At 39.4% G+C, this 60,948-nt stretch overlaps 2 protein-coding genes and 1 pseudogene across 2 annotated transcripts; 2 read left to right on the top strand and 1 right to left on the bottom strand.

The window, feature by feature from the left end:
- Positions 1-666: 666 nt before the first annotated feature.
- On the bottom strand, positions 667-2,698 carry LOC135468392 (4-galactosyl-N-acetylglucosaminide 3-alpha-L-fucosyltransferase FUT6-like). The gene has a single exon (XM_064746633.1). It carries the CDS (start codon positions 2,303-2,305, stop codon positions 758-760), a length of 1,548 nt encoding a protein of 515 aa, XP_064602703.1. The 5' UTR covers positions 2,306-2,698; the 3' UTR covers positions 667-757.
- Positions 2,699-13,353: 10,655 nt separating this feature from the next.
- Positions 13,354-38,138, top strand: LOC135467272 (arylsulfatase B-like; annotated as a pseudogene).
- Positions 38,139-42,727: 4,589 nt separating this feature from the next.
- On the top strand, positions 42,728-53,895 carry LOC135468254 (PDZ and LIM domain protein 7-like). Its single transcript, XM_064746400.1, has 3 exons — positions 42,728-43,190; positions 49,061-49,209; positions 52,383-53,895. The coding sequence occupies exons 1-3, from the start codon at positions 43,083-43,085 to the stop codon at positions 52,450-52,452; spliced, it is 327 nt and encodes a 108-aa protein (XP_064602470.1). The 5' UTR covers positions 42,728-43,082; the 3' UTR covers positions 52,453-53,895.
- Positions 53,896-60,948: the final 7,053 nt, after the last annotated feature.

Here is a 60,948-nt window from a genome sequence, read left to right as displayed (position 1 = left end):
GCCTATAGAGTGGTCCCGTCATTCAGGCCTCAGCCAACATTATATGCATGCCTGTTGATGTTGTGAATGAAAGTTCAGAGGTCAAAATATCACTAACACACCAGTCATTAATACGCTTCATTCATATCATGAATTTGAATTGGTAAACTTATCCCATCTATTTAAGCGTATAGGTCATGTGATATACGACATGATGGCGAAATTACATCTTTACCATTGCGTGAATGAGGTTTTGTGGAATTCGTTTCCACTGGATTGACATTTCATCAAGAATTTCCCCGAATGTAAACACTCATTTAAACTGAATAATGACAGAAATAATATTCACTCAGCCCTGGTCCAAGGCATCTAAAAAGGACACACTTACAGTTGACTATAAAACTTACATACTCGCTATAAAACGCGTATATATAAATAAGCATATGCATTACATCCATATGTTCCATATAAAAGGGAATGAATATTCCGTTCATTTAAATGAAAAGTCAACCACCAATTTTCATTTCAGCTCAAAATATTCACGTGTCAGTGAAACAAGAGACTTTAACAACACAAATGTTGACTTTAAAAGGATAAATGCATATATATATATATATATATATATATATATATATATATATATATATATATATATATATATATATATATATATACAGAAAACAGAGTGAGGAATTAAGGAAATATGTAATATAGAAAATCTGACAATATGTAAATAAAAACAATTTAAACAAAATTTGCCTATATTATACTTTTACGGTCAGCTTACACAAGCTTCTTCGTGATACCAACTTTTCAAGTCTGTGTAATATTGTATTGGCTTAGAACCATTATGCAAATCAGCACACATGCTACACCACGTGTAGTCCCTCTTTCGACGGTTTCCATAATGACGCCGCCAATGGAAATACTGCTCGTACATTGTCTGGTTTTTGTCCAAAAGTTGTAAATATTCAGCCAACTTCTGCGGTGAAGCAAAATCAACAACGTTAATGTAGGAGTGAGGCGGGGCTACCAGTTTATAATCCTCGGGACCAGCTCCTCCCATTACAATTGGAACTGAGTTCCAGTGGTGAAGTGGAAGCCAGAATTTTTCCGTTATGTAATCCCGACAATTGGAATTTTCAAAAGCCAAGTAAAATTTATAAGCTGCCATTTTGCTTCCGTTGCACTCGTCCTCTGACTTTGGGCATTTTTTGTCCCCACACAATCCGTAAAAATCAACATCAACGTACTTTTGAAGTTCCGCGATATAATTCAGACGTTTCTTCGGGGCACAGTTACTTATCCTGGCAGCCACAAGGTGCTTTTTTGAAGCCATGATTCTGGCTATGTGCCTGAGGAATTTTGTCTGTCTCATAGGTTTCACTTTCGGCAAAATGCCACCATGCCGAATTACGTAGTCGGCATCTTTCCTCATTACAGCAGTGTAGTTAAATAATGAAGTAAAGTTATCCAATTCCAGATACGTATGTTTTGGCGACTCTTGACAATAAAATAACCAACGTTGATTGGCTGAACGGGTCTTGGGCAGATCGAATGACGACTGTATGTCGTTGGCATGGATGATAATTAAGTCACTGTTTGGGAGATCAGATCTGTCAGATGAAATCTTGCAAGGCAAAGAACCGTGGAAATCAACCAGCCCTGGATAGCTACAGTTTAGCTTGTTCTCTGGCAACCAGTCCTTTTTACCAAAAAATGGTGTCCACAATAAAATGGTTTTAAGACCAGAACTTGGTGGCTGATTCCCTGGAAGTTGGTTAATGGGACCTCCAACAAACTTTAACGAATCTCTGCTGTATGGAATTTTACGAGTAGCATGATTATTGGGTTTCTTAGAGCTCTTCTGGAATGCATTTGCGATTAATTTTACCCCACGGTTAAAAGCATCCTTAATATTGTGCTTTTTGGAATTGTCACTCGTTTCTCTTAATATGGTTTCATCATTTTGGGGATCTCTGGAATCGTCTGTAATAAAGGTAATTTGCCACTTTTCTCGTTTTGGGTTTCCAGGAAAGTTCGGCTGGTCATGTGGCTCCTGGTTTTTCCCATGTCTGTCCAGCGACAGCCTGCGAACTTTTTGCGACAGTCTCAGAGCATCGATTTTCCCGCCCCGCCAGTCAATAAAATCTTTCTGTGATGAGGTAGCAGACGAAAAGTCCAACACCAGGGGGCGCCATTTTGAATTGAGGGCGACATGGCAGGTGACTAGTAGCAGACAGCTTATAAGACAACATGAGGCCACATACCTCAGCAGGCAGCTAGCCGAGGCTTTTCGTCTAAACAAGCGTTTCACAAGTCTCATGGCTTCGTCTAAGCCCACCGTAAAGCCTTACATTTGGCTTTAGGATTCAGCTGGAGTTACGGACGACCTTTGTACTCGTCTTCAGATAAAAGCGAGCGCCCGTATCTGACATGGTGAACTGTAAGTGACAAGCCGGGGTGATATGTGGCTGATATGTGGTTTACATGGCGCTGTCTAGCTTCTCTTCTTTACAATCTACACGTACACGCACACTCACACTGTTTCATGTCCGGTTAATATAACAACAAGAGCAACTTAACAAGCACGATCCACAGCCTATATATATATGAACCTCACTCACAATTCTCCAATCAGAGCTGTTCACGTAATGTATCAACCCACAGGGCTATAAGGTTGAACAACAAGTCTCTAACGATGTATGACAGACACATGACCTCTGCTGCTAGTTCGAGACAGAGGCTCCGAGAGAGAGAGAGGAAAAAAACAAAACGACCCTGAGAATTGTCGACTTTGTTTACCCTGAGATCGAGGCAGAATTACATAACATATCCCAGTGGGCCTTCGTGTGGTTCCACTGCCAAGCCGCCTCCGAACCCATAATACTGGCTAATCAGCAGTGGTTACGCGGGCAAAGGCAGTGGTATTCACGTCAGTCTCACTGGAGACGCCGGGCGCTTTTGGTTACTTCGTGCAACAACACGGTGGGGTCATGACAGGTAACGCCGCGGTTTAACCTGTGGATTACCATAAACTACCGTAAAACTAAACCACACATGACACAAGGTAGTAAATGCTGGTCGATTTAGAGGACGAAAAGAAACGCCCATGCAAAATAGCTTCACAGAACATCCGTGAACAGAAATATATTGTTTGAATAAAAATATTCATGGGTCACACACTTGTTCATGAAAGAGCAGAATTATTTCTGGAATATCAATGTCTGTTGAGTTTTCTTGAGACATTCTTGCTATACATATGTAAATGTGGCATACGCTATCTGTTATAATTGTCCGCTCCGAACAAGCCTCTCAATATAAATAGACTGAAGTCACTAAGGTGACATTTCATGTCCTCTATCAAACATCAGGAAATCTAAGTAGGTTGAACAGCACTCTGTGGGCGTCATACGACGCATGTTTTTTTTCTGTACCTGTGTATCGCCATTACACCCTACAAGTCTAGCAGATGTGTAAACCAGTATAGGCCTACATAAGAAAAAAGCTGCTCCGAGGCCGGAAGTAAAATGAAACAAAAAAATAACAATGATAAAAAAAATAGGAAGGAAAAGGAAGTCAATACACTGGACGAATCATGCCGTCCGTATATGCGCATTAGCAGCGTTCAAACCCATTTAATTTTTACGGTCCATTAAGAGAGTTTAGAATGTTTCCCGGTTTTGTCTTTTTATTCGATCGGTTTTCATTCAACAGAGCAGTAATAAAAAAAACTACAAGGAAGAATAATCAAAAACCAAATATTCGAAAAATGAATTAAAAGCTTGGTCAGTCTTAATTCTTATAATCTGATCCATAGCAAACGGATCTTTAATCCAGAACATAATCCCTCGCCTAAATCTGAAGATTAGAACTTGGTCCAGGAGTTCATAGAAGCTGTGGGATCGAGTTAAACACGTCATGGCTTTCACAAGGTCACGGATGTATCGTGTTCTATTGACTTGCCATACTGAGGTCACCTTCTCCTCTGCCATGGAGCTTTCGTGAGTGGGTGAGTGAGTGAGTGAGTGCTTGAGGTTTGAAGTCGTACTTCACAATTTTTCAGTCATATGACGACGAAGGAATCCTTAGAGTGCGTGTAATGTACCTTCTTGTTGCAGGACGGATTTCCACTGCTCTTTTATCTAGTACTGCTTCACTGAGACGACTTACCGATTTTTTTTTTTTTTTTTTTTTTTGATTGGTGTTTTACGCCGTACTCAAGAATATTTCACTTATACGACGGCGGCCAGCATTATGGTGGGTGGAAACCGGGCAGAGCCCGGGGGAAACCCACGACCATCCGCAGGTTGCTGGCAGACCTTCCCACGTACGGCCGGAGAGGAAGGCAGCATGAGCTGGTCTTGAACTCACAGAGACCGCATTGGTGAGAGGCTTCTGGGTCATTACGCTGCGCTAGCGCGCTAACCGACTGAGCCACGGAGGCCCCACGACTTACCGAAGGCAAGTAAGTCGCTCCGCTGGAGCTATTGTACTGATACGGGTCAACCAGTCGTGGCACTATCCCCTTCATGCTGAACGCCAAGCGAGACAGTTACAGTTCTCTCTTTTAAGGTCTGAGGTGTGACCTGATCCAGGCTTGAACCTGGATCTACCGCCCCCGAAGCGGACGCTCTACCGACTGAGATATCGGGACCAGTGGAGCTTTCGTCAGTGGCGCCAGTACGATCAAAGGCTAGCAGTTTTACTCAAACACCTCGATATACTCCCGAACAAATGTATTCCCTTTTATACAGTAGATATATGGAAATTGGCAGTATGCTTACAATGACAACCGCGAAAAGGGGCAACATATGGTCACTTCTGTAGCTTTGCATTCACCAATACTTATGTACCGCATCGGTGGCCTAACCGTCAGAGCGGAGACCCGGGATCAAAGCAAGGAAACAAGTTTGACTGACCCGGTGTCAGTTGAATGTGACTTGGTGTGGTGTCATGTCTGGTGTTTTCGGTTTGATACTTCAGCCGCGGCAGCACTTTGGCGGCAAGGACTCGCACTGCCACAAGAATACACCGTATATGTACGCACACCTAATGAGTTCTCGTCATGTGAGTGAAAAATTCCCACGTGCGGCCGGAGAGGAAGCTGGACTTGAACTCACAGCTACCGCATTGGTCAGAAGCTCCTGAGTCATTGCGTCGCGGAGGCCTCTCTGGATTAACTGATGTAAATTGACAAGAAGCCGTATTTTAGCGATTACTTGTAACCATTTTCTAATTATCACACTTTCGTTGCTGCTCTGGAATTACTCTTTGTGCTGCAATACCTTTAGGATACACATGATGACCATCAGTGAAGATTACACTTATATAACTTTTTCCATATAGTCGTATATTCACTGGAAAAGACCCACAGATCTGTCAAAAGAGCGGCACAATTTTTACCTATCGGAATACCTACACAATGTTGACAAATGTTTCCCCCGAATTCACTGTTGAATCATATCGCCGCGTTGGAGAACATTCGCAATGACTGAGATACGTATTTTGAATAGCGACAACTTATAAACAAACATGGTACACGATTTGGATGCTGATTTCATTCATTCGCCTACGACATTCCTAGCACCTCTCCAACAACCCTGAAAACTGTTGGCTTCTTCCTTAGTTCTTTGATGGTTTGTGTTGTACGTTAACCATGCCTTGCCATTACTGACTTTGAACGTCCATTTATATTCCATGCATCTGTAAACCAGTCTATGCAACCTAGATGCCAGCCAATACAACTTTGATGTGACTTTACACTTCAGTTCATGTGTTGACGCTGGGCCTACGGATGGTCGTGAGTTCCCCAGAGTTAATCTGCCCGGTTTCCGTAACGATAACGTATTTTCTCTGAAGTATACCTCTTGCGCAGTGTTGCCGCCACTATTAATATGGTTATTGCAGAAGAAACCTTTTTTTCTTAACCAGCTTAAGTCAAGTATCAAGCACTGAAGCATCTACCGGCCATTTCTTTTCCGTAATCTTCAAGCGGAAGTCACATTCCGTCAAGCGCAAATTGGCGTCCAGCGGGAAAGTTCTTCAAAGCTGTGAATCCTGATTGGGTTACGCTGTAGTCAAGAGTGGTTTGTGATAGACTGCGTAAAATGAAGTTCAACAACCAATAATTAAGCTCAGTTCACATATTGTTTTTGTATTTGAAACATTTTCATGGTTCTACTAGGCACACAATTGACTGCATGCACTGAACGCCACTGATTACATTGTGATGTACATAAGGTGTCGTTCGTCCCCACAGCTCATTATCAGTCAAATTCTTGGCCAAAAAATAAAGAAACATTCAAAACGGCACAACATGAGTCACATTAACCAATTGTGTAATGCTATCATTTCCGCTGTGGGGCTCTTGCTTACTTATTATTTGCATATGTTGCCATATATCTAGTAGCAGCTGTCGTGGGTACAAGAGTAGGATTGTTTTTCCCTCCGGGCACTTATAGTGAATTGACTCACTCAATCTACTTCCGTTAGCATGTTCGGAAGCATGCAGTTTTGGTAATCATACTCAGACAGTGATTAACAGGGTTCATTTTTTTCCATATTAGGGGACGGAAGTTGTTGTTTTTTATTTTTTTAAAATTTTTTTGACGTGCTATAATTTAGGGAGTTTATGGTATTATGGCAACTGCTCATACGGACAGACACAATTTATGGGACAGTAGTCGGTCGTATATCAAACTTAAAACGCCTTAGACGTTAAACAGGAATCTGATATTAAAAAACTTACACGGTTGAGTTGTGAGTCGACGTCTTAATGTAAAACATGTGTTTAATGACTTGCGAAAAGAAAACACAGATTAAGTTGGGAAAATACGTATAGAACTGGCGTGTCACCACAGTCGAATTAAGACCTACCGTATTGTGTTAGTACTTTCAACACAATAACCCTTATCTTGTCTACTAGTATTTCTTTAGCCTTTGGTTTATTCTAAGAAGATTACCCTATTAAATATTTCTTTTATTAAACCTGAAATTGTACTTTTTTGAACATTGTACACATAATGATGAATCATGCCATGAAAGGCATTGGTAGTTACCCTTTGTTGCGAAGTGGCTCGTTAATCCATAAATGTTTGAGTTCCTACCACCATAATGCTGGCTGCCATAGTATGAGAGAAATACTCTTGACTACAGCGTAAACACAAAACAAATAAATAATAATTAAATAAATCAAATTGCTTCAAAACCTGCAAGTTATCAGATACAGTAGAAATGCATCCTGTACGCGTATGGCACCAACATGCTCCTCAATTATTTGACAGACAGACTAGCTTGAGGTTCTATGCAATGCCAACACTGGAACGCCATGGATACCGAAACGTCAGACACCCAGTGCAGTGACCAGTCAGTTTTTGACATATACACCCTTTAGTACGCTGAGCACCAAGCTAGGAGGACACAAGACTACTCGCTTTAAAATAGAATAAATCTCGGATAGGCAACAAGTTTTAATTGTTTGCTCTTTTGGTATGAAACTGCGAGTAACACCAGGTTTAAACGTACCTCTCTGTAGGGATCGCCATGTTGTGAACTCATGATTAGATTTGTGATCTGTTAGTTGAGAAAGCAATCCGGATGTGGAAATCTCCAGGCAGGGACTCACAACTCCCAAGCGACATCGATTTGCTGATCATATGTATTATGGGGTCGTTTATTCAGTTTATTTGGTGAAATATACCCAGTACCATGTAACTGTGCAGACAAATGTAGTAACTGGCAATGTGGGTTTATAAATCTTTCAGTGTTGCTCCAAATGTAGGCCTGATATGAAAGGACAATTTGATACACAATATGACCAAAGTAAAAGTGGACGACTGGGAAATAAATAAAAAAATCGTTAAACAGTTATATACGGGTATTTGTCTGTTATCACTTATAAACGTGTTTGTAGTAATGTAACAACTACTGATTATTTTTCAAGAATTACATCACAAATAGTGTCAATGATTGCTCTTTCGAGCACGCTGTGCCGCATTTATTTGCATAGTTGAATATAATACGTAGCATGGTTGATCTTTCGTGACGGTGTTATGACAGGTCATATTTAACCGCATGAATTTCTTGTGGCGTGTGTCATGTCCTTAACGCCCGCCCGCACGAATATTTCAGGACTGGTAACACGAATTCTCTGATGAAATCAAAATTTGGCGGTGAGAAAATCTAGACTCCTTTTGTGAAATTTTCAAAATCGACCGATTTTCAGTTTGTGCATGCCCATTAGCGCACAAGTGCACCTGCACGTTAATCCTTGACATACCACGTTCGCCGGATTACTGGGATGGTGTGTGCAAAACTGCGTTGCGATCTGATACATATCAAGGCAGATATCAAACAACGTTTTGGGGGGAATTTACTTTTGTTGTACTGTTTAGATTAATGCAGGAGCATACACTGGGTGTGTAAGATTATGTGATGGAGCAATTGGCCATGGAATTAAATTATATACTAGAGTATTCGTTATTTATTAGTTACTTATTTTTACTTTTGCCGATCTGCGATCAAAACTTATCCTATTGCCCTGGCGACACAAATGTCCTACAACGTCTATGTGGCTGCAGATACCACAGCAATATCATTTTTTGCTACATGTAGAGGTTTGTAGAAGTATATGGTCGCTGTATATTAAATTAAGTCTTTACTCTCTTTGTTTATGTGAAATATAAGGCCACGCGTGCATACATGTCAAACAATTGCTAGACATGCTCAGTTGACAAGAAGTTCATAACCTCACGTTTCTTGACAGAAAAATGGCGATATTGAACAAAAATAAGGTTTCAAAGATCACGAGAATTTCTAACGCGATGTAAATTATTTCCACCGCGGTGCAAATATTTCCACCGTGGCTGAAATATTTGCATCAGGTGTACCAAGGTGTAACCAGTTGTTTCTGCAAAGAAAAGTCCCGGCGAGGTACCAGCTTTGCCATGAAAGTTATTTTGCCTGTGTATGAAGATGATAAGACAGGGAATGAACAGTTGGGTCTTTTCGTTCACCAGTCATTAGTTCGTTTCGTTCACCAGTTATTAGGTCGTTTCGTTCACCAGTCATTAGATCTTATCGTTCACAAGCCATTAGGTTCGTTTCGTTCTCCAGTCAATAGGTAGTTTCGTTCACCAGTCACTAGTTCGTTTCTTTCACTGGTCATTAGTTCTTTTCGTTCAGTGGTCATTAGTTCGTTTCGTTCACCAGTCATTAGGTCGTTTCGTTCACCAGTCATTAGGTCGTTTCGTTCACCAGTCATTATTTCGTTTCGTTCACAAATTATCAGTTCGTTTCGTTCACCAGTCATTAGGTCGTTTTGTTCGCCAGTCACTAGATAGTTTCGTTCACCAGTCGCTATATTGTTTCGTTCATCAGTCGCTAGCTTTTTCGTTCACCAGTCTCTAGGTCGTTTCGTTGAGCAATCACTAGGTCTTTTCGTTCACCAGTCACTAGCTTATTTCGTTCACCTGTCATTAGGTCTTTTCGTTAACCGGACACTAGTTTGTTTCTAGTCATTAGGCCGTTTCGTTGACCAGTCATCAGGTCTTTTCGTTCACCAAGCACTAGTTTATATCGGTCACCAGTCATTAGGTCGTTTCGTTCACCAATCGCTAAATAGTTTCGTTCACCAGTCATTAGGTATTTTCGCTCATTTACCGCCAACCTAGTATTGCACCACAGGTACAAGCTGTCCAGTGTCAGTTTGCTGTGGTTGTTGTGACTATTGCTATCGTGACTATTGCCATCGTGACTGTTGCTATCGTGACTTGCTGTCGTGACTGTTGCTATCGTGGCTGTTACTATCGTGACTGTTGCTATCGTGACTATTGCTTTCCCGCATGATGATTTAGTGAGGTAGCGCGGTCATGATGGCAGTATTGAAACGGACAAGCAAATTAGTTTTAGAGAAAGTTCCGGACAAAAACGTAAGGTTTATATGTAGGCCGAGTCTTGTCCTTCAGCCTTATTGACATCAAGTAAATGCATGAACTATTTATCTCTCATGATCAGCCTGTTGTATATCAGCCGAGCTTAGACTATTACAAGGCCACAGCTTCGCGAAACTCAAAATCCCTATGCCACAGGAATCCCCTCGCGCCCTGTTGTCACGTGACAGATAGACATGGGTTATGCTAGCAAAGTTTCATCGTTCGGTATGGTTTAAAATCCCATCTTGTTTGAAAGGAACGGCTACATGATGACGACTATACTGGAAGTCTGGTTCTACAACAGTGATGCAAAGTCAGCATTTATTGAAAATATTAGCCTTGTGCTGCCGTGTAGGGGCCGAACCACTGGTCATGTGTGGCGGTAGCTCCGGTGACTTCACTGGAATTTTTCAAAACCAACAGCAATGATCACAGCGCACCCATGGAAATTAATGATGAAACTAGTGACAACTTTGTGTTTAGGTTTGCTTTGGGTACAAAGTTAAGGATTCTTACCAAGAACGTCAGTCATTTTTTACGAGGATGCGTGTCGTTTTTGAGCGCAAAAACGAAGACCATAAAATGTGTTTTCTTTACAATTTAATGTTGTTGTTGTAGTTACGTCACACCAAATTCTGCGTCCAGTTCAGGACTTTCCCGTTACAAATATTGAAAGTAGTTACTGTTGAAAGTAGTCAGGGGATGCATATATGAACCATCCTATACGGAAAAAATACAGGATGCCTGTGTGTCACCTGGGTAACGGCACTAGGTATATGGTAAATTAAATAACATTCTGCAAAATGACAATATTTTTTCACATAGGCCTATTTGGCACAACGGCTTGACTTCTTTCTCGATCCGGAGGGTGCTGTGGGCTGAAAGGTGGTTGTAAAGCCTCGTTTAAAAAGAATCAGCATCTGTAAATCCCTCTTGTGATTTTATTTATTTATTTATTTCATTGGTGTTTTTACGCCGAGCTCAAGAATATTTCACTTATACGACGGCGGCCAGCATTACCGTAGGAGGGAAATCGGGCAAACCCGGGGGAAACCCACGACCCATCCGCAGGTTGCTGCCAGACCTTCCCACGTACGGCCGGAGAGGGAAGCCAGCATGAGCTGGACTTGAACTCACAGCGACCGCATTGGTGAGAGGACTCCTGGGTCATTACGCTGCGCTAGCGGGCAAACCGAATAAGCCACGGAGTCCCCCCCCACCTCCTCTTGTGATCTTGATTCACCTTTCTATGCAATTCATAGACATGCAATAAATATATCACACAGAGTGACTTAAAAGACAACATATAAATTAACCACTATTATTTCGGACGAGAGATAGACACGGACCTGTACGGGTACAATGATTAGTTTCTGATGTTCCTGGTAACTCTTTACTTTTAATCTGGAGTTCTTACGAGGCTACTGGAACAAGATGTCACGTCACTTATATACCCTGTTATACGCTCGTAGGTCTATACGGCTAGAAGGGATTGCGTGATGTCACAGCGGAAACAGCTGCGTCATCGGGTCATACAAGTAACTCGCCACTGATCGATTGAAACTAATATTTTGGCAGGACTTCAGATTTTCTCGATGTCACAGTTTTCTTTTTTAGCCACAGTGCATTCCTTTATGAAAAGTTTAAAGAGCTAAAATTATATACAAACGTTTTTTCACGGATAGAAATTCTGGTCCATCCTGTCGTTTGGTTACCCTACTTGATTTCGTTCGATTTAAGTGTTATCTCGAGCAGTTAGACCAAAATCCTAACTAGATAGGGGGTGTCAGAAAGGTGGGCTGTACTCCACATTTGGTAGGCATTATACAGGCGCCCCTGGTTTGGTCGAACGCTCTTGTCATCATCGAGCTAAGTTTTGTTGGCATACAAATGGTACCCGTATAATATTTATGTTATACTAGTTCTATCCTCTTCCGTTAGTATATGAGCATATGTATAGGGTTACGGGTGCCCTAGTCATAACTTTGATCGATTTTTCGCGTCTGGTTACCTCCTGCTGAGTAATAATTTTATCATAGGTTAATACTTTCTCATTTATAGCATTTACTAACTGTCAACAAAGACATCACGAGTGCCAATAGCACCAAAATTTAGCGATATCTCATAGTGGAAAGGTAAACCTGTGTAGTCGTATCCATCGAATCTCCACACAGTGTTACATAAAAAACATAATAAAAAAAAATAAAAAAATAATGACTGTCATTTTCTGCTGTCTCAGTGCAAAGCCACAGGCTAATTCTTCAGGAACTCATGCTTCGGCAAAATCACCAATCGTCCATTAACACATACCATCGCGCTAATTTCTGCCTCGTCGCGCTCATCCAAATCAATTAACAGGATTTCTCTGTAGTAGCCATGGTCTATGAAAGCTCATTTTTTTGTAGGACCAATTTTTGTTGATTTTGATTCTTTGTTGCTCGATCACGACACTATTGCTCGAAAACGCTCCGCTTCGCCTCGATGTAGGATGTTATGCAGATATAGCACGCAAAGCCAAACACTGGCATGGGATAATGTAGTTTGTGACAGATAGGCGGATGTGAAACTGGATGTTGCCTGCCCGAGATACAAGACGCTTGTGTTGCATGTAAGGTGGGCGTTAACAGTCGGATATACTGAAAAATCGGTATGAGCTCTAATCTGTGAAAAGAGTGTTGAGACATAACAGGGAATCAAGAGATATATGGACACGTCGTCAGGTGAGAGCAGGTTACGCTAACAGTCTAATTAGACACAGGAGTGTTGGGGCGTACAAACAGCTACAGGAAATCCACAGTCTTTTGGAACGCATGTTTTGGAACCGTGCACCCTCTGAAGCATACCTTACTTACAGGTTGGTTTTGAAAGCACTGTTTTTAGGAACAAATTATTCTGTTCTGGTGCAGAAGAGAGAGCGGATTTAATGAACTATGAAAATGTCCGGTTAGACGACATTTACTAAATACGTGGGGATGATCAGCAGAGCGAGCTGTTCAGAGAAACCCAGTGCACTGCTTTGCACAATAACCCGATTTATGAGGTCTCCATCTTAAAGATTTTTACTAAAATGGGTCGATACTGAAATGACTAAAGACAAGAGCTCAAGTTGAACTTTTCTCTTTGACTTGAAGATGTCACCAAACCTTTGTGAATAAAGTTGTTGTGCTATCAGATGAATGGACGTCGGACCTATTTTTGGTCATACTCATGATTAAAGAACTGCATATACTCTTTGAATGTAAATTTTTGGCATTTCTCAAATCAGGGGAAATGATATAGAACAAGGATGAGAAACCTTTCACACCTAGCCTGGTTGAACAACTTCTCCGACATACCTTTAACTGAATGCCGAACAGATCTCCAAAAAGCCGAGCTGCCGATCTTGCTGATACTCTCCATACTTCTAAACGGGACGTCATTGTTCATTCTCATTCAAATCATGTCAGAAAACAACCATTCTCACAATTACTTGATCACAACTCTGGCCGCAAACGACCTGGTGACCACGCTCCTGTTCACCATCATGTGGATCGGCAACGTCATGGTGTGTGGTAAGTTTGGGGGCGAGCTCATGTGCTCAGTCCTCGGATGGTGCGGTACCGCGATGGTCATTTGGTCAGCTTGGGTCGTGGTGATCATGTCCGGAGTACGCTACCTGTCAGTGGTCAAGCCGTTTTATTACAGAGTAAAAGTGACCGTAGCCACTATAAGGTGTGGACTTTTGGTCACTGTTGTGCTCACGTTTGGATCTTTGACCTTTCCCTTCACTGGCTGGTTCAGCCTTACAAACTGTACAAGGAGAACTACGTGTGTGCATACGACTTTGCCCCGGGTGCAGGAGGCAAACTACACAGGGTGTGGCTGGGCATTATCTCAGCAATGGGCTTGATGGCAATGTCTACCGTGCTGTATTTTAACGCAAGCATCGCCTGCACCGTGAGTATCTACTTATATGAGATCTATAGTTATTGTGCGAGTCTACGAAATGAGGTACTTTGACGGTATCATTTACACGAATGAATATATATGTTAATCTTTTGGAGTACACCTTCAAAATTACGTGTTAAGCTAACATTTGTTCTGAAGAACTTTGCAAATGTCACAAAAGTTGCATACCCAAATGACCCGGAAAGTCCTTATTGGTTGACGGCTAGTATACGAATGTCTGTTTCGACGCATAGATCAATTGGTAGCCAATGACATGATAAAAGAGTTGATTTTCATTTCCAGTGAACTATCATTTATGGAACAGTCATTATGTATATATATCGGGCAAACCCGGGAAACCCACGATTTAATTTACCATTATGTATATATATATATATATATATATATATATATATATATATATATATATATATATATATATAACTTTTCACTGACGCCAGAAACAGTGGCTGCTGTCAGAAAATGGGGCTTCTCCAACCGTATGTCGGAAGGTTTCCCACAATATAACTCAAGACGTACAACATCGAGAGTGAGACCACAGCAACGATGAACCAGTGAAATAGGGCCTCTTGTCAATTTAACTCAACCAGACTCTCTAGGGTTTCCTCCCACTTTTATGCTGGCCGCCGTCATATAAGTGAAATATTCTTGAGTATGACGTAAAACACCAATGAAAAATAATAGATATATACCTCATAAGCACATGTGTCCCCGTGTGATTCCTTCATGTATTGAAAATAGAACCTATACAGAGGAATCTAAACGTTTTCCTCTCTCGCAGCCTTTACGACAAGAGTGATAGTTTCAATTTTGACATCAACGTCACAAGCTATTACTGCAAAAACTCCAAGTTTCTAAAGCTTTGCAATGGGTGTAGTAATCTTTTAAGTAAACATGGGCGGAGCGTCCATAATCCCTGGGACTCTGCTACATGATTGTGTCGAATTCCGCTTAATCCGCTTGGAGGCTTGGGGGGGGGGGGGGCGTATCGTCATCGTGTAGAATTAAATCGCCTCCTTGCACATATGAACAGTTGCAATCAAAGGGCAACTGAGATATAAATTTTATTATCCACAACTTTTATACTAGCATGGTACACGATTTGAACACTGATTTTACTCATTCGCCTTGAACGTACCTCAGGTCTTTCCAACATCATTAAAAACTGTTGACTGCTTCTCTTAAAGCATGGTTAGGTCATAATTTAGTATTTTATAGACGTTCTTAGATCTTTGGTGCATTGTGATAACGTCATTTTGGGAAGTGGGGGATATTTTTGCATGTTAGTGGGGTTTGTTTGTTTAAGTTAATTTAATTATGTATTTACTTGATTGTTATTTAACGTCACAAAGATGAATTTTTTATTTAGACAATGACAGCAAGATGGACGAACCCGGAATATTTGGAGTAAACCATCTTTTGCAAATTACTTTCCAACTTTTCCACCTGTGAAATGTGATACTTGTGGAAGAATGAGTGAGTGAGTGCGTTAGGTTTAACGTCGCACTTAGCAAATTTTCAGTCGTATGGCGACGAATGAGTCCTTGAAGTGTATGTATGTGTATTTATTTATTTATTTGTTTGATTGGAGAACTTTGGATGAGCCCCTTATAGATAACAACGGAATGGGTATCTTTCTCATCTATTTGTAGTGCGTGGGTTTCTCCCGTGGTCTTCCTGGTTTTCTCTTACCATAATTCGAGCCGACGTATAAGTAAAATATTCTTTAGTACGGAGTAAAACACGAATCAAATAAATAAATAAATCTGTACAGTACACATGGCAAGTGCTCTCCGTATCTAACATCGATGAGAGAAGCAAAACAATTTAGTCTTTTTGACCTTGTCATTCATCAGATCTGTTTTTGGTAAAACTTCATCATGGCAGTGTCCAGTCATCTACCAATGATTGGTTATCAACGTGACTAATGAAATTAGCAAGTCGTTGCACACATTGTCGTTCAACGAAATTGTGGTGTACCTCAAGGATCAATAATCCGTTCCGTTCTGTTCTAGTGTTAATTAGTAATATTCATTTCGAATGCCAAAACCTTTTGCTTCCTTGATAAACTGTCGGTGTGGTTTTTGTTCAAATCGTCTTGCACAGATTCATTTTTGTAAAAACGCACTTAAGTCCTAACTAAAATTCTGAAAAAGGACATTCGATCTCTCCTGAAGGAACGTCTGTCTTCGAATTCAAATTTTCTTGGTTGTAGACTTAATTTGATGGTTCATATTGATGTCGCTGATATTTCCTAAAATGATCGGTGCGTTGAAACAGGAAACGTAATTTTATTTGTCTGTCACATTTTCAAACGGCTACCAGCAGAATAAACATGCCTGTCCATCTGGTACCTTTAATTCACAAAGATTGAAATCCACCGTGCGTATTTCTCATTTTGAGTCAGCCCTGAACGATATCCAGTGTATTTAACTCATTGTTTCCTGAATGCCTGTGGTACATTATTATGTTTGTATCATCTCAGTGGAACTTTTTTTAAAGAAACACTTATGACAGGATAGAACAAGTCATATTTGAGGACTTTTCTTCTCGCTAATTTTTGATCACTGTATGTTTATGCACTGCCCTTGTATTGTATAGACCCTGGACAGGTGGTAGATATCCTGCGTCCGATGCTCTCTTATCCTGGAATTAATCCTGTACTGTTAAATCTGTTAATTAAATGAGATGTTAATTAATAACTTAGTCTGTGAGCGCTTTCTGCTGTGTTCACATACTACAGAGTAATACGATTAAACAAACAGAGCAGGTGTACTGTACAGATGCCGTCAGTGGGAAGCGAAGCACAGTCACGTTGTTTATCTCCCGTTATTCCACGCTGAACACAACATAATGTTCCGGAATAAAACACACACAGCTTGATTTTTTCTCGCTTATTGATATCGTTGAGGTATGAAAAGATACAATGATGAACATAATAAAAGACTTACGACATAGAGAGTAAAACCAGACCATCGACGACAGTGTGATAGTTGGAAAATAATCACACGCATCCTTTGAATTACAGCTTCTTTGTCAATTTACGTACTCCTGCCATACCCTGTAGCATAATGGCCCATGCAGAATTAGGTAAAAAGATGAAGTCATATTTGCAATTTATTAGACCACACTAGTCTAGAATTATTCAAAATGTGGTGTTGTTCATTTTATTTAAATGCCTCGTGAATAAATCTTGTACATGGCGTAGGTAATTAGAGCTTTCAAGTATTAAACCACTATTCTAGTTAATAATCAGATCAGGTAATCAGTTATAACAAGAGTACTAAGAGTTTTTGTACTTCACCAAGAATCTCAGATCTTTGTTTTATTAGTGTTCTGTTTATTAGTTTGTCTGTTTTTTTTTAAGAATTTTTGTTATTTTTACGATTAGTTGTAAAGATTTTTTATTATGCTGATGAATTCCTCCAACAACGTCGGCTGTGTTTGAATGTTGCAGCTCCGCCGAGCCCGTGCTGTAGAACCACTAGGTCAGACCATCGTCTCCAGAGCCTGGGAAAGACGCAGTTCCTTCGCTAACCATCAGACAAAAGTCGTCGCTCTTGGCTTCTGTTTCTGCTATGGCCCTTTTCTTGTGAGTGTACTGAGGAGGAATCCACGATAAGTCATGACCTCCAAACTTCTATATCTCTTCTAAGAGAGAAAATAATCATGCATGCAAAATCAAATTAGGTTATAACAAACAAAAAAGACCCCAGAAAACAATTTCTTTCCTTCTTGATGAAGTCCTGGTAAAAATTTGCTTAAAGGAGAAGAAAATTTAAATATCAATCAAATACCATTGAAAAGAGTATATGTTTCTTCGCAGGTGCATCCCATAAAAAAATTCGAACATGTACCTCAAGTTGATAAATTATAAATGAAGTCAGGGCCAAAATCCGCTGTGGGCGACTCCATTTTGCCTAAGAACTAGTTCTGAAGTCTTCTGTGTTAGGGGGAGAACTGCTGTCGGAAACCGCCGAAGTGCAGTTCGTACATTTCCGGTAGAGCTCTTCTGCCCAGAAGGTAGCGAACAGTACACTTCGTTTTCAGCTTGACGATCGGAAAGCCGGAATGTTGAACGCAGGTTCCGAGTTTACACGAGTAAGCCGGCAGTTTTAACGACTCTCATTGCTGAGAGGCAACACACCTCCAGCATAAATTACAGGGTGTTAAAGATGGAGGACACCATGGACTCAGCGATTTATGCCAGCTTTGCCCTTTTCAGGCTTTACGTGCATGGCGAGGAAAAATGGCAAAATTATGCAACAGGCACCACCATATAGAAAAAAATGTGCTCTTTTCAGCCTATGGTGTCATGTTTTTAAGTTTTCTTCTCCTTTAAATTGTTAAATTAGTTAAGTCAGAATGGCCGTTAAGTCAGTTAGTTAAATCAGTTAATCTGTTCAGTTAGTAAAGTCAGTTTGACCGTTCAGTCAGTTAGTTAAATCAGTTTGACCGTTCAAATCCGTTAGTTAAATCAGTTTAACCGTTCAGTCAGTTAGTTAAATCCGTTTGACCGTTCAATCAGGTAGTTAAATCAGCTTGAACGTTCAATCATTTAGCTAAATCAGTTTGACCATTCAATCAGTTTGATCACAGCGGACGTAAAGCGACAAAATAGACTGAGGCTATGATCAAAGCTTAGATTAATATTATATTTGTTGGTAAGTCAAAATGAAAAAATCTTTCTGATCGCAACTTTAGCTTGATTCCCTTTAGATTAACAGCACATTCACACCACATAACAGTTTAATTATATAAGCTTTAATGACACGTCTTCCTGGTGCAGAGTTTAACAAAATGGCATAGTAGGCCGCTTTACGTTTAGAAGCCATGGTTATGTTGATTTAAGACAAAGTAAAAAAAAAAAAAGGCACCCGTATGAAGTAGCGACGCCATTGTGATAGTTGGCAAATGCTCACCTGTAACGGGTGAACTGGGTTTGATTCTGAATGTTCATGGAAATGTGTGAATAGTAGCAACTTACAAATCCCCCTGTAGCACCTTATCTTAAGTAAAGTTATGTAAAAACATGAAGTAATGTTAATCGTAATTTATTAGTTGTCATTGGTATACAATCACCCAAAATGCTGTGTTGTCATCACATTTAACACACGGCCACATGAAACAATGAAAATGTAAGGCATTGATACACGTAAGATTCATCGTATCCACAGCTATGCACTCTAGAAAAGCATCTTCCTTGAACAAGGTAGCCATTTTCGTATGAATATGTATGAGCAGTTGCAACACCCATTTCACAACGCAACTGATATACGCATTTTGAACTAACATGGTGCATTGGGGTAACCGGGATAAGTTGAGCCAAGGGGTAAGATAAGTCACCCCCTTTAAAAAGTATTAGGATCTACAACGTAAAACAAAAGCAACATATATATCGTCGAAAATATGTGCTGATCCTTTTCATCTAGTTACATAGTAGTATCTGACAACATCACGGAAAATCAACGAAATCATTTTGTATGACAAAAAGTTATTGTTGACATATTTTGATGATATCTCAGTCATGTGTGGAATATGTTCACACAGCTTCATTTTTATCTTCTGGAACCGGCTTTTCAATATTGTTCTGGAACTTAATACAGAATTTAACTTTAGGCCAAGTCTTCAGTTTTTTACTAATTGTGTAAAAAGTATTTTAAATATTAACTAAATCTGCTGCTATTTCATTTTATCTCTGCTGAGCTGTATTGGTTATTTAGTTTTGTTAAAATCGTAAATATACAATATGACTTAATACCGGTATTAGCTAACACTTTTGAACAACCGGGCCCTGTAGTCACACAATTCCCACGTTGTCAGTCATATAGGCCTACAAATATCCTAGTTAGTTATCCCTGGAGATTTCAGATCAACCCAGTTTAGTATAAACGCAAGATAAGCAAAGGGAAAAGATGCTTATGAATGTGTATTCTCCCGGAAGCAACTGAGCGAATGAACATGATTTTCTTTGTCGACAGAAAACCTCTTTCATACATGATAACATTATTCAAACTCCGACGGAGCCTGCCACATTTGGGGAATCTGCCCAAAGATCTGCTCTGCTCAAATTCCTCTCTGACTTTTCTCGTGGCATGCACGTTTAATCGTTGTAATCTTTGTAAAACTTGTACTCAGAAATATGACCTTCTGTTATGTTGTTCATCGTATTTTCCTTTACATTATTGCTTTTTCGTCATTTTGACAACATTGAAAACTTTGCATTACAATGCCAGTCAAGTCAGACATTGAAAGAACCAAACAGTACAATACTTGCAGTTTAGTAAACTTAACAATGCTGAAATAAAACAGCCTAGTTAACAATAGATAAAGGACACTTGCTTCTTTATGTGGCGGTTCAACTTATCCCACGCTGAGGATCAACTTACACCATCCACAAAGCCAACATATTTTATTTCGCATCTAATGCAAAACTATTTAAAACTATAACATGTAATGTCCTTCTCATGCATTGATAAATGCGGCCTAAATCGGCATAGTTTTGTATGAGATAAAACGGAATATTTTGTATTTCTGATTACATTTTGTAAAAAGTGGCTCATGTTACCCAGGTGTCCCCTATCCATTGAGCTCATACATGTTCAGTGTTGTATTTCGCAGGTGCGCTTGATGTATGACGTCATACAGAACTCCTCAACGCAAGGCGATGTTCGTCATTCGGTCTCCATGTCGTTGTTGTTTATGAGCCCACTTCTTAACCCTTTGATCTACGCGGCGTGCGATAAGAACTTTCGCCAATACATTGTGGACAAGGCCAAGCTGGTTTGGGGGAAATGTGGACGGACCACCACACAAAGGGTTACCGTTATCACAGGATCTTAAGCCACTGCAACGGTGTTGAAATGAAGTGTACATCGATTGTGAGCAGTCCTAGAGAAGTATTATTCGATAGCGACTGTGTTTGCTGATGAAATCATGTATTTACCTTGTGTTTTCAAGTGATCATATACGTGATTAAATTCTTTATTGTTGACCACTTCGCTGGCCTAACGGTTAGGGCGTCTCCTTCGAAGCTGTGAGAGCCAGGATAAAACCCGGGTCGGATTATACCAAAGACTTAAAAAATGGCAATTCTTGCTGCCTCGCTTGGCGCTCAGCACTGAGAGTTTAGAACAAGGAAACAGGACTGGATGGGACTGGGGTCGGTATAGTGTGACCGGGTGGGATGTGATGTCTGTGATGTGTTGTCTATAATGGGCATGATTCATTTATTTAACTTTGGATTTAATTATCTGATATATGAGGGACATGTGTTACTCAGTTGGTTAGCACGCTAGCGCATCGTAATGACCCATGAGCCTCTCACCAGTCTGGTCGCTGTGAGTTCAAGTCCAGCTCATGTTGGCTTCCTCTCCGGCCGTACGTGAGAATGTCTTTCAGCAGTCTGCGGATGGTCGTGGGTTTCCCCCGTGCTCTTCCCGGTTTTCTCTCGCTATAATGCTGACTGCCGTCGTATAAATGAAATATTCTTGAGTACGGCGTAAAACACCAATTAATCAAACAAATAAATACACATACATACATCTCCTCTCCGATCGTCCGTGCTAAGGTTTTCCAGCTATCTGCGGATGGTCGTGGGTTTCCACCGGGCTCTGCCCGGTTTCTTCCTGCCATGATGCTGGCCGCCGTCATATAAGTGAAATACTCTTGAGTGCTGCGTAAAACACCAATCAAATGAATAAATAAATAAATAAATATGGATACCCATAACTCTGGAGTCATTGTCTCATTTTGAACCTGCCTTTTCACCGATCTCGATTTAATCAATATTGAAAACGATATCTATGACGATCTTTCTCTTGACGTTTCATTGAGAACAGCAGACGATCAATATGCGAGTCTATGTGCATTGCTTTCTTCATTTTATGGTACACACCCGCAAATAGGCAAACTCGTGGAGACAGTCATGGCGGAGTGGGTTGAGGCATTTGTCTTTTAATCTCTAGGACATAGCGACACGGTTTCAATCACAATAATCTGTCGACCACGTTCGTGTGGCAGTATGCGCAGTCTAAAATACGTCGGAAACAAATTGCTTTCTACCAAATTGATGTGCATATATGTCCATACGTAACCTTGGAAGAGTTCGTCAGTTGGTGACTGGCTACGGGCGTTTCGGTTTCCTCCACATAAAAACCGACCCACCATCGGAAAAGTGAAAAATGACAACAGTCAAATGCACGGTCACGATTTATTAATGCTTATTGAAGACATTCTGTTTACGAAAGTCCACATATACCCATTTGTAAATTTTGAATGGAAATAGAGTGTTGTGCCATATCAGATATCTATGTGTTATTGTTATGACCTTCAGTCTCATATTTGTACTTCTTAATAGTACTTACATCTGGTTTAGAGCAGATGCTTCCGGACCAAGAGATATCAGAGGGACAAACAAAGGAAAAGTGATACGGATCAAAGATAGCGATAGTCGTGTGCCCTTGATAACCTCTGACCAATATTTTCCACGGGAAGCTGGACAAGTAAATTGGGTCAAGTTTTTAAAACAACTCACACTACGTATTTATTTCGTTGTAAAACGAATGGCAAAGTGAATTAAACGAAAGTATCAGCGAAATTGTTAATTGATATCTCGTGTAAGATAACCGGTGTAATAAGTAGGCTTATTCTGTTACACACATACAGTGAAGAGGATTATATGGAGGTTTACTGAAATGGTTTTATTCCAACTGTCCTGATAATTCTCAGGTTTGAAAGCGCCTATCGCGGATATAAATAAACAAATAGTAAACAATTATTTGGCATAGACGGTGTATCAGTATACAGACAGAGAAGACAAATAGCTTGTGTTAGTGAAAGTGGGTGAAGAAACCAGTAGCAACATACAGCTCCAGCACCATCTTGTCCATGTCTATTGCAAAGGCCAACTCCATACTTCCTACAGCTCATGCGTCGCTCCCTACGTTCGCTTTACATCACTGCCACCACTAGACTGATTTGACCTTTGGAGCCCGCGCAACGTACGTGGACTTCTTTAGGCTTCATGTGTTGGTTAGAGCCAAGTTGTGCATACTTCTAGATTGACTGAATGTGTATAAAGTATTGTTAGAAACAAAGATTGCGACAAAGTTTATGTGCTTCATGACATCACTTCCTGCTCAGTCACAGTCCAAGATTTCAGTACAAAATTTTATAATGGTGGCAGTGATGTAAAGCAAACGTAGGATGGGGACGCATGCGCTGTAAGGAGTATGGGCCCACTCTACTATATTGGTATCAGTACGTGAATCACGTGATAAGTAACATCATCATTGGAGAGACTCTCGCGGGTCACTATATCTATGCAAATACAAAGGATAAAATAACCCCGTAAAGCTATAGGGCAAATATCAAAGTCCGGGTTAACTGGGCACTGCTGCTGTGACATGGCCGAGAACAATAATCTGTTTTATAAGTGAGTGATCAAGGTGGTATCAGTCTAGGACTCAATTCGCGTTAGCCTCGTAACACAGATCGCATCGATCTCCTGACAAAACTTCAACATGGCGCCTAATACTAAACGGAAGTTACTGTTAGCGGATTTGTCTTCGTTCTCCGTTTATTTTCAGTCTCTGTAGCTCAACAACAACCAAACATTATCTTCATTGTAGCTGATGACTTGGGTAAGTATAACGAATTTAAGCTCATCCACTCTCACAGATGCATGATGGTTAAACTTCATTTATTTATTTGATTAGTGTTTTATGGCGTACTAAGGATATTTCACTTCTATGCTGGCAGCCAGCATTATGGTGGGAGGAAACCGTGCAAAGCTCGCTGGAAATGTTAGAATTTGAGTGACATGTTTTTTCAATGTATAGTATTCCTCTTTCTATCGACAAGCTTCCCACAACGACTTCCTGTTAATTTGATGTCTAAAAATTAATCAGTATAACCTTTGTTTGAATTCAGGGAAAAACGGTAGCTCTCTCAGGCCGTGTATTCGAGATTAGCGTCTTGTGAGATGAAGTTATCTCTGTACTTCTCTATTAAAATTGAGATACAAACAAACATGTCGACAGAGGCCTGGGTTCATACAGCTTAAGTATATAAGCTGCAAACTAAGCCGTTTTACTTGGATACCGTATACTGTGCTTCGGATAAATTATATATTCCAAATATTATGAATTCTGTGATTTTCATTTAAAAACGTTTTTTTGCGACCATATCATTGCTTTAAAAAATACCATTTTCATTTCCTACATTTGTAATTTTTAAGGATGGAATGATGTTAGCTGGCACAATCCCGAGGTCATTATGCGAATCTGGATAAAATGGCCCGTTCTGGGGTCATACTTAATTCTTCGTATGTCCAGCCGATGTGCTCACCGTGAGTTGTTTGTTTTTCTAGTCAGTGTGTACACCTAAAGTTCTTTCTGCGCAATCAGTGTGCCCACCGTAAGCTGTTTCTGTTAAGCCGATGTATGTCCTACCCAACGTAAGTTGTTTCTGTCCAGTCTCTGTGTACATAACGCGTAAGTTGTTTCTGTTCAGTCTATGTGTACATGTACCGTAAGTTGTTTCTGTCCATTCTACATGCACCGTAAGATGTCCCTGTGCACCCTAAGTTGTTTTTGTCCAGTCTATGTGTACATGTACCCTAAGTTGTTTCTATTCAGCCTGTTTGTACATGTACCGTAAATTGTTTCTCTCCAGTCTACATGCACCATAAAATGTCTCTGTCCAGTCTCTGTGTACATGCACCCTAAGTTGTTTTTGTCCAGTCTATGTGTACATGTACCCTAAGTTGTTTCTATTCAGTCTATGTGTACATGTAACGTAAGTTGATTCTGTTCAGTCTATGTGTACATGTATTGTAAGTTATTTCTGTCCAGCCTGTGTGTACATGAACTGTAAGTTGTTTCAGTCGTGTCCATGTGTACATATACTGTAAGTTGTTTCTGTCCAGTCTACATGCACCCTAAGTTGTTTTTGTCCAGTCTATGTGTACATGTACCATAAGTTGTTTCTGTCCATTCCATGTGTACATATACTGTAAGTTGTTTCTGTCCAGTCTATATGCACCATAGGTTGTTTCTTTTCAGTCTATGTGCACGTGCTCAGTCCATGTGTACATGAACTGTAAGTTGTTTCTGTCTAGTCTACATGTACCATAAGTTGTTTCAGTCCAGTCTATGTGTCTATATACCGTAAGTTGTTTCTGTTCAGTCCATGTGCACATACACCATAAGTTGTTTCTGTTCAGTCCATATGCACGTGTAGCGTAAGTTGTTTCTCTCCAACCATTGTGATCACCGTAAGTTGTAAACTAAGCCGATCACCGCAGCCGATGTGCTCGCCAGATCTTGTCTCTGTGTGCACAGTAAAATGTGTATATTCAGCTTTTGTGCAAAATCAAGTACAGCCACAGTCTATTAACACCAATCTATATGCTACACCTACCATACGACTGTCTCAACAACCACAGTAAATTGTAAGGATATGTTAAAATGTTCAATGTTATCCGGCCACATCTTCGGAAGTTTCAGTTTTTCAGTTTCATCGAGACCACGAACTATAGATATAACTTTTTTATTTGATTGGGGTTTAACGTCGTAAATATTAGATATGGTTTGTATATGATCATCTCGAACAACTTATGCTCATTTCATTTCTTCAGATCCAGGAATTCCTTCATGAGTGGATACTATCCTTACCACACAGGTTTACAGGTAACATAAGCCTTAAAACTCATTCATTGTTTTGTTCCATGAAGGATAGATAAATACATGGTATTAACTGACAAGTATCAGCCTACATTGTAACATACACGTACCCTAGTCCTTCAAGATTTTCACCCGCCTCAGTAACCAATATTCTGACACATTCTGAGAGAACTATGGATGTAGGGATATAATCTGCACAGTTTTATAAAGCTTACGTGTTAGTGACAAACCTGCGGATGGTCGTGGATTTCCACCGGGCTCTGCCCGGTTTCCTCCCAACATAATACTGGCCGCCTTCGTATAAGTGAAATATTCTTGAGTACGGCGTAAAACACCTATCAAATAAATAAATGTTAAGTGACACAAATAAATCGTTTCTAGCGTCATTTTCATAACAATTCATAAATTCCAGTTAAAAAGTGTTTAAGTGGTTGAAAAAGTAGCAGATTACTATCTGTATCGCAATTGCTTACATCGTGAGCGAGTCTGGAACTAAACTTGTAAAAACACAAACAAAACACTAAGTCTCGGTCAAACACAAAACTGTTATACCCAAAGACGACGTTTTTTCAAATTAAATGTTATGTCTTGCCCCTTGTCGACCTTTTTTTCCATTTCAATCATGAAAAGAAGCACAACATAAACATATAATTTTACATCGAAACATTGCGATTTCTCTCTTCAACTGTATTTTTAATGGATGTAAAAAAGCTAGAATACTACATTGAAAGTTAGATCGGGATGGTTGTCTGCATTTCTGCTTTCAAACTGATAGGTGCGCAACACGACTCCAAGATTTTTATTTTTTTATTTTGCTATGCAAATTCAATTTCGACAGACCGACGAAAATGTTGTGTTCGAGGGCGGTAGATCCAGGGTCATTTCTGGGGTTGAGTCACACCTGAGACCTTAAAAGAGGAAGTTGTAACTTCCTCGCTTGGCTTTTAGCATGAACGGGATAGTGCAACGACTGGTTGGCCCGTATCAGCAAAATTGTTCGGGCGGAACGGCTTACTTGCTTTCGGTAAGGCGTCCCAGTGAAGCAGCACTAGATAAAAGAGCGGTGGAAATCCGTCCTGCAAGAAGGGAGCACATTACATGTACTCTAAGGATTCCTTCGTCGTCATATGACTGAAAAATTGTCAGTACGACGTTACACCTCAAGCACTCACTCACTCTTCCATAGTTTAAAACTACATTTAAAGGCGTTTGTCTGGTAAGCAGTCAAATTGAGTCAAACTCTACACGCCTTCAAAATCCTGATACTGCCTAGCTTGGCACCCAGCAGGAGCGAATAGGCCAGGTACTGATCAGTACGATGTGACTGTGTGACCTTTGTTTTATGCGCAGCCTTGTGTTTTGGAGGCTGTACTAACAATGCTTGTTTTTCGAGTATTATGTTTTGGCTTTTATACAATCGAATAGGTTGTCTCTGTACTTGAGGCATGTGTGTCATAGACTTGCACATGTTTAAGCATTTGGTCATTCTGACTGCACAACCCATTGACTTGCCTATTTTGTTACTACATTTGGTCATTCTGACCGCACAACCCATTGACTTGCCTGTTTTGTTACTACATTTGATCATTCTGACCGCACAACCCATTGACTTGCCTGTTTTGTTACTACATTTGGTCATTCTGACCGCACAACCCATTGACTTGCCTGCTTTGTTACTGCATTTGGTCATTCTGACTGCACAACCCATTGACTTGCCCATATTGTTACTGCATTTGGTCATTCTGACTGGACAACCCATTGACCTGCACCTGTTTTTAAAAGGTTTTGTCATCCTTGTCGCAGATTTCACTAAAACCTTGCTTTTTTTTAACAAATTGAGGCATTTTGTCTGCATAACGTACTTTCTTGCCTCTTTTTACGGTACTATGCGGTTATGGTTGCACAACCCACTGTCTTCCATCCATTTGTACACCGTTTTGTCATTCAGACTTCCCTCTGTTTTGACAGCACAACGTAACTCAGGCTTCACAACCCACTGACTTTCCACAGGCATGACAGCGCTATGCAATTCCAGCTTCACAACCCACTCACAGGTTTGACAGCGCTATGTTACTCTAGCTTCACAATCCAATGACTTCCCACAAGTTTGACAGCGCTATGTAACTCCGGCTTCACAACCCACTGACTTCCCACAAGTTTGACAGCGCTATGTAACTCCGGCTTCACAACCCACTGACGTCATTCTGGCTGCATATCTCATTGACCTCCCTCTGTTTTGACGGTACTGTGACTCTGGAAACAAAACCCACAGGGTTAGCATTCTTTTGACAGCGCTTTGTAAATCCGGCTCCATAATCCTTTGGGTTGCCACTGTTTTGCAGAGTAGTAATCCTGTTTGCATATATGCGACAAGGATTATAACCCACTGACTGACCTGTTTGTCGACAACACAATGCACAACCTCTTAACTTCTTTTTATTTTAACAGCATTATGTGATTCTGGCTTCACAACCCACTGGGTTACCACTGAATGTGACATTGCTACCCCAGAAACTCAAAGATGTGGGTTACGCTACACATATCGTTGGCAAGTAAGTTATATTTCTGGGCTGATAAGTCTGGGTATTCTGTAATCCATATAAATAACTCGGACAGATTAACTCTTAACATTTAGTGCATATATTGTAGTGTCGATTCAGTTCAAGATTACAATGAGCAGCGGGAAGTGCTTTAGCGTTTCATAAAATTTTTTTTTAAAAATTGCTGGTTTCCTCTCCGGTTGTACATGAGAAGGTCTTCAGGCAACCTGTGGATGAATCCCGTGAGATAGTCATTGGCTCAGAAGAATTGTCTGATGGAAAGATGTACGAACTTATTGTGTGTCATTACTCAGATATATGAGATACTTTCGCCATGCTTGTTGGCATGGTAACGATATGAGAGTTTCTGACCGATTGCACACGTCTCAGAATGGCGAAAAGCGATACTTTGTGTTGACAGTGAGTCTATATTCTGAAGTGAGTTTACGTTCCTCACTTACTGAAACCCAGGTTATTCTCTTTCGTCTGTGTTTTGTGTTTTCTGTTCCGTAGGTTTTATTTCCATCATGTTTTTTGCGCGGATGTCCAATTCTTTTACAACTCAGGTGTTGCGATGGTAACAAACATACGAATCGCGTCTTAATTAACGCATCTCAAGTATTCCCTTCGATTATATGGCTGTGTATATATGCTGTGACATTTTATTCACATACATGTGTATTTGAGTACCTCGGCCCTATCGCAGAGAATTCTTTTATTGCTTCTTTCTGGAAATCTTCACACTGACAATGCTTAATTTAGCTATACATTCACTCCCTTTCTGAAACTCTTCTGTGTATCTGTGTTGGTTTCTGCATCGTGTATGAGCTATGGCAAGTAGCTTCGAGTTCTGGCTGAATCATTTGGTGTCAGTATTTACACTATCTGTATATATGTCTTTGAACCAAATATGCTGTCAGAAAAATATAGATTTATCTTGTCCAAGTCTATGACTTAATTCACATGATTTGCAATCAGTTCCGAAAAATATAATCTTCACAGCCAGGCGTCATCTTCTAAGTAACTTACAGGGTACATTCTCTCTCACAGAAAACAGATTCGGTGGTGAAACTAGTTAAGCCCATCTCTCACCGAAAAAATTATATTTGTCCACCTCCTCGCGAAAGTTTTAGTATCGCTTCACTAAAGTAAGGTATTTGAAATAAGTGGATTTAGATTTACGTTACATTTATAAGGGCATTTTGGTAAAACACCAAATTAATCACTCCCCACAGGCATCAACTGAAACCAAATAACCTTGACTTTGCGGTCATTTTGTTGATGACATTAGAGTTTATTTGCAAATTAATCATTATCATAATTTATGATAACTTTTACAGTTATCATCATTTTACCTACTAAATTGTTATCTAACTATATAGTTAAAATTATATATAGAAATATTTCTTATTTTAGATTTTTTCATTTTGAATGGTAATACAGAAATATGTATATACCAACTATTCTGTAAAATCTGTTTTGGGTTTCGAACAGATCACATTTTTATAATTAACTGAACTTTCTTTCAGGTGGCATCTGGGCTTCTGTAACTGGAACTATACACCGACTTACCGCGGCTTTGACAGCTTCCTGGGTTACTACACCAGCATGGAAAATTACAACACTCACGTAAGAGGTCTGTTAACGTGGACTGATGGATTGTTTGAGTGAAAGATTGGCTTATGACCATATTTCGCGATCATGTTTGGTTTCAAATTTAATTGCAGTTTTAGTGATTGGTGTTTTCAGATTCACTCATTAAACAAAGGATGAAATTTAGCGGGTATTTTTCAGAAAAAGGGTAAACCAATAATTATTCAAAAATAAACCTAAAGGGAAAAATGAAGAAAAGGGATTATGATTTAATCATTTTTTGATAATATATACACTAGTCTAATATATACTTTGACTGAGGTCGATAGAGCCTAATGAAAACAATTTTGACCGCCGTGGACGAATTTCGTGCCGATGTTTTTGTGGTGTAACAAACTTAGGTAAATGCATAAGTTATATACTTGTATATTGTAAGCGTTAATTGTTGCTGTTGTTGTTGGAGATTGCGTTCATCTGCAGCTTGATCGTTTTTGAAATGCACGTGCGATGGGACTTATTGTCATATAGATCTGTCTTTTCTTGGTCTTTTTAATATTCAGATTACAAAAATTATAGCGGATTGGATTTCCGAATGGACACCAAACCTAACTTTTCAGACAATGGAACCTACTCACCGGTAAGTTCCAAAAAACTTTAAATACACTGATACTTTAAGCATATGAATGTATCAGTATTTCATCATTTGCTAGATGTATACTCACTGTAAATTTCTCATTCTTCAGCCGTTGTGATTAACGCAGCTATATTATCGTGGGTAGCCACACAGGGTTATACAATAGTAGGAATAGAATATGAAACGAATGCCTCTTACACCACAAAAGCCTTTACTGAATGTTACAAAGTTTTTGTAATCTACATTTTCTTGTCCTGTAGATAGTGTGTGCTGTTTCCTAATTATTTCTTTCACAAAGAAACAGGTATTTTCTTTTCGTTTCAATTCGTATACGTCTTACTATATATATGGAGTCCACCTTCACAAAACTTGTAAATTATTTACTCGAAACTTGTTTTCGGTAAATCACCAGGCTAACCAATGTCTATATAACCCAACTACAAAAGAAAATACGAAAAAATGGATTCTTATATGGAATATGGCTTTCGTACATGTATGATAACATGTTCTGTTCCAGTATATTTTTGTGCGGAGAACAGAAGACATACTTCAAACCCACGACAAGTCCAAACCGTTATTTGTATATTTACCATTCCAGTCAGTCCACGCTCCTATTATGGTGAGTTCAGATATAGTAAAATGTTTGTTGTTGTACAAAGTGTTTGGAGAGTGCTTTCTGGCGGATGCCGTTTTGTTTTTGTTTGTTGTAGCTTATGACACAGAAATACACATGCGATTTGTCTTTAATTACAGGGTTATAGAAATTTAACACTTGTATTGTTCAACTGGAATATATCAGTATAAACTGTGTGGAATATTTCTTAGGATATAATAAACTCCTGTTAATTAAGTAGTAAAAAAAACCGGTATTTGGAAGGTCAGTGAGATGGTGAAATACGCAGCCTACATGTTAAAGGAGAAGAAATCTTAAAAACATGACACCATAGGCTAAAAAGAGCACATTTTTTTCTATATGGTGGTGCCTGCTGCATAATTTTGCCATTTTTCCTCGCCATACACGTAAAGCCTGAAAAGGGCAAAGCTGGCATAAATCGCTGTCCATCGTATCCTCCATATTTAACACACTGTAATTTATGCTGTTGCCTCTCAGCCAATGAGAGTTGTTAAAATTGCCGGCTTGTTCGTTTAAACTCGGAACCTATGTCCAACATTCCGGTTTCCCGATCGTCAAGCTGAAAACAAACTGTACTGTTCTCTACCTTCTGGGAAGAAGAGCTCTACCGCATATGTACGAACTGCACTTCAGCGGTTTCCGACAGCAATTCTCCCCCTAACACAGAAGACTTCAGCACTAGTTCTTAGGCAAAATGGAGTTGCCCACAGCGGATTTTGGACTTCATTTATAATTTATCAACTTGAGGTACATATTAAAAATTTTTTATAGGATGCACCTGCGAAGAAATACATACTCCTTTCAATGGTATTTGATTGATATTTAAATTTTCTTCTCCTTTAAACTATAGGAATAGCATTTTTGCAGTCGACCAAATACCTGAATTATTCACTGTAGGTTCCGAAAAGATTCGAAGATATGTATCCAAATATAAAGAATATCACAAGACGCAAAAAGTGTGGTAAGTATGGCGGCTTATTAAAGGAAAATTAACTCGGTGATTATAAAGAGACATTTGCTTTTACTATGTGGCCTGAAAATGCCAACATATAGATTTCTTCTAATCTAGGGTTATATGTTCTTCTTTTTTCATCCAGTGTTTCCCTATAACTTTGTATTTATCAAGAGACATCATGTAGTATTAATGCGGTTTTCGTTGCACTATTTGAGCTAACTCTGAACAGCCTCTATCCTGTTATGCACGTATTCAATAAAGATCAAAAGGGAGATCACTGAATATGTCTATTCTAGTCAATAACGTGGCATTTTTACCTCCCCTGCTCTGGTGGCTTTTCACAGGCATGATAACAGCGTTGGACGAAGCTATAGGAAACATCACACGGGCCTTAGATGACAATGGCTATATGGATAACACTTTAATCATCTTTACCACCGACGTGAGCTATACCTATGCATTGAATGACTTTGACGTATTTTCTCACGCTAGAGTGACGTAACCTATAATTTCAACACGAGTCCAAAAGATGGCCGACCAGTCATTTCAACAGAACTGAGATGTGTCATGGACTTTTCTTGATATGTTAAGTCATAGATTTGATAACACTGATTGAATATTTAGCACCAAAATTGGGTAAACCAACAGACCTAGCAAACGTTCAGATAAAACAGCATTAGCTGGATTCGAACGCGCGGTCACACCTGTGAATGCCCTGATAATCGATGCAGACCGTAATTGTGAGCCTTTCCCAAGTAAAGTATAATTCGGGTCTCTAGTGTAATCTGTTGTTTATTTCGCGATGACTCTTTGTGAGCAGTCTGGTGCTACACATTGCATTATACCCATGAATGCATGGCTATGGAACAGTTTTGTCCATTTAATTTGGATTCGAGTCGACATTACACGGATAGGAACCCCACGTCACCAGGCGAGTATTGATCTCGAAATCACAGGATACAATAAGATGTAGCAAAAGTGGCCCACCATTTCCAATGGTGGAAGCATTTTATATCTGCATTCTGCATTTAAACACAGCAAACTAATATGAATGTTTAAATCATTTACATTATTATTACATCATGCAGTCCTGCATTTTTGACTTACCACGTCACTTGAATCTTTGTGACAGAATGGCGGTCCCGTCTGGTTTGCGGCTAACAATTTACCCCTAAGAGGTGCTAAGACGACCCTATGGGAAGGGGGTACCAGAGGTGCAGCTTTCGTTTATAGCAGAACGCTACTGAAGAAAACAGGCTACACCAGCAATGGGTGAGGATTCAGTTTAAGGCTTGAAAAGTTAGGCTCATGTTGTTTAATGACTCATGGATAAATCTACAGGTTGAAACAAACATTTAACTGCCAATCGTCAGTCATATAATGGAAGTTCCAGGTCAATAAGCGCAGGACCAAATTTCAAAAAAGTGGTCAAGGGTTTCCCCCCTGGCTCTGTCCGGTTTCCTCTCACCATAATGCTGGTCGCCGTCGTATAAGTAAAATATTCTTGAGTACGACGTAAAACACCAATTAAATAAATAAATTAATTAAATTTCTAAAAGAACAACCAAGATATGCAGGAAATACGTATAAGGAATGCTCCTGGAAATTTAATCAGTATCCAAATCGTGTACAACGCCATTTTAAAAGTTTTAAAATCAGAATATGTATCTCGGTTGCACTTTGATCGCAGCTGATCGTATGTCCAATTTGGCCATGGTATTCAGCACAATGCATATACAACCATATAGTTTGGGATAATGCGGAATTAGATACAGATGTGATGCAGAGTGCCGAGGCTTCTGAACACTTTGTCCATATTTACTTACAAGAGAACTGTACCTTTTGTAATGTTTAAGAAGTTTAGGGTGAAGGTTTTGATTGGATTACCTTGACACACTAGTTTTTGCAATAATAACTAAAATTGCCCCAGATCACACAAGCTGTAACAAATCCTGCAAGGCGAGACATGCGCAGGCAATGTGCAGCACCTCTCGGGATATATTGTTATCCAAGTATAAGGATAATTACCAATGTTAAAGTTGAAAATATTCCTTTTGTCATAAAGATAGGTTTCTTCACACAATGGGCTCCAGGAATCCAAAGATTGAGCAAATTTGCTTGTGTCGATCTTGCGAGAAGGAATGTTCACTCCACATGTCCTACATTTCCCTTTTTTTTACAATTAAAAGGATCTGGAACTCTTTCCAAGGCCATATTTGATTCATCGGTACTCTGTAATTGAAGACTAAGATCGCAGTAGACTTTTCATATGTCTGTATTTACACAACACTTGCATGGTCGTCAAAGGGTATGTGGTTCAACATTGGCCATGGAATATGTTGTTGTGACGGGTGTTGAATGGAAGCTGCTCCTTTCTAATTTACTTTTACACAGTATGATAAAAGTAAGGTCTGTTGCAGGTTAATGCATGCCGTAGATTGGTTTCCAACAATTCTTGAAGTCGCTGGCGGGAAACCAGGTAAATAACATAAAGCTCATAGAATATAGCTTTCTCTATATTGTCACCTCTTTATCTTTGGTGAAAAGGTCGACACAGTTAAATTCTGCGACAAATTGTTTGGTTTGGTGTAAATGGCTGTAAGTGTGTGAACCATTTTCAATAAATGAAACAGCCAATCCTCTATGACCTTTGTGTTGTCAGATCCGGGCATTGACGGTATGAGCGTTTGGCGCATGCTCAGTGAGGGTGAACCTCCACCGAGGACAGAGTTCCTATACAACATCGATGACATATATAAAAATGCCGCTCTCAGGTCAGTAACGGATCAGAGTCAGGGATGAATATTGTGTGGATGCCCTGTAGTCTTTATGATATGATTGCCGAAACATCATCTGAGCACAATAGGGGAGTTTCGAGTTCGAAGTCTTTTATCGCTGAAGGTGAAAAAGTTATAATGTGCCATGTGACCTGTCAGAAATGTTAGGCAACTATTTTTATTACATTTACTATAACATGGGCCTCTGAAGTTTCACAAAAAGCTATTTAGAGCAGACAACGAAGGGAAAAAAACGAGGCTGTGAGCGTGTATGACGTTAAGAAATTCCTGCAGGTAAGTGGTGTCATTTTTGCCTCCAGAGACAGGTGATCGGTAAATTAATGTCGACAAAAGTTGCCTAGCATTTTTGCCAGGTCACATATGGGACTGTTTTTGTCTTCAACAAGATAAGCCTTCGAACTGGATTCCCCTATTGTAGTCAGGTGCAAAGTTAAATCGTCTTTATTGTGAATAAGAGAATTTTTACGTTGAAGAAGTTACAGATGACAAAGATACTGAGAATACAAGGTAAATTTGCATTGCGATTGGCAGTTGTTTTTTTTCCAGTTCATATTATTCAAAACGATGTGTGCTCTAGATTTTGTTGACAAATAAAAAAACCATTGAGAGCACAATCCTATAAGCTTTTTGTTTTCATTGATATCGATCTCTACCTTCGTTGCCAGATTGCTCACAAAAAGTTATCGCAGGAAAGGTACCTTGGGTAAGAAAGGTGGAAGGCGTTAAATGCAAATGCAAATCCGATTAACAAAGCAGACCAAATCTGGTTTTCAGACAAGACGATTACAAGCTGATAGAAGGACAAGCTGGCAAATACAACGACTGGTATCCCCTTCCGGGAGAGGACACACGGAGCATCCCCCTACCCGAGGAGCTACCTGAACCAACTGATCAACCACAGTATCGACTCTATAATATTAAAGGTAGGGCTATAGCTACCTGAAACAAATGATCAGCTACAATATCGGCTCTAGGTAGAGCCACAGCTACCTGAACTAACTGATCAGCCACAGTATCGACTCTATAATATTAGAGGCAGGGCTATAGCTACGTGAACTAACTGATCAGCCACAGTATGGACTCTATAATATTAGAGGCACGGTTATAGCTACCTGAACCAACTGATCACCCACAGTATCGGCTCTATAATATTAGACGTAGGGCTATAGTTACCTGAACCAACTTTATCACCAACGGTATGGGCTCTATAATATTAGAGGTAGGGCTAAAGTTACCATAACATTAGAGGTAGGATTATATCTACCCGAGAGACTGTCTGAACCAACTATCACCAACAGTAGCGGCTCTACAATATTGGAGATAGGGCTATAGCTACCTGAACCAACTGATCAGCTACAATATCGGCTCTATAATATTAGAGGTAGCGCTATAGCTACCTGAACGAACTGATCGCCCACAGAATCGGGTCTATAATATTAGACGTAGGGCTATGTATCTACATGAACCAACTGATCACCAACAGCTCTATAATATTAGAGGCAGGGCTATAGCTGCCTGAACCAACTGATCGCCAACAGTATCGGCTCTATAATATTAGACGTAGGGCTATAGCTACCTGAACCAACTGATCACCCACAGCATGGGCTCTATAATATTAGAGGTAGGGCTATAGCTGCCTGAACCAACTGATCGCCAACAGTATCGGCTCTATAATATTAGACGTAGGGCTATAGCTACCTGAACCAACTGATCACCCACAGTATGGGCTCTATAATATTAGAGGTAGGGCTATAGCTGCCTGAACCAACTGATCACCAACTTTATCGGCTCTACAGTATTAGAGGCAGGGTTATAGCCAACTGGTCACCCACATTATCGATCCTATGACATTTGTGTAGCTATAGCTACCTGAACCAGCTGGTCACCCACATTATCGATCCTATGACATTTGTGTAGCCATGGCTACCTGAACCAACTGGTCACTCACATTATCGATCCTATGACATTTGTGTAGCTATAGCTACTCCAGTCTAGGTCAGGTTTATGACCATACTTACTGTGAGTCTAGTTGTGTATTAAGCACGGCCCAAAGCGTTCATTACAAGAAAAGATAACAAATAATATATTTAGGAAGATGGGTGGAAACAGGCCTAAATGGTTTGAGTCATTTTTTCTGACGTTCTTGGTCATCTTATAAATTAACTTTTAATTAGAAATTCTTACGTGGCCATGGGGTGCCCAAACCTGGAAACACGATGTAGCGTTACTCGTGGACACGAATGGCTAAAAGGCAAGATAGGCTCCTGGTGACGTAAGCGGAAACAACACCGTCATCGGGTTATAGAAATAACTGGCCCCTGATTAGTTAAAATATTTCGATTATCTCAGTGTATGCGCTTTGGCTGATTTTGAACTTCGATATCTCACTTGTGCATATAGTTTCGCCTACACTTGCCACCAAGTGCTAACACGAAGGAGTCGCCACTCTTTTCATCTCTTTCCATGCCCCAGACGTTCATACTTGAAACTGTTTCTCATTTTGAAATAAACTGCCTGATGGCTGATGAGATACGTATGTCATAACATTTAGCCAGTTATGTTGTTTTTATATGTTGCCAGATGACCCTGAGGAGCGTTATGACCTTGCTCCCACAGAAACTGCGATTCTTGGGCAAATGATAGCGAGGCTGGAGGAGTATAAGAAGACAGGTGTGAAAGCCAGATACCCTCCGGACGATCCTCAAAGTGACCCCAAGAACTTTGGGGGAGCTTGGAGTCCCGGTTGGTGCTGATTGGTTGATTTCATCACGTGATTGTATAAAAGGACAGGAGTAAAAGCTAGATACCTCATCAGGTGACCCTCAAAGTGACCCAAAGAACTATCTTGGGGCATGAATTCACGGGTGGTGCTGATCAGTTCGTCACGTGATTTTTGGAGGAATATAAAAGAACCGGAGTGAAAGTTAGATACCTCATGAGATGATCCTGAAAGAGATCGCAAGAGCTTTTCTGGGAGCATGAAGTCCTGGGTGGTGCTTGATTTAACCCATTGACGGATTATAACATCGTATATAAACTGAACCGATATGCATCGAAAGACGTTTCCCTATTCATGACATTTAATGAAAATATCATGCGCACAACATCATTCTGCATTTGTTTTGATCAATAATCTCATGCACGACATGATATAAAAAAAACAGAACATGCTTTAAACTAATTCCAATATCTCCGAATGCTTTTAATTATGTGATCTTTACTGCTCTGCATAATGCCTTGACGCATATCCTTGTCGTGCGACTTGTCGCTGGGTTTCTGCGATGGACAAAAGAATCAAATATCTATATATATTGTACTGTGCATGTGAAGGTCACGTTCTGAAGGGCAAACTAACCTATTCCCCCAACGCTTTAATATACCGTGTAACATTTACCTTCAATTTTAGTGTTAATAAAATTAACACGTCAGCCATGTTTTGTCAAGGTCATAACTATATGTTTAGCCGGAGGAAAACGAATTCACAGTCTGTAGGTGTAAATTTCAGTTACTGGAAATTAAGTCACAATTGCCCGAGTTTCGTGACAGCAGATGGCAAATTTGACTGAAATGGTGTCACATGTTGAAGAATCGTAAGCCTTTTGTGGTAAAGAGAATATATATTATAGGTGAAAAAAAAACGCCTATAACGAAAATGTGTAGCAAATCAAAGAGAGGCTTTGCAAATTGTGGTGCCTTTGTGGGTGATTCAGATAGAAGGGATGCATGGCTGACAAATACCCACGAAATGATATTAGTGCTAATCCTAATTAACTGCATTTACCTTATAAGAGATATAGACATACGGCGTATATATGGGATTTCTATATAACTCAAGAGCCTGATAGCTGTTGTGCTTTGCTAATACAGACAACACTATAAAACTACCACATAAATAAAACTATATTGGTACAGCACTGAAACCGTTCCTACAACTCGCTTTTTCGCCAATACAAGCAATCTGTCGATCGTGCAAACAGTTAATCGACCATTTACAGTCAATAATAAGGCTGCTGTGTACATTACAATAACAAATACAAACTAGCATTGTGCTGAGCCTGATTTATTGGTTCAATAGGTAAATTACTTCCCAGCATCATCAGCGATGTAACTACTTCAGAGGTATTTAATTGGTCACGCAATCGATAGACGTTACTTACATAAATGCGCTTTGAAAAGAGACAATTATGGATATTTGTCCACACTGAACACGAGTGCCACTGTCTATATAAATATATTCGTCACGTGACTAGATATTTATCATCCTGGAAGAGTAGTATAAACATTTTCAAGGGAGGTCAAGTCAGAGTTCAAGTAACAAATTATTTATAAAATGACAATGATAAAATGATTGTTTGTTTTACTTAAGTGATTGATTAAGTTAATATGACATATCTAACACTCTATGCTGAGAGAGATAAGTCTAAAATAAAAAAAAACTACCACCTCTTAATTAAGACAATGCTCTGTGAATCTTATAGTTGCACACTTTTTCAAGCAGGTTAATTGAAAACAGCTGTGTTTAACGACGCAACAAAAATCAGATTAAGGATCATTCGAGAATCGTCCAAATTTTCAGGACACAAACCTGGTTGTTATCTTAAGTCAAAAATGTTGTTTATTGTTGTAAGAATAGGTACCTCAGAGGCTGTCATCGAAATCTTGGTTATTTTTGTGTTCTGGGGTTTGAATAGAATACTCGCTCACTAGATAAACACTTCGAAAAAACATCCAGCCTTTCTGACCACATTGCATATATATAAGTATGTACATAGATCCCAGTCAGTGAAGGAGAATAACAAATGACCATGCCTTGTACTTGAGGCTGCCAGGTGTTGAAGTATAACAGTTAACGGCATTTTTACCTGCGTCTCGAGCGCCCAGTAACCATTGTCCCCATCACCATTTTTCTCCCACCCCTGCACAATGGTGACAACGTATAATTAGTAACGGATCAATCATCGAGCAGTTACAAGCTATTATACAGTTTCTCCACTAACCGATTGATAGAGATGAACGAGGTTAAGAGACAGGCTGACAAGAAACAGTCATGGGGCACCGGTACCGGTGGAGTGGGTGGATAATGCAGTAGTTGAGCCAATAAATTTGAACGTGCAATGAGAGATCAGTACTGGGGATCGTCAAGCCATAATATTAGCACGAATGAATGGCCACAGTGTCTATAATATCTCTTAATGTAGTTCCTACTTGCAAACAACGAACACCTGAAAAAAGAGGGCATTGATTTTCAGGATTCCTACACGGCATAAACTTTCAATCGTTACCATTGTATTTTTCCTGAATATCTATAAGGCAGAATATATATAACCCCATGTAAATCTCGTTTTTATATCGCAAACATGCACGTTAAGTCGGTCGCCGTTTATATATTCATCTACTCTGTATCAAGTTTAGTTGTCTATCATATATAATCCATCTATCCTTATATCAGTCAATGTATCACTTTTTGAAGTTGAGATGTAACGCATATATGCTGTGTCGGCGGCCTCCGTGGCTCGGTTAGCGCGTAATGACTCAGGAGCCTCCCATCATTGCGGTCGCTGTGAGTTCAAGTCCAGCTCGTGCTAACTTTCTCTCCGGCCGTATGCAGGAAGGTCTTCAGCAACCTGCGGACGGTCGTGTGTTTCCCCCGGGCTCTGACCGGTTTTCTCCAACCACAATGCTGACCGCCGTCGTATAAATGAAATATTCTTAAGTATGGCGTAAAACACCAATCAAATAAATAAACAAATAAAATATATACTGTGTCATATCCGGGAATGACTGAATGAGCATTTGGCGCATGCTCTGTGAGGACAAACCATCCTCGAGAACAAGCTCCTTTGTCGTGAATGACTGTTACATGTGGCAAAGAAGGATTATTATTTCTGCGTGATATACATTTTGGACACGGAGCAGCAAGTTCACAAGAAATCAATATTTGACAGAAAAAACACACACACACACACCAACAAAAAATACGCACAGCCTAGCCATCTGTAGCTGGCCTCGAACCTTTGACCTTAATGCTTATACACCACTAGACTCGAGCGCAGCGATTTTGAAATCAGTATGTTTTGGTTATCTTTATGCTATAATAACGGGCATTATCTGGTCAGCGGCCACGTGTATGTACAAGACACCAACAGCGTTTTTTTTTTTTTGTAATGTTACCTGAAAATATCGGACTCCAATCGATCAGAATTTAAGCAGACTTTTATCGACGTAGGTATCACATTTTAGACTGTTCCCCCTCGTATGTTTGACTTTCAGACAAGGAGATTAAAAGTTACTGTTGTCGACACCGGTAGCTATAGCGACTGGATTTCAGTTCCGGCATAAAGCTTTAAGTCAATCTCTGTACCTGACAATTTTGCCAAGTCTTCTAACAACCATCACAATATCGGTTATGTAACTCCTGATGGCTGTGGGTTTATTTTTATACTTTATTGTGACGGCGCATTGTTTTTCGAGATAAACTTGTCACAGGCCTATTGTCGTAGATTAAGTCGTAATAAAATCCGATCAAACAACCAGGAACGATCATTATAATACATTGTTTCTCATGATAATTGTTATGCTTTGTCAGCTGTCTCGTTACCAGTGATGATCGTAAGGCTAATTGTAGTGCAGATAATCAGGGACGTTATAGTTGATAATCTTCCGTGTGGCCCCAAATGTGACCCCAAGAACTTACGGCGGTGTGAGGGGTGGGGTCTGGTGTTTTGAGTGTTGCTCTTTGATCACGTGCAGAGAAGTTACGTGACTTCATTCATTTGTCAGTATACAGTGCACGCATTTTAGTACTGAATAATACTGTTGATCGTAGATCTAGTGCATATACTTCATACAACAAAGTTGGCGAGGGTAAGTAGAACTTCAGTCGATGATCACTATGATAGGTACATGATAGGTGTTAATATTTGCTTATTTCATTTCCTATTTCGTTAGGGTTTAACACCGTACTCAACTTTTTTTTACTTTGACGTCGGTGGTCAAGTTAATATGTGGAGGGAACCAACTTAAACCACCTACCTTTGGCCAATTATTCACCGACAAACATTTCCACATGTGACGTACAAATGTATAGCAAATTAGAAGAGTGCAAGAGATCGTCTACGAATTTCATGTAATACCTCATAAATATCCCCACGTGCTCCGTCGACTCTAATTGCCCCCACGGCCCCCGAGAACTCTGGGAGCGGGGGAATAATGATGGCTTCATGCGAGAGACTGGGATATGTCTCGTCTTCAGAGTCTATATCCTTCACTAAATGGAAGGCAAAAGCTCTCTCTGCGCCCACAGTGGATTTGGTCTTGCTTTAGTGTTCAATTCTTTACACCCAAATTAACTATTATATGTCAAGCATTACAAAAGAAGTGGTAAATCAGTAAACCGTTTTGAGCCCATTTTCAGATGATTCAAGTTTCAAAGGAAATACACGGGTTTACACTGCTACGGAAACTATGTATGTAAGTGTTCAAGCAGTGCATATAATTTAGATGAAAAGGAAAAATTAATAAAATCGGCCCAAACCGGGTTCGATCTCTCCGTTTAATACAGAGGAGACAGTAGCTATAGTGTGTCTATCACAGCAAGCCTCAGCGTAATCATCAACACGGTTAATCTGAGACGATGGGTGTACACAAGTTGGTGCCAGACGTTACTGTTTTCTATTCGAGCGTTTACAAACGCATCATTCAAGGCGTTATCAAAACATCCCAGTTCTTTTCCACAGCGCATACTCCTGGCTAGAATCTAGCAGTATGATTGTGCATGTGAAGTGAGGGTGAGAGATGGAATTCGCGCTGACACCGCTCACCGTTTTCTCCCAATCTTACTTCTTACATGACTTGTTTAACATGCCCTGCCCTATCGATGCCTATGACCCTCGCTCTCCATTGGAAGAATAACTGGTCGCTGACGTAGATAAGGCGTAAGCCGCTCCCAAAATAGCCCCATGATGCCTGTTGCCGAAAGTCGTGGCCAAATCTATCTTTGGAAGGTGCGTATTAATAGTGCGTTCCTATCCCAGTGTAGTCCCCCATCTTTTCAGCGGTACCACTGGATCAGTGGAAGCACATACAGTGATTATCTCATAGCGCTGCATCTAGCACCAGTCAGGCAGTTAGTACCCACATTAGCTAGGCCTACCCCTTCTTGGGTTTGCGAGAAACTTCTGTCCTGAATCCTCGCCTAGCAGTTGGTTGTATATAGAGCAGAGTTTTCGTTTCCCAAAAGACTGTCTTCAGTTTGGATCACATCTCAGACAAGAAGTTGGATATACTTGATTCACTTATTCATTGTGTGGAGTTTTCCTTGAGAAAACTTTTGTGATACTTTTTCATTTGAAGAAAAATATACTTGGTTGGTCAGGTAAAATGGCGTCACCTGTAGTGGTCCAAATTCAGAGGAGTCACATGATGGAGCCTTGGGGTTTCCGGTTACAAGGGGGCCAGGATTTCCGAATGCAGCTTTCCGTCAAAAAGGTGAGAAACTAAAAGTCAGAAAGAAGAGGAGGAAGAGGGAAAACTTACCTCTCTTGTATGGAATCCCTAATTGGAAATGTTCAGAAATTTACATTCTTTCTGAATAAATTGCTTGAGTTTCTGGTATTTTAATACCGGGTACCTCACATCCTTTCAAATAATTCAAACATTTATTTCAATTAATATTTCACCAGATTTTGTTTCCTTGTTCCAAGTTATTTGAATATCCAATATCTCGCTAATCTTGACCTTAAACAAATTTGTTTTTTGGCGTGTATTCCTTAACAGTAAACCTGGTCAGTGTCGAATATATATCATTATACAGCGTTTTAACCATTAAATAAATAAATAAATAAATAAATAAATAAATAAATACATACATACATACATACATACATACATACATAAATAAAGGAATAAATTACTTTCACTAGAATTATTACGCAGTATATTTAATTTAATTTGCTTTACCTTTATTTAAGTATTTTGGCCTATACATTTTATTCGGCACATTAAAAAAACCCTAAGTTTAATGACAGCGATCAAGTTCATACCTGCATGGGTGGCCGGTGTAAACCACCGCTCTTCCTCTATACCTTCTGATTTAAGGCTGCAGCCAAACTGCATTCGAGATTGTGGTCTCACTGGTCAATGGCTTGTAGGGAAAGCAAGAGCCTTTTACATAAACAGAAATTCTGAATACCATCTTTTTATTGATGCGTGTAACAAGACAAACAAATAGTGAAAACCGAGCGAATCATATAAAAATGCATCATGCAAACTTTTATTCTGTTTGTTTCAAAACAAAAATCTTAAATTTGTACAGTTTATTATCTTAAACTATAAACCGGTAAAGTATGTGGATATAAATACAGAAAACAAATCTGCTGCAATGAACAAGTGGCAATGGAAATAAATTTTGTGGTGTGTGAATCCTGTGACAAAAACGGCTTTACGAAGCGTGTAAATAGGACATGTTCCCATTGGTATTACTGTAAAAAAAATAAATACATAAATAGATAAATGCTTATTATGCAATAGAATCACCACCACAATCTGAAACCACTATAAGCGTGTGTGGGCATATGTTGCTGACATCAGCGTGTTTGTCTGAAAAGTAGGTTAGACCCACGCACGCATGCGCACTTGGGTTTCACTCACGACATTTCACTGGTGTTTATCAGTAAAACAGATGCTCTTTCTAAATGTCAGTCTCAAGCAGCTGGGTCGTCTGTGAGATCTAACGTTCTGAAGAAATTCAGATAAGCAGAAGTATATAGGCATACATGGTTATGGTATACACGCTAAAAAGTTATTTAAACATCCAGTTCGTAAACCGAATGGACCAAAGTTCATTTTAGAATGTTGTGCTTTAAATACGACTGAACAAATATTGAAGAACTTGGCCAACTGTTTTAACGGTGGTTATACTGAAAATGGTAAAATCCGACGTGGCCTAAGTGACGTGGGAAGAATGCTTTATCTGCTTTCAGAGGTCCTTACGTACCTATTTTCTCGTACCGGATTCTTTGTTGTCTATTTCTCCAAAATGTATTGGAACAATCCTACATGTACCTCTCAAAACTGATGTCCTTATATATATATATTACAAAGAGAGTAAAATCAGAACAGGGTCATGGTTGACGATGGTCACACGCACGTATAACAAGTGAAATACAGCCTCCTGAAATATGACCTATCAAACCTTAAAACTGACTTCAGTAAGCGATGAAAACGATCAGCGAACGCCACATTATTGCAGTCCAATGACGTTTGTCACACGCACGTATAACAAGTGAAATACAGCCTCCTGAAATATGACCTATCAAACCTTAAAACTGACTTCAGTAAGCGATGAAAACGATCAGCGAACGCCACATTATTGCAGTCCAAATCCACTAACTTTTTGCTGACTCGAACCTTACTTTTTACAGTGTAGGTATAAGTGTATCTTCCATTCCCGGTGACCGGATTGCTCTGTACGGCTTGACACTGTTCACACCCTTCTAAAGTTAGATAATAACATTTCTGACCCCTCTGACAGATTTGTATATATACAAACGTACTGGTTTTCACCACTGGCCACGTCTCTCTTATCTCCTGACACTTGCAGAATCCCCACCGTGAGAGATACTCGAAGCACTAACCCCTGGGGAGAACGTGTAAACGGTGTATCCAGTCAGTATAATTGCATGGTTGTAGTCAGTGTACATAAGACATGGGTCAGTTCCAATTCTGGGAATACAAACCACTAAGGCATTTCTACACCGGTAACGTAGCAAATACATGTACATGGATCACAACTCCATTCATTCAATGAGCGACGATTGGGTCTATATGTACTAATACAGTTATCAAGCATAATCAACGGCGTTATCAACCATACCATTATTACCATGCTTGATAACGGACTTAGTACCTATAACGGTATTAGAGCCTATACCGAAATGTCGCTCAGTAATTAGAAGAAGAAATAATTAGAAGTTGTGATATATATGTTATGTTATCCAACTCATCTTCAAAATGCCATTCTACACTTCTGTTTGTATTTAGAAATGATTGGTGATATACATGTCGTTGCTCCATGATGTAAATGTAGCCATCATAATAGGCATAAATCATATGCCAACTGTCAACTATAAAGGGCGTTACGGGTCAATGAGTACCTGAGACGAATGTGCAAAACAACTCTCAACACAAATCAAATGACAATTAAGAAAGTACATTTTGTAAGAAATTTGGAGTCTTGCAAGGAGGAATACGCTCTAGGTTGCGTAAGTTAAACAGTATCCAAATAATGTACAACGTTAATTTGTCGTTAATAGGAAATATTGTATCTCAGCTGCACTTTGTCCTGCAACTGTTCATACATCGAATGTGAATGTGACTCTTAAGAAATGGCTTAAAAAGCACCATCCAATCCATGTATTAGCTCAAAAGTAATGTTATTCTGCAACTTAACTCACTGGTTATTAAATATATCGTTGTCAGTATTACTCCATGAAGAAGATTTATTCTGCCGTTTCAAGGAACGAAAAACTAGGTCTGCATTCTAATATAACCCGAAAGTTTTTAAGGTAAACTTAACGAAGCTTTCAACCAATAACTTTCCCAGCGTTATGAAGACGGCGCTCGGAGTTTATTGTACCTTGTAAGGCTGTGAGCCTATAAACACTCGTGCAAGATCAGTCTACATTCAGCAATTTTGTATTAGCCGCCATTCCTCAAATATTGCTCATCATTTCTAATAAAGTAAAATATATATTAGATATCTCCTGAAGGGAAAGCGGGTGGTATCTCGATAATAAGAAATGATTTTAACTGTTCAAGTCTACAAAGAAAACAACCATAGCTCTGTCCTGAGTCACATGATGATAACAGCCCAATTCGGTAAAGCACTGCCGACAAAAACAACAACAGCACGAGGACGTATGTTCCAAAGAATCTGGCATCCTGTTTTAGAAGTCTTGTTTACAATTCCTGGATGTGCCGTATTTCCCTCTCTATATGCCTAATCGACCTGCATATTTCCCCTCAGGTCAGCGCCCTGCGATCTGCTTGCAGTTTGCACACCCCGTCCATTCGCTAGTCCAAATTAGTCTATAGGTAACGTGACACCGAGACTGGAGCATTCCACCTCGTCTTCACTTCCGGGCCAGAGGTCAAATGGGTTTACTATTAGGATAACACATGGAGGTAAACTGCAAACGATACCACACCTGGAATTACTACATCGCTACATACACGCATATGACTGTCATACACAAAGCCAGTTCATCCGATCGTTAACATGAAAGTTTCAAACTAATTATTCACATACACCATGACTGTTGCCACATGGTAGGCCTATTGACGTTGTACTTAAACCGAATGGAATGTGCAAAATCCTTGAAACAGTGCAAACAAATTTCCTTATTAAAACACTTTTAATAAAAGACTATTAAAATATTTGATTAAAAATTATTTCATTGTTTTTAAATGCCATGCTGGAGTTATATATACTGAACAATAAGTCCACTGTCTGCATGATAGCACAGATTCATTTCGTTATCATTGTGGACAATGATAAAATTCTTAAGACAAAGCTGTAGAGGATTCCTCTTCCTCAGTGACGATAGAAATAAATCGGGGTTCAGCTTGACCGTTTATCACTCCCAAGAGTGGGGATACGGGTTCAATGTTCTTGATGTGCTATGTATCCCTGGTAACATACTTCGTGAACGTTGTGGGCGGCTACGTCTAGTTGTTCCTTGAGAACATTTCTTTGGCTGCTGTCCAAAGACGTGCCCTTAACCTGTAGATCAGTTGCCTAAAGGAAGGTATATATGTCATGTCAAGAATATTATTGCAAAAAAAAAACATTTTAATGTCCTTGTTTTCTTTTTCTTACTTGTTGTCTATTTAGTTGGTTAATTGTTTAGTATCTACCAAATTTTTATAATTGTCATTGATTGCCTGTGATGAGGCGGTGAGGAACAGACATTCGTATACCGGTCGTCAATCAAAATGGAGGCTCCTAGTCAACAATGGCCAGGCCAATTCCCAAAACGACGTTTAACACAAACTATCAACGAACTAAGAAATTATTTGGAGTACAAAATTACGACGGAATTCACATAGCATATGTTTGTGTTTTGCCTCTAGCTTACAGTCAGAGTAAAAGCGGTATAAACGTATGTCCTGCCTGCAGGGTATGGGCGTCTCACTTGTTTTTCTGCCAACATGGTGAATGATTCAGCAGGAAGGATGAATACTTTTGTAGCCCTACCTGGATTTCTGTATATCATAGCTTAGAGCACCAGCTTAACAAATACGTGTCTAATTTAGGCTACGGAAACAATGTTATTCAGCTCAGACTGGATTTGTTATAAAACAGTAAACATTCATTGGTGATGACAGCAGGCTATGTTAATTTGGTAGGTCTGATAGGCATTTTGGGAGTATTTGTCAAATAAGACAAATAAGTCTGACGTAAGCCAATGGCGATACAAGGGCTTCGTGATATTTAAACAAAACATTGTCATATTCATTGATATGTCAGTTGTTTCTGTAAAATAAACTAATCAAAGATCACAAACATTTTCCGAGATCCCTGTTTACCCTGCAAGTCGAAAAGTGCTTAACCCCGGGGACAAGATACGGTGGCGAGGTGGGATTGTTTGCCCGCACACTTTAAATCTATTTATGATGAACGACTTGTATTAATATTGATAATGCTATGAGACTAATTGCTGTTAATTTTGACAACCTATATATTACGCTCCTTTTTAGACAGCGCGATGACAGATAATGTGAACGTTAATGTATGCAATGTTTAAACTATGTATTTTAAAGCGATACATGCTTAATAACTTATACTTGTACTGATATTATCTCAGTGAGTTGATTGTCACGAACACTTGACCTTCTTTTACTTTTATTTAAGAGCTTTTAGAACGTGAAATTAATCTTAACAACAAAATTCTTAATAATTTCGTCAATTTATACATGTTTAATTTGCTTTTTTTATATAATATTGTATTGTCAGTGTACACAGCACTGTTAAACAATTATTACTGTCCGGTTACTTTCATTTTCCTCCATGTGTAAACATCTATCTTCCAAGTGAAATACATGTAATCTAAAATACAATGTGAAGCAGTGGTTAAATAAACAAGAGATGACATTGTTTGCCTCAGATCTAGAGGTAAATAGCAAAGAGCTTCCGCTATATGCAGAATCATTCAATCACTCAGTCAATTGATTAATCAGTTTTTCTCAAAAGATCGATCGAATCGAAAAACAGCCAATAATCAATCAATTATTTGACCCAACGACTCCCTGTCAGTCGTAAAATAAATACCTAAATCAATTACTCGTCTGTTTTACAGGTAGCACCCGGAAGTCCCGCTGACGGACGTGTCGGCGCCGGCGACATTATTCTGGGAATCGGAAACTCAAACGCACAAAACTTGACACATATGCAGGCTCATCAGTTGATAAAATCAGCAGGCCAACTTTTACAACTTACACTTCTCAAGTAAGTGTCTGCAACTGTCAACGGTATACGTAACTTTTGCCGATGTGCTTGTTCAAACATATCTCATGTATGTGTCTGGAATTCTATGTAACATGGTAACGGTACATCTCAGGTAAGGGTGGACCTTGTGAGCTTAAATGCATGTAACAAGTTTAGTTATGTTTGTTCAGATATATCTCAAGTTTGTGTCCCTAGCTGTTCAGCATGTTTGTAGAAAGTCTTGCAATAGACCCTTCAGCCGTTAAAGTAAACGAAAACTAATATATGAAATAAGGTTCATCATACAAACAACTGAAAACTATGCGTATAAATACTTTCATTTATTTTTTCAGATTTTTTAATAGTGTTGAAAGGCATTAAAATATTTGAAAACTATGGTGGGCTTTATGAGCCATACTGGCGGAATCTAGGAACTCTGATGTCGCTTCACCTTTTTTTACTGATGTTCACCAAAGGAAGAATTTTTTTATTATTTCAATAGTCTTTCACTCATGGGTAAAAAAATATTCCAACATTAAGTGTCGTGATCAGAGGTGAAAAAGCTTCCTGTGACGTTAGAGTTCCTAACTTCTGATAGTATGGTAAATGAAGCCCTCCTTAGAATTCAAACGTTTGGGCGCCTTTAACTTTTTTGACAAAAATCTTCAAAATTAAATTGAAGTATATTTATGTATAGATTTAAGTGGTCTATTTAGTAATGCTAACTTCGATTTTTAGATATCTTTTCCCTCACGGAAAAATGTTTCGCCTTGGATGAAAGGAGATTGACTGATGTTATGTACAAAATGGTTACGATTCCTTTACTCCCTAATAGTCTTTTCCCGGTGTATGGCCCAGTTTGTATCGCTTTGCTACATGCACTCTTGATTGGAGTTTTACGTCGTATTCAAGAATATTTCACTTAGGCAATGGCTGTCAGAATTATGGTAGAAGGAAACCAGGCCGAACCCAGGGGAAACCCACGACTATCCGTAGGTAGCGGACAGACATTCCCACGTACAACCAGAGAGGAAGCAAGAATGAGTTGGACTTGAACTCACAACAATCCCATTGGTGAGAGACTCCTGGGTCATTGTGCTGCTCTAGTACGTTAACCACTAGGCCTTGAAGACGCCTTGTTGGGGTTAAAAAAATCGCTCCAAAGTCTTAAAATACATTAGTACAATGGAAGACACTAGGAGCGTACTGCATAGGCCTATACATTACAGCGGTTTTCAGGCAATTCTCAGCCGTACCAGACGGTGTGCACTACACTTTTGTGATTTTTCCTCCAAGCATGTATCAAATATAGATCAGATTCACTTACCCACAGTGCTATCAATGATCACGATGTAATACATGTTTGCGCATGACATAAACTGTTCAAAACAGTGTAAGCCCAAATGGACGAATCAATCTGATCTTAAATCGACCCACCACAGAAGTTTGACGTCTTGTGTATCTCTTCCGGTCCCCTGTTTCCCCTCTGTATTCAAATCCTTGAAAAATTGGCTTTAGCCCGAAGTCTGTTTTATTCGCTCTGTTTATCTACCTCACTGTTAATGACGAAGAAAGCGATGATCGTTGCCATCGATTGGTCCATGTGGACATTTGATGAGGTAATCACAAGGACGATATTGTTCAATGTAAAGTGCAAGGCCTTCTATCCACAAAATCGTGAAGCCTTGATGGACACATTCTGTGGTTAAAGGTCTTTCAAGTCAAAGATTGAATGAAGTATCATCGCTGCATGCAAACGCAAATATGCCGGTTAAAGCTATCAATGACTGACATCTGTATCGTGTCAGTTTTAAGGCAGACATCAAGACAAAACTATTACACCTTGAGTCTTTAGGCCAGTAAAGTCTCCATTTCAATTCACGTTTGACCTGTAAAAATAGGCTTTCAGAAACGCATAAAGGCCTTAAAATGATACTTGTGACGTCAACACTGAAGTTTTTCTGACAAGAAATGAATCACTCCGTATTATGGGATGAAGTATGAAGGATGATCATGAACGAACATTTAAAAAAAATCTGACACACTCAGTGCTGTGATGAGTCTGAGAGGCATGATAACGATAACGCTGGTGTGCAATAAAAAGAGTAAGATATTGATTTTCAAGTGGTACATGTATTTTAGAATAGCATTGCTTTAATCATATGAGCCTTAGATAAGTCAGTGAGTATGTATATTCTGTATTTACCTTAATATCGACCATTCAAGATCAGGTATTTATCATCAGACAAGAACAGGCTTTAAATTTCTCCCGAACAAAATGAGCAGTTTATGATTACTTCATCCTTACTACATCCAAAAGCCTTGAAATATACATATGACAACCAAACATCGTATTTACTTTCCAGTTAAACTTGGAAGTGCATAACTGTTTTCTTCGTTAGCTCATAAGATGGCGCTTTACTGTCCACACCCACATGACAAAAGCCTGTCCTACGTGACCGGATAGATCTGCAGACCGTATGGCATGTGTTCGGCGTTTTTATCAAAGGTGTTAAAGAAACCGTGCACCTGGTAGCTTGTTTTCTAATGATTTCCCAGTGCGTATTGATCTCTATTCATAGGTTTTGTAGTACGTTAAGTTGCTGAATCATTGGGGTATTTTTACTGACCATGAAGTTTGTCTAATGAACTCTGTTAAACTAGGACAGTTTTTGGGGAAGTAGGTTCAATGAAACATTGTTTTATTTCTAGTATATTATTGACTCAATGCATAGTATTAAAGGCATGTGTAGAGGGAACATGTGAGTGACCCAGTTCATGAAAGATGTCTGCATGTTATGTGATGTGTCTATTGTAACACATATTGAGTGAATTCTCTATATATCTTGAAGATAATATATTTAGAAAGGTGACAAAAATATGATTGGCACACCGTTCCTCAAGTGTAGGGATGTATCATATTTAAACGAGTATAACTTAACACATGTGTGGCTTGAGACAATACTTGGTAGAAACGTCCTCAAGAACTATAAAACCAAAAACTGATTTCTGAATATGCAACAAATTTTCAGAATTTTCCTCTAGTAATCTTTATCAAGTTACAGAGCACCCTTTATTAAATAATCACAAATTGTTGTTAAATTGTATGCTTCAATAGTATCTTTGTTATCTGAAAAACATTTTCAAAAATTCCAGCAGAATTTAATGTGAATTCTGTTTCTGACAACTTCCAGAGGCCAGTACAAAGGATTCAGTGATATCAAGCCCAAAGGACCTGTCAAGTTTTCGCCATGGAAACACTAAAATATCCCTGAACCCAAAGATATCAACATCGGAACATGTGTCAACATATGTGAATTCTAATTATTATATGACAACGACCATCAAGACAACAGTAACATGTTTGCGAAAATGCTGGACAAGGCGTTCCTTATGTTTTAAAAATGGGAGATGCAGTGCTGTTTTGAAAAAGAAATGATTCTGCTTTCTACGAGAAAAATGGAGCCGCGTGCTAAGAGCTGTTCCTTTAACAACCAAGGCCAAATCCACGGGAAGGCTGGATGTGGCCATATGGACAGGCAGAATCGGTAACGACAGATTTCGAGCATGGCGGACGTTAAAGTGTTAACGCGGACATTTCTACCGAATATGGGAGATTGATATCGTAATGTTAAATTCGTCTTCCCTGTGTATGTTGCAAAACGAGGCAACATCTTTATGTTATATACAGACGTGCCGTTTAAGACAAATAGATGTGTTTGAAACGAAAGAAAGCAAATGTTTGACTGTACCCGTAGCAAAATCCTGTTCTAATGGTTTCAAGACAAAAGCTCTGAACGAAACATTTTGGTGAGATTTTATTCTAGAGCTATATTTCAGATCGTCACCAGAACAAGCCTTAATGACTTTAGTTTCATTGTAAATCTATCCTAGTATCGATACTAAGTAAATCATGAAACACAATGGTGGTACATTTTCGATAAACACTACGATACATCATTGTCTGTACCACTTTTTTTGACCATGATTAAGGTCGACTTCCCGCCAGCATGGCAAGTCAGATAGTCAGATACAACGTCTGGCAATTCAAAGCCATTGTTTCGTATTCGGAAAGGTCCTTTTGTAACATTTAGATGAGAGGGGCTTGTTTGTTATGATGAACTAGATTGTGTATTACTTCAAGTATAAAAGAGTTTATGTTAAGGCATTGTAATGCAGAATGTGACAGTGGAAAAGTGGAAGACTTACCTTCTTAAGTTACATGGAGAAAATCCGCAGCTGGTTTCGAATTGTTTTCAAAAACAGGTGAAATAAGACAGTCTTACAAAATACTGACTATTAGGCCACATAATATTCCTTTAATTGTCATCTGACATAAATGGCTCTGATAGTGATAGTCCTACCCATTATCCAACATGCCTTATATGTGGAAAACATATCCATGTTACTACATAGTATATAATTCCAAGAGAAATTCTAAAATATTGAAAACATGCATATTTAGGTGGCCTTGTAAGAAAAAGAGAATAACAAGTAAACAATATTCATACTCTAGCCATGTATATACATAAATGCATAGAGTTGTTTGAATAGGTAAATTCGGAGTTTCCCCCAAAATATTTTAGTCATCAGGGGATAATTATATAATTACTAGTCACAAGAAGCAACTAATTGAAGATTGCAACAAAATTTAATAACTGCACACAAGTTATACAGTTAAAAGCTGGTCAGTTATTATTTACCTGAAAATAATAAAAAAAAAAATATATATATATATATATATATATATATATATATATATATATATATATATATATATATATATATATATAGACAGATAGATACTGTTAGATATCATAGATCTCGATCAAGGACTAACATCAAGTTACACAATATACATATATATACCCAGAATGTTGTGATGCTGTTACATATTTGTTGTTTGTTGACCCACTTTATATGCAAAATTAATTATAGTTTGTTGATTAGCACACAGTAGAAAAAAATAGTATACCGTTAAATAGTTCTTTATTCATGTTGCTCAGTTCAGATCAAACAAAATATATTTGTTAGCTCTTCGTTGTTAAATCCCCTTCCTTCCGGTTCTTTATTTGTACGATTCCGCGTTACAGTATTTAATATATCGGAAAACCGTGGAAATAATGTTTTGTAGGTACTATAAGTTTAAAATAACAAACTGTGCGAAAATGTATATTTACGTCTCTCACCTTAAGCAAAGTGCAATAAACAAATGCTATGCAATGTTTTTCTATGGTATAATTTTTGTCGACGTCTTGGTTTATTCCTAGAAAGAGACAGGTTTCTAGTTTAACGTCGCTTTCGGCTGATTATATCACGATGGTATGCCCCTAGTCCCAAGACATATATTATGCTGCCTCGCTAAAATACCTTGCTGGAAACACCACACATGGCGTTTAACCAGTTGTTATGCAACTGATCGACTGTTCATGTCTTGTCATACTGTCGACGGAAGCTCACGCGAACAGAGGGTGTTTTCTGTATGCACTGGAGGTGTTTACTGCCGGTACTGAATAATAGGCCTACACGCTCTAGCTTGCAGCAAATCCCAGAAAAAAGAACGAACGAATGGCTGTGGGTTTAAGCCACCGACAATCTTCCAGCCACAAGCAGAACTCACCCGGTAACTGACAATTTTCTCACGCTAAAACGTGAACTCGCCGTGCACCTGACAGTTCTCCTGATGTTAACAGGGCTTGCCGTGTAACTGGCAATTTTCTGACATTAAGCACGACTAGCCATGTAACTGACAATCTCCTGACATTAAACAGCACTGGCCATGTAACTGACAATCTCCTGACGTTAAACAGGACTGGCCAGGTAACTGACAATCTCTTGACGTTAAACAGGACTGACCAGGTAACTTTCAATCTCCTGACATTAAACAGGACTGGCCAGGTAACTGACAATCTCCTGACATTAAACAGGACTGGCCATGTAACTGACAATCTCCTGACGTTAAACAGGACTGGCCAGGTAACTGACAATCTCCGGACATTAAACAGGACTGGCCAGGTAACTGACAATCTCCTGACATTAAACAGTACTGGTCCGGTAACTGACAATCTCTTGACATTAAACAGGACTGGCCAGGTAACTGACAATCTCTTGACGTTAAACAGGACTGGCCACGTAACTGACAATCTCCTGACATTAAACAGGACTGGCCATGTAACTGACAATCTCCTGACATTAAACAGGACTGGCCAGGTAACTGACAATCTCCTGACATTAAACAGGACTGGCCAGGTAGCTTACAATCTCTTGACGTTAAAGAGGATTGACCAGGTAACTGACAATCTCTTGACGTTAAACAGGACTGGCCAGGTAGCTTACAATCTCCTGACGTTAAACTGGACTGGCCAGGTAACTGACAATCTCTTGACATTAAACAGGACTGGCCAGGTAACTTTCAATCTCCTGACATTAAACAGGACTGGCCAGGTAACTGACAATCTCCTGACATTAAACAGGACTGGCCAGGTAACTGACAATCTCTTGACATTAAACAGGACTGACCAGGTAACTTTCAATCTCCTGACGTTAAACAGGACTGGCCAGGTAACTGACAATCTCCTGACATTAAACAGGACTGGCCATGTAACTGACAATCTCCTGACGTTAAACAGGACTGGCCAGGTAACTGACAATCTCCGGACATTAAACAGGACTGACCAGGTAACTGACAATCTCCTGACATTAAACAGGACTGGTCCGGTAACTGACAATCTCCTGACATTAAACAGGACTGGCCAGGTAACTGACAATCTCTTGACGTTAAACAGGACTGGCCAGGTAACTAACAATCTCCTGACATTAAACAGGACTGGCCATGTAACTGACAATCTCCTGACATTAAACAGGACTGGCCAGGTAACTGACAATCTCCTGACGTTAAACAGGACTGGCCAGGTAGCTTACAATCTCTTGACGTTAAAGAGGATTGACCAGGTAACTGACAATCTCTTGACGTTAAACAGGACTGGCCAGGTAGCTTACAATCTCCTGACGTTAAACTGGACTGGCCAGGTAACTGACAATCTCTTGACGTTAAACAGGACTGGCCAGGTAACTTTCAATCTCCTGACATTAAACAGGACTGGCCAGGTAACTGACAATCTCCTGACATTAAACAGGACTGGCCATGTAACTGACAATCTCTTGACGTTAAACAGGACTGGCCAGGTAACTGACAATCTCCGGACATTAAACAGGACTGGCCATGTAACTGACAATCTCCTGACATTAAACAGGACTGGCCATGTAACTGACAATCTCCTGACGTTAAACAGGACTGGCCAGGTAACTGACAATCTCCGGACATTAAACAGGACTGGCCAGGTAACTGTCAATCTCCTGACATTAAACAGGACTGGCCAGGTAACTGACAATCTCCTGACGTTAAACAGGACTGGCCAGGTAACTGACAATCTCTTGACGTTAAACAGGACTGGCCACGTAACTGACAATCTCCTGACATTAAACAGGACTGGCCAGGTAACTGACAATCTCCTGACATTAAACAGGACTGGCCAGGTAACTGACAATCTCTTGACGTTAAAGAGGATTGACCAGGTAACTGACAATCTAATGACGTTAAACAGGACTGGCCAGGTAGCTTACAATCTCTTGACGTTAAAGAGGATTGACCAGGTAACTGACAATCTCCTGACGTTAAACAGGACTGGCCAGGTAGCTTACAATCTCTTGACGTTAAAGAGGATTGACCAGGTAACTGACAATCTCTTGACATTAAACAGGACGGACATGTAGGAGTGGTTAAGTGTCTGTATACAAAGACTTAATTTATTTATATGATTGTTGTTTTACGCCACATTCAAGAGTTTTTCCATTATACGAGGGCGGCCAGCATTGTGGTGGGTGAAACCGGACAGAGTCCGTTGGAAATCCACGACCAAGAAAAACTTAACAATGTGTATGTAAATAAGTGTAGGTAGTTGGTAAAACCAACATTTCCATAAGGCGAAGCTGTTAAACACTGAATGTCATGATCAGTTTATTTACTCTTTACACATATCGCAGACAAAAAGATACCAGGATACTACTAGCTGGATAACAGTGGTTCTGACGCTACATATGTCTATAACTGAACATATTCATCTGACAGTAGTTTTTCTATCTCCATATATTTCATTTGACATTTAACCTTATTAATGAGAGAAAAGTAACTTCTGTTATTTACATGCCTACACTGACTCACATAAAGGCAGAAACCAGGAAGCATGAAATACGTCATCTGAGTGAGTCCATTTGATATTTCCACCCGTTACTAAAAATAGCTTCTACAAACAAACTAGTTTCCATTTTTATACTACTGGCTTCGATTCATAAGTCCCCATGGTACAGCTCGGAGGATCCATTGAGAATAGATGGTATTCCAGAGACGTTACAAACGCAAGTGGCCACCGTTGAATTCTTGAACTGCACCAGCAGAACAAAGTACGTCAACAACAGCCCGCCCACCTGAAACCAAGTACAAACAGTATCACGAGAGGAAGAACTGTAATGGTAAGACCGCTTAGGCCCGCATGTGCCCTCGCTGGCTCATTCATCTAAAGCCTTGATCTTTCCACAACTGCTCAGCCCATGAAACCATGTCACATGTTCAAATCCAGCTCTCGCTGATTTCGCTTCAGCTTAATTCCGGTTTGCCAAGTACCTGGGAATCAGGTTACCTCTATACATAAATAAGATTGCTTCCACACTAGTGAAAAATTATAGTAATACCACTTAATCTATTTTTCCACTGAGACGGTCTGTGAGAGAACTAAGATATATACGGCTGTATAATACTTCACACGTATAATGCCGCACCTTGCCAAGTTTTGTACGGAGAAGAGCCAAAGAACATTCGCTGACAACTGTCAAAGTAGACCTATTTTCTTCTTTTGAACAGAGTGTATTAATGCATGGTAACATTGTGAACAAGCAAAGTTCTATGATTGACTTACTATCCAGGTTAACAGTAAATAATGGGTAACATGCATATCGAACCAGCATTCTGAACTGCTCTGTGTTTGTCTGAGTGACACAAGGTACTTCGAATACTGATATTCCACTACAAGATATTTATTTTTATCACATAAATGTTCATTTTTCCGAGCAATAAAGGCATGACATATCGTTTTGATATACGTGTAATATAAATTGCGACATTTTGATTGGTCCGTGTATCTTGTCATTCATCAAACCAACCAATCAAACGCTACAACTCGGCTGTACAGGCACTACTTTTTCTTACAACTTTTTCTTTCCGTCGGCAAATGTCAACATCGCCGACTAACGACCAGGAGATATCGTAAAAATTGACGAAAAAGGAAGCGCCAGAGTTATAAATGTGACAAGAGATAATCGAATCAATGTGGAAATCCTCGGCAGTGACTACGGCATAGAGCTATCGCCACGAAGGCTAAGTAATGGCGTCGACTTTTGCCGGTCCCATATTGGGTGGTGTCTTTCACGTGCATGTTCATTAAAATCATGAAGCACCCAAACGACAACGTGTTTGTGTAATTGAATCGTCATCCGAATCTTCACAAGAACACTAGCTGATGCCTAAATTCCAATCAGCCGTTACAACTCTGCAGACTGTTTCGCTTGTTCAACTTTCGTTAAGTTAAACTGTCAGTTGTTTTTTGAAAGTACGACGTGTACTCGGTGCACGTGTCTATTTTTAGAGTAATTCTTTCTGTAGTAAAATCTAATATTCTTGTTATAAATATTAAAGTAAAGAACGATATATTGTATAAAGCAAACTTTTGACATATCTATGGTATAAAAAAGTCATTATGTAAATAAATTTTGTCTCTACTATATTATACTCCGCCATGTACTTGTCACTTACTGATGACGCTATAAATGTGATATCACTACGCGGTTAGACCTCGGCGCAGTTTCCGAAAAGTTTAAATCGTAATGATCTTTTCCGCTATAAATTTACTATAAGGCATTTATGGGATAAATAGGATATGAAATTCGTGACATCGAATTTATTAAACGAGAGGCTCGGAACAAATGAAAACTACTACTCTCGTTTAATAAATTTGATATCGAGGGTCACTCATTACATGTAATGATCCCTTATGTATTTATTTGATTTGTGTTTTGGGCCCTACAAAAGAACACTTCACTTAGACCTATACGACGGCGGTCAGAATTATAGTGGGAGGAAACCGGGCAAACCCCGGGGGAAACCTGACCACACCACACCACCATATGACATCAAGAGAATACTGATGTGACGGTGATATCGGTCATAGCTGAAATCGACCATCATCTAATTTTCACAGATGTAACAATAACATGCCATTTCATAGCCCTATATATATAGCTCTGTACATAGATTATGTTATTCTCTTGACGTGTGTTGTCTACCGCCTTTACATCGGGCTGACGGCAGAATGGTGGGGTAAGTACATCAGTGTAAGCATTTTCTCACAAACCATCAGTGAAAAGTTTTCACCCAACTTCCGCTGAATCTGTTTTTCTTAAGAGTAATTGCATAGAATGACGTCAAAATAACATTCATCAGGTAATTCAGAACGAAGTCAATGATGCTAGCGGAAAGTCTGGGTGGGAACTGCCGGCGGTACCTCAGGTCATTAAATGCCACCTTAATAACGTATCTATGGAAATGAGAGAGGGAACTTGTGTCCAATAGTTTCTGTAATAGTGTATCCTAACTGCAAACAAAGCATCACCATATGCCCTAATAGTGAGAAGCCTTCATGAAATGGTGTCTAAAACCACTATGTTCTATTCGGCTGATGCAGCAATAACGTATTGTATGTGTTCGTCATTCCATTAGCAATCATTAGGCGAAGCAACGCAAATACAAACAAAACCGTGAACAACATTAACCTCGGATCGTACTGAAAAGATCCCTACTGACAAGAAAAATAAAAGTGCACCGGTGACAGTAACACCCGCAGTTCTGATTAAAACTAAAGTTTGTCTAAGCATGTTTTGTTCATTGACTTTACACAAAACCATTGTTAAGCTACACCATTGAAGAGATGTCAAAGTTTTGGATATAATTATATTGCTGTTTCACACCTTCCTTATTATGTTATATCTCCATACACGTGAAGGGCCAATAGGGAAGTTTCTAGTTGGAAATCTTTTGTCATCAAAGGTAAAAACAGTCCTACAGTGCCATGCGACTGTGAAAAATGTTAGACAACCTTTGTTCAAATTGACTTACTGGTCATCTCTCTCGCCTTTTCCCAGAGGCACAAATGACACCTCTTTGCTTTAGAAACTTCTAAAGATAACAAACGTTCAGCTTCTCAACTTTCTCTATCATTAGTCCACTCTAAATCAGTTTTTGACACTTTTTTCAGACTTCCATGTTATAGTGAAGGTGATCAAAAATAATTGCCTAACATTTTTGACTGATGGACTTTTTCTACCTTCAACGCTAAAAGAGTTTGAACTCGAAACTCTCCTATTAAAATGATGTAAATTAAATTAATAATACTGAAAAATTTTTCATTTAAGAAAACATGCACAGTAAATGCATTTTTGTCCGCATGTGTGTTTTTTGACCACGGTTAAGTGCTGTACATGGCGCCATTTTGGGCTGAGATTTAAGTCATGTGGTTCAGAACGAATGCATCAGCTAAGGGTCAGTTCCGTCATTATAGTCGGACTGCAAACATCTAGCTCTCTGACGAAGAAAGTAGAATTAGTTCTATTTTATAGAATGCTCAGTGCGCTCACATCAAAGCGATGCAGTTT

The sequence above is a fragment of the Liolophura sinensis genome, chromosome 6 (assembly GCF_032854445.1).
Source record: "Liolophura sinensis isolate JHLJ2023 chromosome 6, CUHK_Ljap_v2, whole genome shotgun sequence".
NCBI classification, from domain to species: domain Eukaryota; kingdom Metazoa; phylum Mollusca; class Polyplacophora; order Chitonida; family Chitonidae; genus Liolophura; species Liolophura sinensis.
The sequence above is the reverse complement of the archived record's forward strand: the minus strand, read 5'-3'. Positions and strand labels throughout refer to the sequence as shown.

What these genes read in the sequence shown, in the direction of transcription:
- LOC135468392 (XM_064746633.1), bottom strand. Translation starts at nt 2,305, where the DNA reads ATGAGACTTGTGAAACGCTTGTTTAGACGAAAAGCCTCGGCTAGCTGC.
- LOC135468254 (XM_064746400.1), top strand. Translation starts at nt 43,083, where the DNA reads ATGGCGTCACCTGTAGTGGTCCAAATTCAGAGGAGTCACATGATGGAG. An exon ending in TGCAGCTTTCCGTCAAAAAG is followed by an intron (nt 43,191 to 49,060) that starts GTGAGAAACTAA and finishes TCTGTTTTACAG; the next exon opens with GTAGCACCCGGAAGTCCCGC. An exon ending in TTACAACTTACACTTCTCAA is followed by an intron (nt 49,210 to 52,382) that starts GTAAGTGTCTGC and finishes GACAACTTCCAG; the next exon opens with AGGCCAGTACAAAGGATTCA.